This window comes from Phoenix dactylifera, chromosome 5, assembly GCF_051530095.1.
Source record: "Phoenix dactylifera cultivar Ajwa chromosome 5, Ajwa_hap1_PhDact_Kaust_v1.1, whole genome shotgun sequence".
In the NCBI taxonomy this organism is placed as follows: domain Eukaryota; kingdom Viridiplantae; phylum Streptophyta; class Magnoliopsida; order Arecales; family Arecaceae; genus Phoenix; species Phoenix dactylifera.
Genome location: NC_143194.1, coordinates 32,063,382 through 32,133,697, shown reverse-complemented (window position 1 = coordinate 32,133,697; position 70,316 = coordinate 32,063,382). Strand labels below are relative to the sequence as shown.

At 39.3% G+C, this 70,316-nt stretch overlaps 6 protein-coding genes and 1 long non-coding RNA gene across 14 annotated transcripts; 5 read left to right on the top strand and 2 right to left on the bottom strand.

The window, feature by feature from the left end:
• Window positions 1-354: 354 nt before the first annotated feature.
• Window positions 355-8,006, top strand: LOC149753547 (uncharacterized). Its single transcript, XM_089923560.1, has 4 exons — window positions 355-534; window positions 828-952; window positions 1,294-4,151; window positions 7,897-8,006. Exons 1-4 carry the CDS (start codon window positions 355-357, stop codon window positions 8,004-8,006), a joined length of 3,273 nt encoding a protein of 1,090 aa, XP_089779686.1.
• Window positions 5,588-12,448, top strand: LOC103710865 (hAT transposon superfamily). Its single transcript, XM_008796776.4, has 4 exons — window positions 5,588-5,864; window positions 9,811-9,842; window positions 10,231-11,847; window positions 11,959-12,448. Coding segments are annotated over exons 2-4 (2,019 nt in total). The 5' UTR covers window positions 5,588-5,864; window positions 9,811-9,841; the 3' UTR covers window positions 12,360-12,448.
• A 5,206-nt stretch (window positions 12,449-17,654) lies between these two features.
• LOC108511431 (uncharacterized) lies at window positions 17,655-18,509 on the top strand. Its single transcript, XR_001879672.4, has 2 exons — window positions 17,655-17,831; window positions 17,931-18,509. It is a non-coding gene; the product is annotated as an uncharacterized LOC108511431 (long non-coding RNA).
• An 11,569-nt stretch (window positions 18,510-30,078) lies between these two features.
• LOC103710863 (ABC transporter C family member 10-like) lies at window positions 30,079-41,349 on the top strand. 7 transcript variants are annotated; one of them, XM_088722412.1, is made up of 15 exons: window positions 30,091-30,361; window positions 31,070-31,162; window positions 31,379-31,456; window positions 31,554-31,680; window positions 31,818-33,586; window positions 34,198-34,518; window positions 34,594-34,680; window positions 35,197-35,793; window positions 35,891-36,055; window positions 36,154-36,448; window positions 37,683-37,897; window positions 38,006-38,311; window positions 39,525-39,588; window positions 39,696-39,935; window positions 40,492-41,349. In XM_088722412.1, the coding sequence occupies exons 4-15, from the start codon at window positions 31,671-31,673 to the stop codon at window positions 40,617-40,619; spliced, it is 4,197 nt and encodes a 1,398-aa protein (XP_088578538.1). In that variant the 5' UTR covers window positions 30,091-30,361; window positions 31,070-31,162; window positions 31,379-31,456; window positions 31,554-31,670; the 3' UTR covers window positions 40,620-41,349. The 7 variants fall into 7 exon arrangements, 6 of the variants coding, with proteins under 6 accessions (XP_088578534.1, XP_088578535.1, XP_088578538.1 ...); XM_088722411.1 differs by lacking the exon at window positions 30,091-30,361 and adding an exon at window positions 30,406-30,595; XM_088722408.1 differs by having other exon boundaries at window positions 30,079-30,361; window positions 31,554-33,586.
• Window positions 41,350-43,177: 1,828 nt separating this feature from the next.
• Window positions 43,178-44,603, bottom strand: LOC103710862 (uncharacterized). The gene has a single exon (XM_008796772.5). It carries the CDS (start codon window positions 44,278-44,280, stop codon window positions 43,375-43,377), a length of 906 nt encoding a protein of 301 aa, XP_008794994.2. The 5' UTR covers window positions 44,281-44,603; the 3' UTR covers window positions 43,178-43,374.
• A 1,348-nt stretch (window positions 44,604-45,951) lies between these two features.
• On the top strand, window positions 45,952-53,552 carry LOC103710921 (LIM domain protein). The gene is made up of 3 exons (XM_017843747.3): window positions 45,952-48,311; window positions 48,421-48,606; window positions 52,817-53,552. The coding sequence occupies exons 1-3, from the start codon at window positions 46,186-46,188 to the stop codon at window positions 53,391-53,393; spliced, it is 2,889 nt and encodes a 962-aa protein (XP_017699236.2). The 5' UTR covers window positions 45,952-46,185; the 3' UTR covers window positions 53,394-53,552.
• Window positions 53,553-54,564: 1,012 nt separating this feature from the next.
• LOC103710861 (BTB/POZ domain-containing protein POB1-like) lies at window positions 54,565-69,924 on the bottom strand. Of its 2 annotated transcripts, none has more exons than XM_008796770.5 (6): window positions 69,365-69,924; window positions 58,164-58,304; window positions 56,645-56,763; window positions 56,481-56,544; window positions 55,739-56,018; window positions 54,565-55,653 (listed from the first exon to the last, which is right to left on the bottom strand). In XM_008796770.5, the coding sequence occupies exons 1-6, from the start codon at window positions 69,606-69,608 to the stop codon at window positions 54,792-54,794; spliced, it is 1,710 nt and encodes a 569-aa protein (XP_008794992.2). In that variant the 5' UTR covers window positions 69,609-69,924; the 3' UTR covers window positions 54,565-54,791. The 2 variants fall into 2 exon arrangements, with proteins under 2 accessions (XP_008794992.2, XP_088578539.1); XM_088722413.1 differs by having other exon boundaries at window positions 58,164-58,298; window positions 69,365-69,759.
• Window positions 69,925-70,316: the final 392 nt, after the last annotated feature.

Genomic DNA, 70,316 nt, shown 5'->3' with positions numbered 1-70,316 from the left:
GCGGCAGGGGCTGGCCCGAGCGGCGTCGGTAGCGGCGGAATTGCTGGCGGCGGTGACCGGAGAATCGGCGGGAGTGGTAGCTGGACCGTCGTCTCAGGTGGGAGTCGCGGAACCCATTGAGCACGAGGAGGCCACTCTTTCCGGTGTGGTACGACCCATGGCCATGGGGGTTTCAGTGGAAAGGGAGGAGGACGTTTTGTGCCGTGCCGTTTGGTACACCAACCTGGCGATAAGAAGGGTGCTGGGAGCTCCCCTTCCCCTTCCTTTGATGCCCTGGTGGGAAGCAGGGTCTGCGGCCCAGGATTGGAGGAGAAGGCTTATTGCGGTGCTGGTAATGGGGAAGAATTCAAGATGATGTCGGTGGATTCTGAATCCCAAATGGCACAGGGGCTGAGGGGGTCACACCAACAGGCTGTTCAGCAGCTGCTGGCCACTGCTAAGGGTGTGATGCACAGTGACTTGGAGCAGGGAGGTGCTGTGCTGTGTAGTGAGGAAATGGAGTTGGAACCTAGAAGTGGCAGCGGCCCGGGGGAGGTGGGCTGTGCCGACGCACCACGTGCACCATGAGAGCCCTCCTTTGGAATTGTCGGGGTGCAGGTAAGCCCTCCTTTGCCCCGGCTTTCCGCAGGTTGGTGCAACAGCACAAACCTGAAATTTGTGTTTTGTTCGAGACCCGGCTCTCCGGGCAAAGCCTTCAGAAGGCCCGGGCGGCGATACCGAGGTCATGGGATTTTTATGCAGTGGAATCTCAAGGACTGTCGGGAGGTATTATAGTGACTTGGGCACAGGGTGACTACCAAATTGATGTTTTCAATGTTTGTAAACAGGAGGTCATCTTAGTGATATCAGAGGATAATAGGAGCCCGTGGGTCCTAGCAGCTGTGTATGCCAGTACAGATTATAGAGTGCGGAGGCGGTTGTGGGCGGAGGCGTCTCAGCTTATCACTCAGGGGTATCCCATGTTGGTGGCAGGTGATTTCAACTGTATCACGGATCCCCAGGAGAAGATGGGGGGGAGGGCCTTCACTTATAAGAGGGAAATCAGAGAGTTCCAAGATTTTATAGCGTCAAATGGACTGATAGACTTGGGATTTTCGGGACCAACATTCACATGGTGTAATATCAGCAGGGGCAGGCACGGGTTTGGGAGAGATTGGACAGAGTCTACGCCACAGCGGGGTGGGCCCAGTGTTTTTCTGACTACCATGTCCGTCACTTGCCGAGGATTGCGTCCGACCACTGCCCCCTACTGGTGAGTACCGATACAGCTGTCTCATTTCATTCCCCTTTTAGATTTGAGAAGTTCTGGACATGTTATCCTCGGTCCTGGGAGATTGTGAGGAAGGCATGGGATGTACCGGTGAGAGGGGATGCTATGTATCGTGTGTCTCGCCGGTTGGAGCTGACCAAAAGAAGGTTGAGGAGGTGGAACTGTGAGGAGGTAGGGAATATCTTCAGGAGGATTGAGGAGTCTGAGGAGGCTATTGCTGGATTACAGGCTCAGGAGGCCTTGGGAGGGAGTTTGGCAGAGGAGGAGATGGGGGAGCTTAGATCTCTACTATCCTTACATGATTCTCTCTTGCGACAGCAGGAGATCTTTTGGAGACAGAAATCGAGGGTGCAGTGGATCCAGGAGGGGGATCGGAATACTAGGTTTTTCCACCAGTCAACAGTGATCAGGAGGCATCGGAACAGGATCAGGGTGATTAGGGATGAGGATGGGCAGTTAGTGGAGGATCCAGATTCGATTCGGAGGGTGCTGGAGGGTTTCTTCGGGGCCAGATGGTCTGAGCAGATGGGTACTGGGAGCTCAGGGAGTATCATACCGCCAGTGGCACGGGTGGCAGAGGAGGATATGGTCGCACTGACTAGGCCGGTATTGGATAGTGAGATTAGGGAGGTGATGTGGTCCCTTGAGGGGGACAAGGCGCCGGGTCCGGACGGCTTTCCACCGTTATTCTTCCGGAGGTGCTGGATGATTGTTGGTCAGGGGGTGACGGCGGCCATACAGCAGTTTTTCAGCACAGCAGTGATGTCTACAGATTGGCAGAGGACCCTAGTCACTCTGATACCGAAGCGTCAGGATGCTTCGGAGCCTAGTCACTTTCGCCCGATCAGTCTCTGTACTACCTTGTACAAAGCGACGGCGAAGTTACTAGCTGTCAGATTGAGGATCATACTTCCGAGATTGATCAGTCCGGAGCAGGGGGCTTTTGTGGGAGGACGGAGTATCACAGATAATGTTCTTATTGCCCAGGAGTTCATGTATGATCTTGGCAGGGCGTCGAGTAGGAGAAGTCTGATGGGGGTCAAGCTTGACATGGAGAGGGCATACGATAGGATGAGGTGGGATTTTGTACAGCAGTCCTTGCAGGAGTTTGGATTTCCTGAGGCATGGATCAGATGGATCATGGGGTGTATCAGAGGCCCTTCCTTTGCCATTTTGGTAAATGGAACGCCATCACGGTACTTTGTGTCCTCTGGTGGGCTGCGTCTGGGTTGTCCCCTCTCCCCTCTATTGTTTATTATATGTGCAGATGCGCTTTCCAGGACCTTGCGGTATGCAGTGACCACCCAGGAGCTGGAGGTTTATAGGCCCGTGCCGGATGCCTCCCCGATTTCTCATCTACTATTTGCCGATGATTGTCTTCTGTTGGTCCGTGCGACTAGACAGGCAGCAGGGATCATTTGGACGATCTTGCGGGATTATTGCTCTATGTCTGGTCAACGGGTTAATTTATCTAAATCAGCAATTTGTTTTAGCCCGAAGACCAAACCAGATGTGAAGACCGCTATACTGGAGATTCTGGGGGTGGGAGAGCAGGAGGGCACGTTGAGGTATTTGGGAGTCCCTATCTCTGGTCAGCGTCTGCGCAGCAGTGATTGCACCTCTCTTGAGATCAGTATCCGGCATAGGCTGGAGGGGTGGCAGATACACTCTCTTTCTATGATGGGCAGGATTATACTGGTACGGTCAGTTCTTTCCTCGATCCTGATTTACTTATTATCTAACTCTCTTATACCGGTAGCTACAGTTAGGAATATTGAGCAGATCTTCAGGGATTTTATTTGGGGTAGGACTGGAGGCAGAAGGGGTATCCATCTTATGGCTTGGGAGGTTGTATGTCAGCCGACGAGATATGGTGGTTTGGGTGTGCAGTCTTTGGTGGCGAGGCGTGAGGTTCTAGCTGCACGACACGCTGCTAGAGTGGTGTTGGAGCCCGATGGCATGTGGTCTTCACTTATGAGGGCCAAGTATGGCGATCCAGTGCCGGGTGCCCGGTCGGGGCGACGCCACTCACCGATATGGAGGGAGATTTGTGCTAGAGCAGGGTTGGTGTTCCCGGCGATTAGGTGGGCCATTGGTGATGGTCGATCTATTGATGTGTTGGAGGACCGGTGGGTGACGGAGCAGCCTATGAGTAGACTTCCGATTACAGTGGACACATCGAGGTTAGCCGGTCTCAGGGTCAGTGACTTGATGGAGCCGGAGGGGGACCACTGGAGGATGGAGCTGATCAGGGAGGCTTTCGGGGAGCAGTTGGCGGAGAGGATCCTGGCCCTACCTATTTTTGCCCAGGGAGGGGCGGATAGATTAGTCTGGATGCCGACAGGGCGATCGCAGGTGCGAGCCAAGGATATCCACACATTATTGAGCCGAGAGCCAGCACGACAGATAGAGGGAGGATGGATCTGGAGGATGCGGATTCACCCGCGTGTGGCGCTCTTCATCTGGAAGGTAGCGTGGGGCTGCCTACCGACTAGGAGCTTATTGGCGCGGCGAGGGGTGAGGATCACTCAGTTTTGTGATGAGTGTACGGAGACTGAGGAGACGATGGATCATGTCCTTTTGCAGTGCCCCAGAGCTAGGGGCATTTGGAGCCGATCGCCCACATTGCTACCCCATTCAGTCGAGTCGACTCAGGGTTTGATTCATTGGTTGAGAGTGGCTATACGGCGGCCTAGCACAGTTGAGGCCGGGATCCAGGGGGCATATTTGGCTCATTCTATCTGGCTGGATAGGAATGCCGGCATTTTTGAGGGTAGGCGGTTTCCCCCGTGGATGGTGGTGGACAGAGCCATGCGTCTTGCTAGGGAGGTTTCTACCGCTGCTATTACTTTCTCTTCTGAGGTGGCCAGGGACACCTGGGGTACTCTTTCTGCTGTCACAGCGCCCAGGTTCGCCCTAGTCTCTTGGGTACCCCCACCCCTTGGTCATCTCAAAGTGAATTTTGATGGTAGTAGGTCGGCTGATGGGGTGTCAGGAGGAGTTGGCTTTGTTATCAGAGACCATCTCGGTAGTTTGATAGCAGCTGGTGGACGCCGCGCGCCGGGATTTACCGTAGTTGGTGCGGAGCTGCGGGCAGCTTGGGAGGGGATATCCTATGCGAGGCGGGTACTGCATGCTGAGCACATTTGCCTTGAGGGAGATTCCTCTGTGGTGATAGAGTGGATTCGGGGAGTGGACAGATATGGAGATGATCATCCTCTCATCCGTGAGATTCGGAGATTGGCTCAGGAGTCGAGCGTTTTCCAGGCCTCATATGTTTTTCGGGAGGCGAACAGTGCAGCAGACTGGGTCGCCTCCTTTGCCGCTCGGCACTCCGGAGAGGTCATTTGGACTTCGTTAGGAGATATTCCTTCTACGTTGCACTCTTTACTTTATTTTGATATGGCTGGATGTACTCAATTTAGAGCTATATGAATTGCCGTTTTCAACCAAAAAAAAAAAAAAAGGACAAAAAGAAGGTTTTCTTCTTCTTATGGTGATTATGTGAGGCTACATCGGGAAGGGCCACAGAGATCATCTTGTTGCTAGGTTTTAAACATAAACATGAAGATAAGTGCAAGTAGGATACAATTCCAGTACGTATCGTGGGCAGTGTGACTCCCAAATCATCTGATCATATAGGATGATTTTAAGCATCAAGATTCTACATTCAATTTTAGTGGTCGACGAGAATCTAGGATATAGAAGATAATGTTCATGAAGTCAAAAACAAGTTAGATTGTAGCTAATGATTGAGGCTAGTTAGGTTTTCAAAGATGCAAATTACATTGAATGAACTATATAAGGTTAAATAAAAAGAAATGCTGCATGGCTCGAAGAATTCTCATGCCATGGTGTGAGGGGGTAAAAAGGACGGATTGGTTGATTATAAAATTGCCATGTCAATGACTATAGGCCTGATATATTTTCCTTGAATGAAACTCTTAGAAGACTTAAAAGGGTCTAAGAAAAGCTAGAAACTTTTTTTATAATAACTAACTCTTGGAACTGGAATCGCCTAGCCCAATGAGTTTGGGCTGGAAAATGCGATGCATAGCTTTTTCAGGCCCATTGGGCCTGTCATGCCATATTGTTATGTGTTAATTCCGACAGAAGCCAGCGGCTAACTCTCAATTCCAAGCGTCAATTAATCGTGATACGGGGACAGCATAGCGAGAAGACAGATCACAGATGGCAGCATCTGAGCGCCATGTCGCTCCTGTCCTCGGATTAGTCGTACACGTGTCCGTTATCGTCGAGTTATCGCGATTCCCACACACCCCACTCAGGAGATAAGAAAGAAATCCCGGAGCCCTCGATCGAAGATTGGAATGGACGGTGGGGAGCGGCGACGGGACGGGAGAAAACCCTAGCGGCCGAGATCTCGCGATATTTCTTCACCAGAAGAGGGTCTCTTCTTGGTTCGAAAAAAGAGACGCGTTTTGAGAAGACGAAGGCGCCGGCGAGAAATCGGACGCTGCCGGCGAGAAATTTGCGCTCCTTCCTTCCCGGAGCTCGCTCTCTCCAGCGTCTCTTCGCTCTCCGTCAGCCCCTTCCAACTCTTCTCCTCGTTTGAAAAGCTCGTGTATTTTAGGTCCGTTCATTTTTCCTCTACTTTGCTTCTCGTTTTAGCTTTTCCCACTCCCTTTTTTTATACATAAATAATTATCCGTCCGTCTCATGTTTCCATTTCGTTTATTTTCCGCTGCCTTTTTTTCTCATAAATATTCCAATTTTTTTCAGAATTTATGAGTGGACACTGTTATAATTTGTGAAGGAAAATAATTGGGATAGAATCGAGGGGAGGAAAAAAAGGAGGTCATATGCATTTTACTATTTTATTTTAATTAAAAAAAGGGGGTAAAATGCTACAGTTTGTAATTTAGTTCTTCGTAAGTAGGTTATATTAATTAAGCAGTTGATTAAAGTGATGATGGTGATGACAATGGACACACTTTAGCTTGCACGCATCAATGGTTGAAGAGAATTTGAAGACAATGTCTCACTCTGTGATGCTCTAGATTTTTTTTTTTTTTAAAAAAAGAGATTTTAGTGAAATCTGAACTTGTGATGAGCAGATAGTTTGATAAATGAATTTTCAATAGTTGAATTTGAAGACTAGGCATGATTTATAAGAAAATATGTATTCATATAACGCCGTACTAATAATCGCAAGCATAAGGTAAGTGATAAAGATTTTGGAAAGCAGATACTGGTTAATGTTTTGGTCGACTATTAGCGTCACTTTTTTCAATGGTGAGAAAGTATAGAGCAACTCAACGACTAGCACAGAATTATGGATAATTGTTACATATCCTAACCATGTCTAAGAGTTCGATGTCAATGTACTTCATGGGTTTTGAGGAGGAAAGACATGCTGAATGCTTATGTTTACACTGTTTAAGCATTTAGGCTATGTTAAGATTGAGAACACAGGGGGTTTATCCGTGGATTTAGTGGCAAAACAGTGTAATTTATACCTAGGACCTCCAAGTACAAGTTTAAACCGGGTATAACTTTTTTTAAATGCCCTCTCTTATCCCCTTCATTATTAGAGAAAATGATCAATTTTGTCCTGCAATATTAATTAATTTAATATAAGATTAATTATTATTATATTATTATTATATAGCATAATGCTAGGTAATATCATAATATTGTATTATAAAATATAATGTAATATAATAGTATAATATTATTATCATATTGTTATACTATATAGTATATTATTATATTACAGAATAATAGAGATTAGAAGGGCAAATATGTCCAATTTCACGAAAAATCTTTTCCATCCACCTATCCCAATGTAACATCCAAACTACATTTCTTATGAGTTCGAATCCTCTATGGTTCAATTGTTGCGCCGCAAAGAGATGTGCATGCATGAATCTCCTCCATATCATCTATCTCAAAAATGGAAGGCTTGCGCTCATTTTGGAAATTGAGACCATCGCGTGGGGATGCGAGACACATGGATGGTTGCTAAATATGCTGGATAGAAAGAATCTGCAAGAGCCTTCTATTTCCGAGATGAGTATCATGGTGGTGATTTAGGCACGCATAGCGCTCTACAGTGCAAAAGGTGCCCCGCATGAGGATCCCGCTTCTATTTTTTATCCCTTGTCAGCATCCAAACACACGGAGAACAATTGCTTGATATAACACCATGCTTTCCTAAATAAGATTAAGATTTGTACTTGTTTATGCCGGTATAAATTTCCTTATCCCAAAAAACTCATACCCTAATACAAATGCAGCCTTACGAGGAAGCTATCATATATGTACATTCTATTTATGAAGAGTCGGTTTGTACAAGTCCTTTACGTTTTTACACATCTAGTCGATGAATCTAAACACAAATAAGAGACAATGGAGAAAATATTGAAGTAATAGAGAAATGATATGAATGAAGCGAGAGACGGGCTTGTTGCATGCAAAGAGTCATGATGTTGTTCTTCACCTTCATATGCAGAAGTTCTTGTAGAATTGTCTGCAATACATCAAACCAGCTCTAGTTCATGACTGTGCACTCAAACGTAAACCAAGATAACATTGGCAGTAGAAAAGTTATAAGGAGACTTCGTTGATATTTACAGTCTATCCTTGGTTTCATGCATGCCCAGATTTGGGCCTTGTAAACCTCAAGAGACACCTAAATGCTCATGCAAGCATACCTTATATGGAGATTGTGTCCCTTAAGATTGGTGATCATTTGACACTATCTATGATGTAGTGTCTGTTGGATCATGCATATGTCCATATTATTTTGCATCCTTGATCTAGTAACCATCCCCTAATTTCCTAATCAATGGATCCATTTACTTGTTCATAGGTTACACTTACTGGATCTGCTGATCACTGGACCAACATCTATTGTACTTTTTTTCTCCTATTTTGTTGGAGAGGACCATGGGCCCCTAGCACTTATTAGTTCACTCTTGCTTAGCTTTGTTTTTGCTTGGCAAGGCTCAATTTCAGGTCTGCTAGATCAAGTCTGGTTCAAAACAACATATATTAAAAATCATGATTTTGGGATATCAAACCATGACTTTTTAGATCCATCATGCTTTGCTAACAAGTACAATTCAATCTATAAAATGTAATATTACAGAATTTCACAATGGTGCCGATCTAGGAGGCCAGTTGGTCAATATCAAAGGCATAATCCTGGTTTATTCTATCTCTTCATTTCTCAGATGATATTTTGTAGTCAATTAATCGAGGAAGTGATGATCCTCAAATTGGAATACTAGAAGAAAAATATTGATAGTTCTTATTGTAAAAAGAAATGCTGAACCAGAACATATACAAGGTGTGCAACTTTGTTGGGATTGTGTCGAGTTTAGCAGTGATGGAAGGGATGCTGAACTAAAAATATAATTGCTATCTTGGTTTCTTTTATCAGGGTATGGGAGGGTAAATGTTGATCACTAAAATAGGTTTCAAGCAATGTGCATGAAGCAGAGAAATCGCTCTAGAGTGTTCTATAGTTCTTGTATGTTTGCGAAACTTCAGAAACTTTTATAAGACATAATACTAGCTTTACCATACAGATTGGAATGTTGGACATCTGAGATAGTAGTGATGGAGATATCGTGGTCCTTGTGTTGTATGACTAGAAAATTGGAATTATAAATACGTTTATGGAAGCTTTGGATTTGCAGAAGTGAACTATTGCAAAACATGCCAGAGAAGACCCTATAATGAGGAATTTTATGTTCATGTTGATTGGTCTGAAGAGAGGAGGGAACACCATCTTGTATGAAAGCAATGAGAATGGGTTTTGTCATTTAGCATTATAAAGGTTTTTGACCTAGAAAGCTAAAGTGCTGATGTGTTTTTTTTCTTTTTTTGATAGAAAATAAATGGTTGCTGATTAAAAAAACCACAAGTTCACGATCTGAAAGTTCCTATATGAAACCAGTTGCCCAGTTATCAAGTTGATGCACTGAGTGCCTAACACAAATACCCAAGATACGTACATGTATGTATGTATGCATCTATATGTATGTATGTATGTATATGTGTGTGTGTGTGTGTGTCTGTGTCTGTGTGTATACCTAGGATACATGTATGTATGTATGTATATGTGTGCGCGCGCGCGTGCGTGTATTTCCTTTTGCTTTTATTGCTTGCATTCCTGCCCTCTTATTTAGGCTTTTGCTTTTGTCCACATTCTTCAGATTTGGGGCTTCTTTTGACAACATTTTTGTCCGGAATCCCACTGTTTTGTTCTTATTGGAGTTAAAAGTATGCTCTGCATTTGATGTAACCCTAGTTTATTTGAGCTGTTAGCAGTTAGCAGAGAACTATTGTTGGGACTTCTGTTCCATGTTCAAAATTGTAACCTAGCATACTGATCTTGTAAATCATCTGAGTATCTGTAATCATGTTACGAAGATACATGGCCATAACTACTTATAATGGAGATCTCCTGTCTCCTGAATTCAATATTTGCACATCAAACATGGTTCTGCTTTATTTACTTTGCTGGCTGAAGTTTTTGCTCACAGTCATCTTTTCCAATATTTTTGCAGGTAACTTATTGGAGACAGTTCCTTCATTACCAGTAAGTTTTTCAATTAAGTCTGTTGCCCTTAGTCATGTAATTTTGTGTGGAACATAGGATATTTTTTGCAACTAGCCATCAATGTCCCTAGGCAATGATTTCAAATATGAAGTACTTTACTTCTGGAAAAGCTTCTCACGTTTTAAAGAAAATAATTTAGAAAGTAGGAGGGGTTTAATGTTTTGAGGGTGAGAATTGAACTCTCTGATTACCTACTCAGCCGGTTGGTACGTGCCTACAGGAAAGCATGTTGTCAATTGAATATGTCCACTTTAACCTTTTGATAATATCCAGACATGAAATGTATTTCAAAGTTTTTTTGAAAGTTTTTGCATTTTTCTTTTTTTTCCTAACTGCAAAGGTACTTATTCCATATCTGTTACTCCAGTGGTACGGGAGAAAGATGTTTGTTGGGAATATTGTGATAAGATGGAGGGAAACAAGGTTAGATGCAAATTTTGCCTCAGAGTCTTGAATGGGGGCATTAGTAGATTGAAATTTCATTTGTCTCGGCTGCCAAGCAAAGGGGTCCAACCATGTAGCAAAGTAAGAGATGAAGTTACTGAGAGGGTGAAAGCAATTATAGCAACGAAAGAGGAGGAGAAGGAAAGTGCCAATGCTAAAAAACAACGACTTGCTGAAGCTAAATCTCCTAGAATAGTTTCTAGTCCAAAAGTGCCTATGCCCCCTGTTGAGACAACGCCTCCTGTAGTGAAACTTCTTACTGGATGTACAACCGTCAGGCCTCAGCCTTCTTTGGAAGTAGAGAGATGTATTGCTGAATTCTTTTTTGAAAACAAATTGGATGTCAGTGTCGCAAACACTTCCTCGTATCTGCTTATGCTTGAGGCAATTGGTGGCCCAGGATTCAAAGGGCCATCAGCAGAAGCTCTGAGGACAACATGGTTGCAAAAGCTCAAATCTGAAATCACTTTACAAATAAAAGATATAGAAAAAGACTGGGCAACGACGGGTTGTACGATCATAGCTGAGACATGGACAGATAACAAATCAAGAGCCTTAATCAATTTCTTTGCATCATCTCCCCTGGGAACCTTTTTTCACAAATCTGTCGATGCATCTACATACTTCAAGAATACCAAATGCCTCTGTGATTTGTTTGATTCAATTATACTAGATTTTGGCCCAGAAAATGTTGTCCAAGTAATCACAGACAATGCCTTGAATTATGCAAATGTGGGAAATCACATCATGCAGAACTACAGCACTATCTTCTGGTCGCCTTGTGCTTCACATTGTCTGAATTTGATCTTAGAAGACTTTTCCAAGATTGACTGGGTGAATAGATGTATCTTACAAGCACAATCTATCACAAGATTTATATATAACCATACTTGGCTGCGTGATTTAATTAGAAAATTCACTGGTGGTCAGGAGATTGTTCGTACTGGTATTACGAAGTCTACGTCAATCTTTCTTACTTTGCAGTCAATATTGAAACACAAATCAAGATTGAAACATATGTTCAACTCTCCAGAATATTCATCTTCTCCTTATGCAAATAGACCTCATAGTATGGCTTGCATTGACATTCTCGATGACAATGAATTTTGGAGAGCAGTTGAAGAAATTGCAGCTGTTTCTGAACCTCTGTTGAAGGTACTGAGGGATGTCTCCGGAGGGAAACCAGCAATTGGTTCTATATATGAATCTATGACCAAGGCAAAGGACTCTATAAGGACCTACTACATAATGGATGAAGGAAAATGCAAGACATTTCTAGACATAGTTGATAGAAGGTGGCAGAATCAGCTTCATTCACCCCTCCATGCAGCAGCAGCCTATCTGAATCCTAGCATTCAGTACAATCCAGAAGTTAAATTTCTTGGAATCATTAAAGAGGAGTTCATTGCTGTTCTGGACAAACTACTGCCAACTCCTGAACTGAGACATGATATCACAGCTCAAATATTTGTGTTTAGAAAGGCACAAGGGATGTTTGGATCCAATCTAGCTAGAGAGGCACGCACCACCACCTTTCCTGGTATGTGTGCATCAATTTTTCAGTGTTAATTCTAATACGTGTGTGTGTGTGTGTGTATATATATATATATAACTCTTATGATATTGATTTTGCTGATGTTTACACATATAGGTATGTGGTGGGAACAGTATGGTGATTCAGCACCGGGTCTTCAACGTGTTGCTGTTAGAATACTTAGTCAGGTTTGCAGTACGTCTACCTTTGAGAGAAACTGGAGCACAGTTCAGCAGATTCACTCAGAAAGACATAATAGACTGGATAAGGAGACAACAAGTGATCTTCTTTATGTTCACTACAATCTCAAGCTTCGCTCAAGGGGAAAGCCAGCAGATGTGGATCCTATTGTACTCGATGAAATAGACATGACCTCGGATTGGGTGGAAGAGACTGAAAACCCAAATCCAACACAGTGGCTAGATCGATTTAGTTCTGCCTTGGATGGGGGGGACTTGAATACTAGGCAGTTCAGTAGTGCCATTTTCGGCTCAAATGACCATATATTTGGTTTGTGATGGTATCCTGTACAAAATAAAGTTTGGACAAATTATGTTAAATATGTCATATATAAGTCTTCCTTCATAATTTATTACTTCAGCCTTAACTTTGATGCTTTATCCTTGATAGGAACCTTGTTTGTAGGTTTTTGATTTGTTTTTCTGTAACAATCTGGGATATAATACTATATAAGCAGTCACGCCAAAAAAATATATATAAGCAGGGCTAATTCACTAAACAAATTATGCTCCTGGAAAATCTAAGGTATGTGAAATGTTGATGGAATATTTGTTGCTACAAATATAAGAAAAGAGCAAGATAACTATTTAGCTGAAATGCTGATTCTTGTAATAATTCGTGCTTAGGATCACTTGTCTCACACAGGTCAGCCCTGACTTGGTACGACACAATGATCACAGGTGTCATTGCATGTGCGATATCAATTTCTTTCCTTCATCTATTGTTCCAGTTGATAACAGTGTTTCTTTTTCCGGTTCTATTGAAGTTCCAGATGATATTCTTTAAAATATGAATGATTAGGACTGCATAAGTGTAAATGTCTCGCTTCCTTAGGAGGACATATTACAAACAAGACCATATACATGATATCTATTCATGAAGTGGCTTGTGTTCTGCATCATGCAACAAAATCCATCCCTGATAGGTAACCTTTACTGAATATGTTTTCAATGTTTTACTGTAAAAGGAGTGTTCATATCTAAACTTAGATGTTTTGTGTATCAGAATATGCAGTTGTGTTTTCTTAAATGCACAAATAGTTTGAAATCGTATAGGAATTTTCCCTTTAAAAAGGTTTACTGGATTTCTTTTATCTTATTGCTTTATGTGTACCAATTTGAATGCATGCAACTCCCACTATAATGACTAGTCATCGGCGAATGCGGATGCTGTATAGGAAGCATGTATATTGACAGTTATTTTGCTGCAGAAGCTCGCAGATTTGACAAAGCCAGTCAATAAAGAGAAGTTCTATGCTTAAAATATGTTATTAATCTAGTAGACCCATGGTTGCAACACTGAAGTGCCGTCATGTTAGTGTTATTTTTTAAGATTATGTAGCTCATGCAACTTATGCCATGAAAAACTCAAGTTGCCATCCTAACAGACTAGCTGTTCTTTTTGTTGTTTATTTTCTGTCTACTGACATGAAAATTTTATGGGCATCATACTATTTTTTATAGAAGCATCTTCGCTATGGAAAGAACAAGAGGGTAGTAAAACTCTACTAGGTTTGAAGGATCTCAAGCATGGTTTGCCGTACCTACCCGAACTGGGTAGTACAGGATGTACCATACCGATTCGGTACCAGTACCCAATACCCAGTATGGGTGGCATATCAACATTGTGCTAATGTAGCACCGGTATGGAGTCTGGTACCAAGACGGCAAATCTTGATCTCAAGTTTGCTTGTTGGCTAACTCAGAGGTTTCTCACCGCACTCAGATCTTGGTCATTGCTTTCTTGAACGAGGAGGCATACATGGTATAGTTTTTTTTGCATACATTTTCGACAAAGTCTTTTATGTTTAAGTCAAAAGTCTGTAAAGAGGCATCTTGTCTCACATTTTGTGCTACCATTTGCAAATAATATCAACATTGCTAAACTAGGGACGAGACTCTAGTACATATACTTCATATTCTCCTGGGGTTTTATTGTTGAGTAGAATTGATGCTAAGTTCAGAATCTAAGTGAGAACAATGATCTGGACAGTTAAGCATTGGAATTCTTGGCTTTATATAGCATATGGCAAGGCTATAAGGATTGATTCTCTTTGTGTCCATTTCTACGATTAAGTATCAAAATATCAATTGCTCAGACAAGAAGGATTAATGTTCAGCTATCTGGCATATGTTGTTTCAAGCCAAAATCAAATATCTGATAGTAAGTCCAGTCATTTCGTACCTTTTTTCTGTATAATCTAGTATTTTACATTTATATGGATGGAAACATATAGATACTGTTTGCTGATTTTACTCAAAAGTTTTAATTTGAAATAACAGAAAATTAAATGCTTTCATGTAAATATTTCCTCTTTATTGCTGCTGAAGCAATATTCCAAATGCCATTTTGTTTCCATTCTCTATGAACTTGTCTTCACTTTGGTATTTGTTGGGAAATAAGCTTTTCCCTTCCTAACTTGCAGGTCTTGTAAAGAGTTTGGCCTATGGCAATCGATCCAAAACGTTGTCAGTGTTACCGTTCAGAAGATTGCATTTGTCTGCACCTTCAGACTCAATAAATTTGTTGAGCTGATTTTTTTGTTTATTCTGTGAATTCTTCCATCATCTAGTGCTGTCAATAGGAATTTTCATTTTTCAATCTTCACACTTTTCGGGTTACTAAGTTTCATGTAAAGTAGTAAGTTTACAAAGTATATAAAAAAAAAAAAATCAACTTTGACATTCAAAAAATAACCTGCATTACCAAACCATGTTGAGCATGTGCTAGACTGTTTTCACGAGTCCTTTAGTTCGGTGAGGTAGAATGAAACTCCATTGTTTTGATGCTCATCTACCAGTGCTTGTTCATGAGATGTTGTACAATGAAACAGTTGGGTCTTTTTAAACAAAGCTTATACCTGCACTGAATTCACTCCATCCAAACTTTTAAATTCTGAAACTTGCTGTTAAAGCTCCGATGTTTTGGGAGATTTTTCCAGAAAGCAAAAACCTGTTGTAATTGAATATATATGTTATTGGGAAAATATATAATTTGTCATTGTAATCTGGGCTGATCTCAGTTCAAAGCGTTTCGAGCTGGGACCATCCTGGATTAATTTGCGACAGCAGAGAGAGGCAGGGGTTAACCTTCTATATTCTGACAAAATTTTTCTTTTCCCTATTTGATATACTTCTTAAAATTTTTTAGAAGTAAACTATTTTTGTGGTGGTGCATTCTAAAAATAAGAATTCTTTTGCTTAGACTGAGAAAGTAGTCATAGGAAGCTACATTACTGCTCAAACCTGAGTCATGTATGTTTTTTCACTGATAACATCAGTTTTGAGGGACATAGAAGGCAGTCATGCAACTGCAGAGTGTAAACAACTAAGCTACTGAATTCATTTTTAATAATCTTACATCCTAGCACGGTCCGGTAGCCCCAAGTCTCCAGTAGTAGCTAACCCTTCTTTTGAGGTCGTATTTATTGTTATTATAGAAATAACATGAGTTATTTGCATACTCCAACTTTTGGCTAGATCTTTACCAACTAATCTAACACCTCTTACAGTACCCACTATCAGCCAAGTCAAGGGAAATAATAGACAACGATTACAGCAAAATGACTTTACGTGACCAGGTCATGTTTTTTTTTTTTTTTTTGGATTAGGTATTGAATATTGCTTTATAGATGGATAATAAAAAGTCAAACAACGTTTGTTATAGGATAATCTCTACAATAGCCGTTATTAAAATATCCGTTACATAGGTATAATGTTAAATAAGCCCCCCCCAAACCATGAAGAGGATATAATAGAAGTTACACTCTTAGGCCACCCACATCAGGAGTTATTGTGAGGACCCATATGAGCGTGCATTTATTTCCACATCAGCAATGTACTGGATAGATATTATGTAGTTATACATAACCTAAAAATTCAAATAATATCTTTCAGCTAGTATTTTTGAATGAACTTCTAAGTTGGTATAGCTATATGCGAAGAAAATAAAGATGACTTCAGCTAGTTATTATAAATCCTCAAAAATTCTAGTCTTCCTAAAGTTGCTGAGGAAAAGGGCAAGGTCATTGAGAAGCCTAGAGTCCTTTTGTGTTGAGTCAAAGTCATATTTAATCATAATCCTCAGTTAGGATAAGTGATTTCTAAGGCAATCATGAGTACGGCACCTAAATTTGTTGAAAAATCTAATAGCAAATGCTTTAGATATCCATAATGAAACCTCCAAAAAGTGCAGTACAGGTGATTAAATGGGAATGTGGCATGGAGTGCGCTGCAATTTTATGGTTCTTTTCTGAGTTTTTAAGTTATTTGTTAAGAACGTTATCTCCTCTAGGTGGTCAGTTGGCATTTAAGGCCACATCCTTACCCGAGACGACATCAAAATTTTCCACTCAAATATAAGTTTATATAGGTCAAGTTGGACGAACTCAACAAGACTTCGGTTAGATTTGGTTAAAAAATTATTATAAAAATACTATATATTAATACGTGATATACACTTGAGAGGTACCGTGGCCGATATAATTTGTACGCTGATTTTTTTATATAATTCTTAAAAGTCTAGATATTTTGACTTGATTCAGTAGCGTTTTTTTCCTATTAACCCTTACGAAATCATCGCTGCATATATCATGTGTCCATGTGTTTGAAATAATCGGATGCTTCATATGACCGATAAATCACGAGAATTTGCTTTGTGTATGGTTTAAAGTGCGTTGGATCTTCGCTGCTATACTACAAGGCCACTTTCTTGTTAACCCAGTGCGCGTGCAGCACGAACCCTTTGTGATGGATCAGAGTTTTGTGCAGCCATAGGCGATCATTATTAAAAAATAAATAATCATCAAATAAAATAGTCTACGAGCGCACGCATATATATATATATATATATATATAATATCAATATGTTAGATATTATTTGGTAGCCATGACAGCCATCTAAGAATGCACAGCACTTAGGGCTCGTTTGGTTCGCGAGAAAATAAGGAAGAAAAGTGTGGTCAACGAGAAAGTAATGAGATACCTTTTGTTTAATTGAAGTTTTCAAAGAAGAGAAATGGATAGTTGTATTCTCATGAAAATATGACCATACATTCCTATAAAAAATTATGAAAAATTATTTTCCCATAAGAAATATGGAAAAATTACTTTTCCATGAGGCAGGAATCACTCTATCTTTATTTTTTTTTCAAAAAAACTCTTCAGCATTAAAAAAGCATTAAAGACCTAATTTTTATTAAGAATATAATATGAATTACACGCATAACTTTTTCAGAAAAGTGGATGGTCAACCAAACATAAGCACTCTGAAAATCTGTCACTTTTTCATATTTAACCAAACATGCTAAAAGTATATTTTTCAAATTTTTTTAAAAAAATTATATTTGTAGGAGGAAAAATATTTTCCCTGAACCAAATCGATAGGAATATGATTAGTGATTGGAGCCGGGTTTCGAGTGAAAATTATCAAAAGAAAAACCCATAGAATAATCCAAAATGGCCGTTCACGAGTTGCCGACAATTAAAGATAAGATTAGGAAAGGAAGAAAAAAAAACTTGCCTTCATCCACAACTACAAGCCCATCACTTTCGCCTGACCGTGATCGATTAAACTATGTTTACTACTGCTGGCCTCTCGTCATCACCCTCCATCTGGGCTTATATCTCTCGTTCACGTTGTCCACGTCTCCGGGAATGCCCTGGGGATGTGGGCTCTGGAATCTTTGCAGGTGAAGCCAACGAAATCATCGTTCAAACAGTAAATGCACAACAGTGAAGGCTTGACATTTGGTACACCATCTCTCTCTCTCTCTCTCTCTCTCAATCCCTTCTAATCTTTTATCTACGATCACCACCCCTGACCTGATCTATATCAACTCCCTTGTTTAGAGCTCTGAGGAGGAAGAGAATAATATTAGAGAGAGATGAGTGGGAGCGGGACCCAAGGGGTGGCGAAGGCAGGGAACATGGGGGGAAGCGGGGTGCCGCAGAAGGGGAAGGAGAGGGCGAGCTCGTTCCAGGTGCCGTCGCACCGCCCCCGCGGCGGCGGCGGCAGGGCCGACAGCGAGGCCATGCCGGAGTGGAAGCTCAAATTGCTCTGCACCGAGCACGGTGTGCCGCCCACCATGAGAGCAACCTTACATCTGGGTGGTTGCTTCTGAAAAACAAAGATTACGGGCGGATCTACGCACGCTATTTCTAGTTTCTACGGAGATGGTTTGATGGATATAATATTTGTATGGAAAGCTTTTGTATGGTTTGATGAATTTTTATGTTTTATGTTTCTATTTCTATTTAATGTATTTATGTTTGTATAGCTTAATCTCGATCCCTCTCTTTCATGTGGAATTAGAGTGGAGTTTATGTAAATGTTTATGATCATCTTATTTTATCATATGAGGGGTTTGTAAAATTCCTTTTGGAAGGACCAGAAAAATTATTATGAAGCAAGAGTCTATCAGATCAAAATATCATGAAATTACTGCTTCTTGTTGGGATGGGCTCTCTTTTTAAGATTCCTAATTCAGGTTGAAAGGTTCATTTTTTTTTTTTTTTGGTTTTTCAGGATAAGATCAGGCTTAAACTTTAGTTTTTGTTTTTCATATAAAACCTTATCTTCTGTTTTATTTTGCGAATGAACCTTGTGGCTGTGTGGGTGGTGTGGCCAGCGAGAATACTCCCCCACAATAATTGCTTGGAAGCAACAGATAACAGTTTGGTTGAATGAGTTTTTCTGGGGCTTAACTAACATTTATCTTAATTAGCCCTCGTAATCAATAGATAAATGCTTCACTGTTGTTTTTCCTATTCAGTTCTAATCATTAATATATTAATAGTGAATGCTCCTGCGTTTGTAAATAATGTCTGTATTTTTTTTTATGCCATTGCGCACAGAATTTGTCATAAATGATTGAGGTGACTCCATGGGGCCAAAGACAACCATCAGAAATTTTTTCAAAACTAAATCATTTCGAGATAAAATAAATAGAAATATTTCGAATTGGAAAAATAATATAAGGTGGGTTCTTTTTTGCAAAATTACCTTATGAGGTCCATGGCCAACGGCCCACATCCCTTTGATCGCTGAAACTGCCCATGTTGCTCTTCCCTCACCATTGCACTATTTGAGCAAGCTGAATTAATCGGGACATGGTGAAAAAATTTTCTTCATTTTATTAAAGAGGGTACAAGGCTTCTTAATTCTACAAGCCAAGAAGGGTGCGATCCAAGCGACGTGGGGTTTTTATGGGATCTAGAAAAATAGATATAGCTGCTTCTTGATCTGTTTCTTGGATCTAACTGTTAAAATATTTGAAGAAGAAGGGAAAAACAAGGAAACAGAAAAGAGAAAACTGATTTTATTTCTCTATTTCGCCACATTTCTCTATTTCATTACATTTGGTATATAGGAGTTATATATACTTATGTGTAGACTTTATATAAAAAAATAATGTAGGCTGATATATAATCACGTTAACAAAAAAAATAAATAAATTTATAGGTGATACAGATTGTTAGGTATCTCTAAAATCATATAGGTTAATATAGGTGATACGCTAACACTAACCGTGGAAGATTTAATGAGGAGAATTTCTTTTTGATAATTTAATGAAAAGATTAATGATAATACAACAAATAATCCTCACATGCGCTCTATTTGAGTCCCGTCTAGAACAAATGATCATAGGCTAGCTTGGTGGGGGAGGGTTTGGTAGGGGCCCATTTGGGTATTTTGTCTTTGTTTTCCGTATTTGTTCTGTGATCTTTAGCCTATCTAAATCCGTATTCTATCTTACCCATGAGATCTTTTTCTGAACGTCTCAGTAAGCCACCCGTGAGACCTTTTTCTGAACGTCTCAGTAAGCCACCCCTTGAAACTGAGGTTAGAATTTGTTCCAACGCAGCTCAAGTTCCAGGCCTGCCATTATCTTAGCCCATATCTCAAGTCTACTGGGCCAGTTTGCAACATCGGCTTCCACCGTGCTGCGGCCCAATACCTCACTCTTTGTCGCGGGAATTGGCCCCTTCTCTTTGGGGATTCAGCTCAATAGGATCAAAGGATGAATCATAACTTTGCATCAATTAATTAGTTATAGTTAAGGGATAGGAGAATAGGTTGTGAAGGCAAGCATTCAAATCATGGATAAATGTTAAAATTCATCGCAAGTATGGAAACAATGAACAATAAAAACAAACTTGTAGAACCTTTCTATCTTGAAGAAATGCAATGGTGAACTTTTACAAGAGCTCCAAAACCTAGTCAATTTTGTTTTGTTAAGTTCTGCACTTCCACCGAACAACTAGCATCAAGCCCATGATCGATGCCCAACAACTTCAAATAAAAAGATCATTAGTTGTGGAACAACGATGTTGTCACACTCATCCAACGATGTGTTAGGACAAGTACCCATAGAGTATTGGTTGTCATGTTTAAGCAATATTTAGTTAAGCTGCAGGTTTAACAAAACAAATTGGTGAAGTTGTTTAGTGATTGCAGCAAAAAATTGGGTTCAAATCCTGCCTTCATCAGAGTTTGGAGTGATGCGGGGCTTCTAGGTGAGGGCGAATAGCTGGATTCAACTATATACATGCATACATTATATATATATATATATATATATATAAGTTGCATCCTCTTTTCGATATAAATGCTTCTCTGAACCCTATAAGAAACTAGATTCACTCTATTGTTAATGTGTTGTGGTAGTTTGCAAGGCCAACAATAAACTCAATTTCCTATAAAACAAACCAAAAGATGGTATTATCCAGAGGTGAGGCTCCTGAGTTTGATAGGTTTTGGATTCAAATCTTGGATGCTCGATTCATCCTTTAGTTTGCTAGCTTAAACTTAGTTTCTATATAAGAAACTAGAAAATAGTATTATCCATGAGTAAGGCTACAATCATCGGAGAGTTTGAGAGCACCGGGTTGCCAAGTTCTTTAACAAAATGATGTTGAATTATTAGCTAATTTTCTTTTTAGCCACTTTATTAGAAAATTTATTAGCTTTTTTTTCGTTAAGTATTTATTAGCTAATATGCCGCATCATTTTGAAGAAAAGGTCTTCTGAACCTTGTGCGCCGGTGGAAACAACATTTCCACTGTACTGTTGCACTGGATTAAAAATATATATATTAGAATTTTTTGAGAAATAATTTGTTTATTTTTTTGAAGAACATGCTATTGCGATCATTTTTATTAAGATAATGAGATGATAGAAAGGATGATGATGAATAAAAAAAACAAGAATGTGGCGAGGGAAAGGCCTCAACCAATCCAACACCACATCAAATAAAGCCACAACCCATAAATGAACAGAAATATCCTAAACTCTACAGATAAACCGCTTATATTCTGCTTCACAAATTCAAGTAACTGGTCCCGATCCTTATGCATACAGCTGATATTTTCTCTATACATGAATCCTCCAAACATCCAGGAACTCCCTGCCCCATCTCTTAGCCAATATGGCGCGTGTGAGAGAGATTATTGAAGAGAGAGAGGATGCGATTGCGGCAGTGTATGAATGGAGAGATTTAAATTAGATGGTCGGACCATGTCCAGTGGACCAGTCCAATAATTTCTAGTGTGAATACCTTGATGGTAACGGTTGTGTACACTTTTGCTTCAGCAACCAGATTTGCTATCTTAAGGTGAATTTCGAAAGTAGTATTGCTGAGGGAGGAGAAAGTGGAGTGAGCTTTGTTATTAGAGACCACAACTCTAGATAACTTGTGGCAGCTAGGGGGCAGCGGATATTTGACACTACGGTCATTGGTGCTGAGTTGAGAGCAGCGTGGGAGGACATCTCCTATGCCAAGCACACCCTGGGTGTGGCTTGTATCCATCTCGAAAGGGATTCGGCTACGATGATCGAGTGGGTTTGAGGTAGGCACACCGGAAAAGGCCGGAAAAGGTCGACAGTCGCTGCTCCATGACATCTGTAGACTTGCGAGAGGGTGTGGCTCCTTCTGGACCACTCACGTTTACTGAGAGGCGAACAATACGGCTGACTGGATGGCCTAATTTGCGGCACATTACTCTGAATGATTTTTTTGGGAGAATCAAGTGGATGTTCCTTACTCTCTTCGCCAATTTTTTTTTTCTGACTTTGTTGGCTACACTCATGCTCGCATCATGTGAGGCATCGTTAATTACTGAATACGCGTACACCAAGTTGCAGGTGTTCAATTCCAGCCACAGCCATAGGTCATTAATATTATGCTGAGCATCCAACATGTTACTGATGTGTTTAAAACGCAGGGAATAAAATTACTACAACATGCATTATCGAGCTATATAGCCAGACACCGCTCAAGAAGTGGTAGATAGACTTATAATTCAGTCAAACTAATATAATTCATTCTTTTTTGAGACTTGGAGGGGGCTAATCCCCACCTGTTATCTTGTATCCATCCTACACCACCTAGACTCTGGGTAAGCCAAACGATCAAAGGATGAATAAATAACATAAAATTATCCATGCAACCAATTGAACACCACTCAAAATATGCTTAACATAAAACTATCCAACTAACTAGCCAAACATCACTTGGAAAGTAGTAAAAAAACTTTTTTAACCAACATAGTCTCAACGACTAATGTTGTTCATACCAAGAGGGTTATATCTAAACTCTAAGCAAGCCAAGCCATTCAAAAAGTAGTAAGATCGATATACTTAATGTTATTCAGCTCATTAGTCAAACACCACTCAGAAAGTAGTGAATAAACTTATCTAGTTAATACAGTCTTAAGTCGCCAAGCCGCCATTTCCAAAATCAAAAAAAATAATTAATCAGATTTGAGAAGGGAGGCCGAGGTATCCGAATTCAAGTCTCCGACTTATTGCTTACAGAACAAGAGACGTACGGTATCATCCAAACTGCTTACAGAACAAGAGACGTGATTGGGCGGTGATGCATGCATGCGTTTCATTACGTAAATTTGTCGCAGGGTATAGCAATCATGGTTAGTTTCCTACGGCCGTCTCACCCACGTATTCTTCACTGTTTTACGTATTTTCTAATCGAAATTATCCATTCAGATCTTTCGTCTGAGACCAAAGGGTATGTGGTCCTTCAGCTCCATAGCAAAACAAAACCTTAGGTGGATTGACAGAAACCACTGCCGTTTCACCCACGTATTAATTCTTAATTCACTGTTTTACGTATTTTTTTGTGCTAGCTCAAGGCTGGAAGAACAACATCTGGTCCTGCACATACGTGAAGCTTAACTTCACTTCCAAAACTTTTCAAACAGTTGCCCCTTCTTTGTGCTAGCTCAAGGCTGGCAGGACAACAGCCGGTCCCACACATCCGTGAAGCTCAAATTCCTCCATCAACAGGATACTTGCAGATCCATATGGAAAGGAAAATTCTTGCTAATGTACAAACAGTCATATCTGTGATGTGATGCCAAGTTGATTGCAGCGTTGACTGCTCATGTTTTGCTGCAGTTGTGTTTGGGTCCACAATATATCTGTTTGAACAGGGGTTAGATCCGAGCTGTGTTAATTTGTACAGAACTAGGATAGAAGTCGACACAACCTGGAAATGGGCTTTACGTCGTACCGTAAGCATGACTAACTTCTGAAATCATACTCCATGATAACTTGATTAGGCTTTAACAGGAACGGCTTTTTCCGTTCCTCAAATTAGATTTTGGGTGAGATAAGGCCTGTATGTGATTGATTTTTTTAAATGGAACGCAGCCGCCTCAAATTAGTATTTGGGTCGTCTGAATGCACACGGCTCCTTTCGTTTGTTTTATTATTCATTTATACGACAAATTACCAAGCCCAAAGCACTAAATCCAAAGGTTTGAGAGCTACAAATTGTCTTCTTTGCATTATTGAGACGAATACGATAAGAGATCTCCGCAGGTGTCCGGCAGTTCGCAAATAGGCTGGTTATACAGTCTTTTCTGGCATGGTTTCTCGTGTTTAATTAATATAGAGTAGAGGCTGTGGTTATGATACAGACCACGTGGCAAGAGAGGGAGTTACATCCAAGCTTTTTTTTTTTTTTTTTTAATGGAAACTTTATGTGCACTTCCAAATTCAATAATCTATCTTAAAATAAAAAAATCTAGATCATTGACTATAATATTTGTACATAAAAAATGCATACCTAAACCTCACCGCTCTACGAGGTCTATTTTTTTGGGTGAAAAAAATAGGAGGGGAGGGGGAGGGACCAGCCCACCCGCGTAGCAACCCCATTACTGGGCCCCCTTCTATTAGGGAATGTTTAATACAGGTCGCAGGTTTCGCGTGTCTTCTCCGACCCGTGGGCTCACCCCACTGGGTTCACCGCCTCATGTGTGGGTACGTCACCCCAGCGCCACCTTGGTACAAGTGCAAGAAAAGCATAACCACCAACAAGCCAGCCAGGCGTGGGGCATCCGGTCCCCTAATTTAATCGAAGCCCGCGCGTTTCGAACCCAGGCAACTTGGGCGGAATTATCGCCCCCTTACCACTAGGCTACTACCTTGGTGGCCTCTACGAGGTCTATTGACTGTTGCCAGTCTTCTCTGTACTCATAGTCAATCTTCAATAGAAAGCAAGCTGCCACGTTTTTGCTTGAGCTTGGTGCAAATTTGTTTTTTGTAATGTTAAAATCCATCAAATTTTGTAGTTAGTGTTAAACGGGAAAAAATCACTTTAATAAATAAATAAAAATATATTTATTAATCATATAAATATATTAATAAAAATATTTATATATTTCATAAAATATATTTATTAGTCCTATAGAATATTAGTTCTATAAAGAAATATTAAATATTATTATAGAATTATTATTTTTATTTATGCATATAATATATCTTTAATATTAATATTTTTGATTAAAAAATAAGATAAATAGAAGTAATATATTAAATAATTTTATTATATAAATATAAAATATAAAAATATATTTCTACTAGAATTTAAAATTATCATTGAATAACAATATAACAATAATACAATTAATTATATATTATAATATAATATATATCATAAATGCAATATATAATATCAATATAATATAATATATTGATATAATATATTAACGGCATATTACTATACCTATTTTTCTCGCTAGACTGAGGAATATTTTTGTCCTCAAATTTTAGCCCAATATCATTGTCTTGAGTTGATCTTTGATTTCCGACATCAAAAATGGCTATCTTATCACTAGATCGGTTGGTGATTTGAAAAGTAGGGGTAGTTTGAAATCAATACCACACCGTAGTGAACCAAACACGATGGCCTTATCATTTTTACCCACATCACTTTTGATTTTGGAATGATCGCTCTATGCCAACCATTCTCTAAGAGTTTATCTATTATTTGCTTGTTGCTTCCCCCCAGATGGTGGAGCTTGTCGGGACACCCACACCCATATCCTTTTCATACTGCACATAGATACAATAAAAGCTAGATTTAACCAAATATATCAATGAGTACGCTGCAAATAATGCAAAAATTTAGAAAGAAACATAAGAAAATCATCTGTAGAAGATTTCTTGGCTTACATGTTAGGTGCATGCTCCTGATTTCTTGCTGAACATTTTTTTCCCACCTTTAGTATTAAGTCCACGAATGATTTATTTCTTTATTAGGGGCAGCAGACAGGCAATTTATTTCTGTGTTTTTTTTTTTTTTTTGAGGGAATAAGGAGGAAGTGAGTCGCTTGCAAAAGATAAAATAGATAAGGTATATGTAAGCGAGAACCCGGATAACCCAAACCCAACACCCACAACCCCAGCCCGATCCGATTCGGCACGGGTCGACTCGGAACACGAACACGCGTATCGAAGATTTCTGTCTCTCTCCCAGACGCGTATTAAAGATTAGAAATGAGATTTAAGCTCTTTATATATAGAAGTTTAGAAGAAGCCTCTGTTCGATGTGGGGACAAACTTGCGCAGAGAGAGAAACAAAATTCTCTAAAAAAAACTTTTTTTTTTTTGAAAATCTTGTCGGAAAACTTGAAAAACGCAACTAATATATGTGTCGTTAGGGAGTTTGCCAAGTATATTTTTTAAAAAAAATCACAAAGATCATAATTTTACCACCAACCATTTGTTCAGATCATACAACCCTCTATCACTTGGGTAAGGGATTGGGATTCAATTCTACAAAATATCGACCCTCACTTTGACTCCAACCATACTAAGTTTTTGTTCTATAAGCAGCAGTTCGGTCTGTGGAGGAGCCTGGTCCAAAATAAAATAAAATGGACATAGAATGGAGGATGATGTTAACGCCTCCTCATAAAAAAAAGAGAGAAAAAAACGAAAATAAACGTTACCACGTCTCAGTGGCGAAGTGGAACCCGTCACGGCGGTGACGCCAAGACCGGCCGCCTCTTCCGGCGACCTGAGCGATGAGACATGTCGTCAAAGATGGCTGCTTGGTGAGGTGACTAGTGCTGGTTCCAACGCTCTCTTTTTGTTCGCATGCGCGCGTGGGCTTTTAATAGCCATAACACCAGGCCAATCAAGTAATTTTTCTTTCTTTCTTTCTTTCTTTCTTTTGTTTTGACAAGACCTTGCAAGGGTTCAACATACGAGCCGTCCTGTTTTCCTTAGGGCTCGTTTGGTTCGCGGAAAAAGAAGGGAGAAAGTGTGGTCAACGAAAAAGTAATGAAATGCCTCTTGTTTGGTTGGAGTTTTCAAAAAAAAGAGAAGAAAAAGTTGAATTTCCATGGAAATATGATTCCCACATTTCATGGAAAAGTCTTTTCCATGAGAAACATGGGAAAGTTACTTTCCCATGAGGCAGAAATTATTCCATTTTTACTTTTTCCCAAAAAGTCCCTTCAGCATTAAAGAAGCATTAAAGAGACATTAAAAACCTAATTTTTATTAAGGGCATAATAGGAATTATACATAACTTTCCTAGGAAAGTGGATGGCCAACCAAACATAAGCACTTTGAAAATTTGTTATTTTCCCATGGTCAACCAAACATGCCAAAAGTACTTTCCTAGGCATCCTTTTCTTAGGAATTTGTTTCCCAGGAATCATATTCCTAGGAGGGAAAATGCTTCCCGCGAACCAAACGAGTTAAGGGTTCCACTTCCCATGGAGCCATGAGGATGTACAGGTCCATTGAATAAGAGCAATGCTGAATAATCTAATCTAATAAATGCATTGTCGAATTTGAGAGCCATATTCTCTTATATTTTTCTTGAGAAACAGTTCAATCGATTAGGATATATAATTTAAGATGGTAGTGATTTTATTATTGTGGAGTTAATAATTATAAAAAATAGTGTAGAGTTAGTGTAGAGAGGAAGGATGGCAAGATATGTTTTCTTGTTCTTTTCTTTTTAGTATAAGAGGCCTCATATTACGACGTAATGAAGTATGGCACTTCAGAATTCAAGATGAATATTAGAATATACAAGTAAGAGCATCGCTTTCATCGATTATCAAAGACAAGCTCGATAGGTCCAGTGCTTGTTGCCTTTAAAGTCATGTGAGCCACGCACCAACCAACGTTATTAATAAGGCCACAGGATCAAGCCATCTTAGCTGACATTACGACAAAGAATCATGTAGATATTTTAGCGTATGTTATTTATGAACAATTGATTGTTGTCGATCTGTGCATTACCTCAAGATGGAAGTACTACCTCAACAAAGTTGATGTTTGGGTTTTAATTTTGAATGATATTTATGTCCATTGCTAGCCCTGTGCCGGCGGTAGATCCACTCTCTTAATTTTTTATTAAATCCATAATTGATTTCGGTTTCCATCTAGGCATGTAACTTCTAACCCACCAATTTAGGAGAGGTACCAAGCAATTTATGAGAGAATCTATAATCTATAGGCAGCATGCTAGCGCTGGATATTCACTACTGCAAAACATCCATAGATTGATGATAGATTGTAGTACTTTTCAGGCCACTCAAATGTACCAGAAGACGAATAGAGTTGCTGACTGAATTGTCTCTTTTGTTGTCCGATACTCTACTGGTGTTCTTTGGAAGAGCTATAAGACTATGCCATCCTTTTCGGAACACTTTTTTCTGATTTTTTTGAATATTATCAAGAATGGTGTGATCTATCTGCCTTATCAAATAATAATAATAATAATAAATCTAAAATGATAAAATAATAGAGGATAAAAAAGAATAGATTACTTTGCCAATGCCTCCATTCTACTAATGCGACCCCAAAATCTAAACTAACAACAGCCTTTGCATGCTATGAAATTACAAGAGCCCAAAATTACACTTTCAATCTTAGTATGTTGTTATATTATTTTTTAGTAGACACGCTGCTCTTTTATGATGAGGAAAAAAAAAAGGAAGGAGTTGCTGCATTGGTTAGTTCCATGTGTAAAATGCTGTATTTTGTTTTGGTGAAGGCCTGACACGTATATGATGCAAGCCTGGCTTCATCAAGTCAGCATCATGGTTGATGCATCTGACTTAATTGAAACAATGCAAAACCGGTTGCTTCATGCAAATATAATCAGCTCGTACATATCATCTGCGTCCATGCCCGTACGTATCATCAGTTTCGACTCGCGGCGGACCAAATTTTTATTCGTTCTACGACTACAACGACCAATTTATTACTAGCTTTTGCTTTGATTTGTCTTTATGCCACTTTCCTCTTTTTGTTTCCTAGTGCAAAACCCCTAGCTAGTTGCTCTCTCTAAGCACTGCCCAAGTGCCTTATCCTGTTACAAGGTTACTTTTTTCCATTTTTCACATTTTATTTGTTACACTTAGAGGGGCATAATACTCCACCACACTTAGGTTGGAGTCAAAGCGTCTAGACAAACTGAGCGAAATGAAGCATTTAATATAATTTAAAGTGGAAACGAGGATCAATAAACTTGTGATACTTTGTCGCTCACCAGAGAGGCACAATGCACAATGTTGCAGCACTCAAGACAATATTTGGTAAGTTGCCTTGTTTTATCATTGTGAAATTAGGACATTATCACAAGAGTTTGAGCTTTTGTCCGTTCCTACTTGGAGAGAGAGGAGTAGCCAACTAGCTAAGGTGAGATTGGCTGGTCCTTTCGTTAAGGGGCTCGCAAATTGACATTATTGCACCATTGTGAAAGGTAAATGATTATTGCACTGTGAAAATGTTCCTTGTACATTATAGCCCATCTTTAGTTTAGGTCATTGATTTGATGGAGCATCATGGTGATGCGTTAGTAGAGAGTAGAAAATGGATGGTGAGGGAGAGATATAGCTGGATGAATTATAAAAGAAATCATGGAAAATAATTATCATAAGTAGTTGGGAAAAAAAAGAAATTTTATAGTTAGAGCGTGTTCCATCTACACATGAACCAAAATTAGCATGCTTTGTAAAGAATATGATAATATTGCAGCAAAAGCGTGTCCTCCAAAAATTATAAAATTCTAAATGAATGAGGGTTACCAAGTGTGCTTATGCATATTAGCTGAAATCTCCTGCACCAGTTTTTCCAGAAAATAGTTGGAAAACTGATATACTGTTCGATAAAGTCTTAAAGCTGATATAAAGTATCAATGGTTATCGTGCAATATTTTTCTATATATATAGAAAATATACTGCATTAGGTTTTCAGTAATGCCATATATAAGTATCCGGTGGTTGTTTCAAAATTTAATATACAATAATTTAATTTAGAATTTTTTTATTGAGATATTTTTAATGTTATATTTGTTAAAAATAGCGATTGTTCCATTCATTAAGGAAATAAAATAAAATTTTAATTGAAGTTTTTTTACCAATTATATTTTTTGAGTTGCCATCTTGTTATAACTTTCACTATATAATAAAATTAATAATTACTTAATAATTTTCTTATTCATTATAGTAACAACTTTTTTAATTTAAAAATTCGTTTATTTTAATTTGAATAAAGGTGAATAATGTTTTGTAAGGTAATACTGAGAGAGAAGAAGCAGAAAAAGAAAACGACTTTGGGTGATTTTTAAATTTGAAGTAAAAATATAAAATTATGGCGTCGTGATCGTATTTGTAATTTTTTATTTTTACGCCTCTTTATCTTTAAAAAAAAACCTCTTTCGACGAACTCGAACCCATCAGAAATCTCGGGAAAAAACATGAAGGATTCAGAAATTTTGCGAAAAGATAGCCTGGTTTTTTTTTTCAATTATTTCTACAAATCGACAATTTTGTGCTCCGAGCCTTCTCCAACACCAGATGCTCTTTTCTCAATCCCCAATCCGCAACCAAGCCGGGTGGGAACGGGTTACCGTCACCGCCTACCGTTCCTAGTGACCAGCGGCGAATAGCTAGGACGACGTGAGCGATGACGGAATACGAGCAACGCGGTCTATAGATCGGTCTAGGTATAAATGCCAACCTCGGAATCCAGCTTCCGCCATTTTTTTTTGACTGCAAGGTAGGCGAATAGCCAGCCACCCAAGAGGCAAGAGCTCGGCTTCCTCCATTACTTCCCTTGCTCCTTATTCTTCCATTTCTCTTTCCATTCTCGGCTATTCCGTCCGTCCTAACCATTCTATCTGATTCTTGTCTATCATTTTCTTTCAAGATTATTGACAAGAATCAACTATGTTTGTTTGGTGAGTATGATCTCGCTGTGCGGTTCTTCTTCTCGTGTCTTTCGTTCTTTCTTTTTTTTTTTTGATTTATTAAAAAAAAGTGGACTTGGCGATCAAGAATCAAGAACTTCGTTCTTGTTTTTGTTTTCTGATGCGAAGAATCTCTTCTTGATACTTCGTTTATTCGATTTCTGGAGAGAAGGTGTGCATTTTAAGTTTCTCGAAGCATGAAGCACAGAACGTGTGCATTTTGAGTTTCTTGAAGCATGAAGCACAGCGGTGCAAGATTGTTGTTCCGTGTGATTGACTTTGATATTTTATTAAGGAATTGCTCATAACCCCAAAAAGAATATTTATTAAGGAATTCGTTGGAGTGACGGCGTCCTGATTTCATTGCATGCCTCGTGCTTAATTATGTGCTGGTTTTTAGGGTTTTTTTAGTTGGTTTTAATCCTCTCAGAGATCTCATTTGTACTATGTCCTACTAAATTTCAGATTATTGACTGGCAAGTTTACTTCAACGAAGCAACCGACCTTTCTATTATCAAGAAAGCTGTTTCACCAACCTTCTTGGAAAACAATCTGAAGGTATCTCGCTGTTTATTTATTCATTTCCTATTTTTGGAGAACCATGATTTTACTATCTATTACATCATTATTTTTTTTTAAGGATCATTAGTTCACTGCTCGTTACCTACAGTTTACGATGCTTTCAAATTCTTTTTTTTAGATGCTGTGTTAAGAATCTCAAATGATAAGAGAAGTTTTTTTGTTTTTTTTAAATTTATTTTTTTGGTGTAAAAGGATGGAGATATAATTGGTTTTAGGAATTGACAAGAGTGGGACAGTTATTGCATGAAATGGATGCTCTCACAGTCACAGGTAAATCCCTGACCTTTGTTTTACCCCTTACGCTTTTGTCATCGAATTAAAATTGTTGCTTTTTTTCATGGGATTTTTTCTTTTTTGGATATTTTAGGTACGTGGATGGCTTTCCACAAGTCTGTTTGTTCCAATCAAGGCGGAGAGGCCTGCGGATTCAGCGAATTGCTCTACTCTTCTACTTGCATGAATCACATACTGGTCATCTCTGTCAATGTGCTCATGTTTGTCTCCTTCTTGCTCAATTTTGTTTGCAAAGTTTCAAGGAGAGCTGTTCGGGTTCGACCACTCTTTAAGTTTTCCTCACCTCTTCAAGTATCATCTGCTTTGCTCAATGGTTGCTTGGGGTTGGTTTATCTAGGCCTCGGGTTGTGGATGCTGGAGGAGAACTTGAGGAAGGGAATGTCCATTCACCCTCTGCATTGGTGGTTAATGGTGTTATCACAGGGCATTGTTATGGTGGTTGTCGGTTTGGTGGCGAGCAGCAGAACTGTGCTGCTTGGGGAGGCCTTCCTTAAGATTTGGTCAGGAATTATGACATTGTTTGCTGGATTTATTTGTATTTCTTCTGTTCTGGATATCCTGGTAGCGAAGAAATTGTCTATCAAGGTCATTTTAGATGTTCTATCATTGCCGGGAGCTATTCTTTTGCTGATTTTTGCCTTTAAGGGATCCAGAGATGCTGAGGACTGTGAGACTGTAGATGGATCTCTGTATATGCCTTTGAGTGGAGAGTCCAATGATAATGTAATTGAGTCAGATGAGAACTTGACTCCTTTTGCAAATGCTGGATTTCTCAGTAGAATGACCTTCTGGTGGCTGAACCCTTTGATGAAGAAGGGTTACAAGAAGCCACTAGATGAGAATGACATACCTCAGCTTGGCAAGGTAGATCGAGCGGGGAGCTGTTACTCTCTGTTTTTGGAGCAATTGAACAGACAAAAACAGGGCAGACAAACTGCTCCTCCATCCATATTTTGGGCTATAGTTTCTTGTCACCAAAAGGAAATCTTGGTCTCTGGGTTTTTTGCATTGCTAAAAGTTCTCACCTTATCTTCTGGTCCGGTGCTTCTAAATGCCTTCATCAAATTATCGTCAGGGGAAGCAGCTTTCAAATACAAAGGATTTGTGCTGGCCTTTGGATTATTTCTTGCAAAATGCCTAGAATCCTTATCACAGAGGCAGTGGTACTTCCGCACCAGAAGATTAGGATCACAAGTGAGGTCTTTGTTATCAGCAGCAATTTATCAGAAGCAACTGAAGTTGTCAAATTCGGCAAAACTGATCCACTCTTCTGGGGAGATCATGAACTATGTAACAGTAGATGCCTACAGGATAGGGGAATTCCCGTTTTGGTTTCATCAAACTTGGACAACAAGCCTCCAACTTTGCATTTCTCTAGTAATTCTTTATAACGCTGTTGGTCTTGCAACAATCTCGGCTATGGTTGTGATTGTAGTCACTGTGATCTGCAATGCTCCACTAGCCAAGCTACAGCATAAATTTCAGACAATGCTTATGGAAGCTCAGGATGCGAGGCTGAAGGCTTTGTCAGAAGCTCTGGTGAATATGAAAGTGCTTAAGCTATATGCTTGGGAAACACATTTCAAGAGAGCTATAGAAGGGTTGAGGGAAGTGGAATGCAAATGGTTGAAGGCATTTCAGCTTCGGAGAGCATACAATAGCTTTCTCTTTTGGTCATCCCCCGTACTTGTTTCGGCTGCTAGTTTTTTAACATGCTATCTTCTTGGCATTCGTCTTCGTGCCAGCAATGTTTTTACCTTTGTAGCGACATTGCGTCTTGTTCAAGATCCTGTAAGGCAAATACCTGATGTAATTGGAGTTGTCATTCAAGCGAAGGTTGCCTTTGCACGAATTGTCAAATTTCTGGATGCACCTGAGCTGCAGAATGATGAAGTTAGAAGGATGTACACTGCAGATATCAAGCAGCCGATAATTATCAAATCCTGCAGCTTTTCTTGGGACAAGAACATGTTGAAGCCCACATTGAGGAATATAAACTTAGAGGTTAAAGCTGGGGACAAGGTGTCAATTTGTGGTGAGGTTGGCTCAGGAAAATCAACTCTTTTGGCAGCAATTCTAGGAGAGGTTCCAAAGACAGAGGGCTTGGTATGTTTTTATCACTAATCACTATTAGCATTCTTTCATCTTGGTCATCTACAGAATCTGTTTTTACTCAGATAACTGTCAGTTTCTTCCTTGTAGTGCTAACTCAGTATAATTTTATCTTAGATTGAAGCTTTGATCCTAGAAATGTAATTTTTCATATTGGTGCACAGACAACATGGTTTTTATTTTATATTAATGTTACTTATGTTTCTTTGATCTTATGTGATAAAATTTTAAATTTGATGATAAAATAAAAAACATCTATTTTATTCCTCAGTTGATGCTGGGCCATTTGAAATTTAATGCAATTGAAAATCTCATGTGGCATTCTTGAAGAATAGAACTACTGGTTTAGTGCTTAAAATTCTGGTAGAATATACATCATGATCAGACCCGCCTCACGCTAATTAAATATTCTCTTACCATCTGGAAACTATGATGCTTTCCTCCCATTTCTTATCCTTCTAGCTGCAATACATGTCTCTTAGCTTCCACTGTTTGTGAATAGTTTTTTTCTTTTTTCTTTTTTTTTTTTGGGGGGGGGGGGGGGTGGGGGGGGGAGGGGACATATATTATTGAAAGACTGAAACATGTTCTCCTGAAAATTGCAGATTCAAGTTTATGGGAAAACTGCTTATGTTTCCCAGGTGGCATGGATTCAAACAGGAACTGTACAAGAGAATATTTTATTTGGATCTGTCATGGATAAGCAAAGATACCAGAAAACACTAGAAAAGTGTTCTTTAGTAAAGGACCTCGAGATGTTGCCCTTTGGGGATCTTACTGAAATAGGGGAAAGAGGGGTAAATCTCAGCGGTGGCCAGAAGCAGCGCATTCAACTGGCCCGTGCACTGTATCAAGATGCAGATATATATCTCCTGGATGATCCTTTCAGTGCTGTTGATGCCCATACTGCTACCAGCCTATTCAATGTAATGACTTGGTGCTTACTCATTGTTTTTCTTGCCCGTTGGATCTCTTTATGAGTTTACTTTTACTTTATGCAGGAATATGTCATGGGAGCTCTATCAGAAAAGACAGTTCTATTAGTGACTCACCAAGTGGATTTCCTTCCAGTGTTCGATTCTGTTTTGGTCAGTTCACACATCATCTCCAACATTTTTTTAGTGCTTGTTTTAGATACCCTGTTCTCCATCTTAATCCATGATTTCCTACTATACACATGCATGTGAATTTTTTCGAATCCTCCACAACTCGTAAGGTCCATTCATTGCTTGAACTATTTAAGAAAGCATGCATTTACCAAATGCCTAACTTCGCTCGTAAAAGAAAAAGAAAAAAAGAAGAAAAAAGCATGCATTTTGTTCATCATCACTTTAGGGTTTTTTAAAATTATAAAAGTTTTGAAACATGCCTTCTTGCTTAATTTAATGTTGTTTTGTTCACATAATCTATATATAACCGAGCACATAAAAGATTCAAGGTAATGTCTTACAACTGAAAGTGTGATTTCACCTTTTGTTATCCTGTTCCAAGATAAATGGCTTAGTATTTTCTTAAAAAAGATAATTGTCTTAGTAATTGAAGGAAATGTTATGTGAGCATAATGTTATCTCAAGAATGCCATCTGAAATGACTGTGTCTGGCAGTTAATGTCTGATGGGGAAGTTTTGCATGCTGGTCCTTATCATGAACTATTGGCTTCTACCAAAGAATTTCAAGACCTCGTCAATGTAAATAAAGAAACTATTGGTCCTGAAAGGCTTGGCAATATTGTTTCTCACAGAAGAAGTGAAACATCTACAAGAGAGATCAGCAGTATGAATAGCTCTAAACAGCTGAAGAAAGAAATACAATCAGGAGTAGATCAATTGATTAAGAGAGAGGAGAAAGAAACAGGTGATACAGGTCTAAAACCTTATATACAGTATCTGAACCAAAACAAGGGCTACTTGTATGCCTCGCTAGCAGCTCTTTCTCATTTAATATTTGTAGCTGGACAGATTTCACAGAACTCATGGCTGGCAGCCAATGTTGATAATCCTCAAGTTAGCATGTTGCGATTGATTATGGTGTACTTGGCAATTGGGTTCAGCACAATCATCTTCTTGTTAGCAAGATCTATATTGGTAGTTGCTCTGGGTCTTCAGTCATCAAGATCATTATTTTCTCAGCTACTTAATTCACTATTTCGTGCACCAATGTCATTTTTTGACTCCACTCCTCTAGGAAGGATACTGAGTCGGGTAAGGATTTCTGAATGCAATTTGGCTACTTATTAGTTAATGGAGAGTTTTCTACTATAAAAGTAACTTGTCAGCCCTATTGATCTTTCTTATGCAGGTTTCTTCAGATTTAAGTATCGTGGACCTTGATGTTCCATTTAGCTTCATCTTTAGCGTCAGTGCTACCTTGAATGCTTGCGGCAGTATTGGGGTACTGGCTGTTGTTACATGGCAAGTCTTATTTGTCGCCATACCATTGGTCTATTTGACCATCAGGTTGCAGGTAATATTTGAAACTGCAATATTTCATCTATTTATTTAAATATGTTTACCTCTTATATGATGAATCACATTGGGTCTATATTTGGAACCACCTCATAGAGCTACTACTTCGCTTCTGCGAAAGAGTTGATGCGGATAAATGGCACCACAAAATCTCTTGTAGCAAATCATCTGGCTGAGTCTGTAGCAGGAGCAATAACAATCAGGGCTTTTGGGGAGGAAGATCGCTTCTTTGCTAAAAATTTGAAGCTTGTTGACAAAAATGCAAGTCCCTTCTTCCACAATTTTGCAGCAAGCGAGTGGTTGATTCAACGGTTAGAAACTATGAGTGCTGCAATTCTTTCTTCATCAGCTCTTGTCGTGGCTCTGCTTCCTTCAGGAACTTTTAGCTCTGGTGAGTTGCCATAGGTGGGTTATATTGCACCACCACCATGCTAACTAGTTCTGCATTTTTCATCAAAAGAAACTAGTTTTGCATTAGTAGTCATGGCATTTCCTCGACATCTGCAAGTACTACTTTCTTATACTTATAAATTCTTTCAGTAATTATGAATCTAGTACACTTTGGGGAAATATCTGAACAATCAAGATAATATTACTTCAGTACCAAGGCAACTTCTTTTTCCTAAGAACTTGCCAAAGACGTAGAGCTTCATCTTTGGCAGGATTATCCTCCATATATGTAGCTTTCCCCCTTGCATGCTTAACATACATGCTCATCAAGGACAACTTGAATCATACAACCATCCAGTTATACTTCAGCATCATATTCCACCTTTGTGTAAGCATTCCGTATCATTAAAAAAAAAAAAGATCCTTGAGAACCCTTGAACCTGCCATTATTTGTATAGCTGAGCTCCATTGATTGAAGAAAATCTTGATGATCATTGAGGAATTTGTGTATCTGCTAACCCGAATGCTAGAAAGTTGCACCCTAGCCTACTTAGCTTCCATTAAAGTATGATAATAGCACCACAGGCAGGGACCACTGCATGTCTTTCATGTTTTTGTTGTTTCCTCCATTTACAGTGTTCTCCAATCTTAATAACCAGAAGAACATTTATTATGAAAAAAGAATTCAATAAATTGTTTAGCATCCTAGGGAGGAGTAATCTGGCCTAAACTCTAGGTATAAAAGAAGAGAAAGTCTACCACTGTGCCTAAAATTTAAGATGAAACAGAAAATATCTCATGTCATATGCAGGAAAAAATGGAGCAATTTTCACATATTCTCAGGGGCAAACAAAATTTTAACAAATACATAATTGTTAACTTTCTAGAAATGACAATTACATCGTTAATAACTTCTTTTTCTTTGGAGTTTCATATTGAATCTCAAAATTTGAGATTTAAGCTTTGTTACTATAGGATTCTGTCATACAAAAACACAATAACATAATTATTTGAATGGCAATCAAACTTTTAACCTAAATACAACAAAATTGATGCGTTCGATATCTGAAAAATAAAATGAATATTGTTCATGATAATGATAGATTGTTTCACCATTATTACATATATTTGTGAGCATATGCATTAACCAACTAAGGTCTGGTAGGTATGCATTTTAATTATAGGTGATTTTAAAGAGAGAATATGAACCAGTTTAGTACCCACTTTTAATGCAGGTTTTATTGGAATGGCACTGTCTTATGGTCTTTCATTGAACATGTCCCTCGTTTTCTCGATTCAAAATCAGTGCACTCTTGCAAATCAGATCATCTCTGTAGAAAGGCTAAATCAATACATGCATGTGTCCAGTGAGGCCCCAGAAGTTGTTGAGAGCAACCGGTCAGCTTCTGATTGGCCAGCTGTTGGTAGAGTGGAACTACAAGATTTGAAGGTAAATCTTAAAGGGATACTCTCTCTAAATTTTTATCTGATATTTCACACATTGTAGTGTTTTCTAATTCTGTAGGAATCATAATGCTGATGAATTTGCATTAAGCAGATCAGATACAGGCCAGATGCTCCCCTTGTACTTTGTGGAATAAGTTGCACATTTGAAGGAGGACACAAGATTGGGATTGTTGGCCGGACTGGAAGTGGAAAGACAACTCTAGTTGGCGCACTGTTCCGTCTTGTTGAACCAGCAGGAGGAAAAATTGTCATAGATGGCCTAGATATTGTCACAATCGGGCTCCATGATCTGAGGTCTCGCCTTGGCATCATTCCGCAAGAGCCAACCCTTTTCCATGGTTCTGTCAGATACAATTTGGATCCTTTGGGACAATATACGGATAAACAGATATGGGAGGTAATAGTTCTTTCTCAGTATGTGGTGCTTCTAATACTATAATATTTATTTTCTGATGTTTATGAGGTCTCATTTTGGTGTCCAGGTGTGAGGGCAACAAAAACTTGTTTGCAATTTACTTTTATTTATTTATTTATTTGGCCAGTGGTGTTTGGGGTGCTTAGGAAAGAACTATTCAAACGGCAGGAATTCACAAGATGAGTGCAATTATAAATAGGATAAATATACCAATGTGACAGAGTCAAATACAACCAAGAGGTTCTATTTCAGAGTGTCATTTTAAGTATATCACAGCAGGCTGATCTTATTTTCTCTGTTTTGGTTAGCTTTGTAGCCCATTTTTGCCATCTGGTCTTATCAACGAATATGGCCTTTACCATCTTATATAGAAGTTTACTTAAAGGACTAGTTTTGTGCAAGAAATGCGGAACGTCCCGAACCGGATGATTCCGCCCGTTCCGAACCGTACCGGCGACCTATCGGTATGGTTCGGGCTTTGAAACCGGTTCGCTACCGGAGTCGGACAAGATGAAGAGAAAGAGAGAGTGAGCGGAGGAGGGAGGGAGAAGAAGCGCCGCAGGGTGCCGGCGAAGGACGCGGCTGCGGAAAAAATTTGAAAATTTTTAAGTGAAGTCGGCAAATTGTTTGCTGACTTCACTTAAAAATTCCGAAATTAAAAAATTTGAAAATTTTTAAGTGAAGTCAATAAGTGATTTGCTGACTTCACTTAAAAATTTTCAAATTTTTTTCCGCGGCCGCAACCTCTATCCCCCCCCTCCCCGGCCTCCGGTGCCCCCCACGGTGCTCCTTCTCCCTCCCTCCCCCGCTTGCTCTCTCTTTCTCTTCGTCTTCTCCGGCTCCGGCTGGCGTTCTCTTGGTACAGGCTCGGTTTCGAACCGGACCGGGTGCCGACCGGTATGGCACCCAGTACTGGTTCAGAAATCCTTGATTCTGTGAAGATACTGGCACACAATCGGATAGCAGTGTCAACAAAATGATGAAATCATATTAGATTTTGCAGTATGTTCCCTTCTATAGGAACTGATGGTGAAGTAATATCCATATAGCCCGTGCCAAAGGATCGGATTATGCTTGTTTCTATGTTCAGAAAAATGGCCTCTTTTTGGTTAATTAGTCAAGGTTTTTGTATTTTTAGCATTGCTGCAAGATTCAATCATTGCTGAGTGGGTGCATTTTCTTGATTTTGTCAAAGGTTCTCGACAAATGTCAGCTTGGGGAAGCAGTTCGAGAGAAAGAACAGGGTTTGGATTCGCTAGGTAAAGATTTCTAGCATGTAATATTATTTGTTGTCTTTTATATTGACAAGCTTCAATTATGTGTTACTAAAATTGTCCTTATTTTCCTCTGAAAACCTTACAATTAGTTGTTGAAGATGGGTCAAATTGGAGCATGGGGCAACGGCAGTTATTTTGCTTGGGACGTGCACTTTTGAAGAGAAGTTGTATACTAGTACTTGATGAAGCCACGGCATCTATTGACAATGCCACAGATGCAATCATCCAGAAGACAATTAGAACAGAATTTGCAGATTGCACGGTCATTACAGTTGCTCATCGGATCCCGACCGTAATCGACTGCACAAAGGTGCTTGCTATTAGCGATGGTGAGTTGAACACATCTATCTTTTATTGCTCAGGGAAGAACATGCATCTATCCCATATGAACTTAAATAGCATTTTGAAAAGTGAAAATAAGTGTCGCTAGGTGCAAGGATTCTGAATTAATTATAACAAAATCTAGAAGCCTTATTCCATCTTGGATTGAGGACCTTCTCACCAATCAAATTTGTCTCAAACTGTTCTTATGCATTATTTTGAGTAATGAGAAGACTACGTGAGGTTTTTAATCTGAAAAAAAAATGTTGTTTCTTCCAAAAGCTTTAGCATTCACAAAAGAGGGGGATGTATAAGTCGCTTCTGCATATTTCAGCAAGCTTTAGTATCCTATGAACCTCTCAATTTTTTACCTCTTAGTAGTGAGCTCAGTATCACCATACTTGGGATGAGCGATAGGTCCGTCCCTGTGCAATTTAGATAGTTGATATCTTTGTCCCATAAGCGCCTCTTTGGTTTTTTGAAACAGGATATGAACAGTGGCCGGGCATGGAAATGATTAGGTAAACCTTTACATCTTACCATGAGCTATTCCTTTATTTGCAGGAAAGTTGGTGGAGTATGATGAACCCATGAAACTGATGAAAACTCAGGGATCTCTATTCGCGAAGCTCGTCAAGGAGTACTGGTCACATGCTGTAGGTGCCGATGTCCAGTCCTCTAATTCACTTTGAGATGTATGTATTTTTTTCCAGACTTTCAGTTTCGAATACTTTCCTCGGTGTCATATACAAAGAGGCAACAAAGCCGTACGAGGTTCCGTTCTACATAAAAAATAAGGCTGCATCTGGTCTGCTGGTTTGAAGGCATAGAAGGCTTGTTCAATTGATTGCAAGGCGGATTTGAGATTGTAGAAGGAAAATAATTTGCATTTGCATGTTAAGAACTTATCTAGTGTAGTTGTCGTATTGCTCTGATGTTCTTCATGAATTGCTGCCGAGCTGTACATTTAGACAGGGGTCACTTGCAAGGTGAGGGGCTGCCATTTTGCTCCCAAAGAATTGCAAGGTGAGAGGATGATGTTAATTTTTTCACATTTCCGATGAGGACTCCTTGTCGAAGTTGGGGAAAAAAAGAAATTGTGGGTCGTTGCTGAAGCTTCCAAAGTAGACACCTAGCAAAAAGGAGATGCTCAGCAGAGTCTTCTGCTTCAATGACAGTGTGTTGCATGGGTGCTTGTCGTTCCAAACTACTACTGTTCGACAGTGTCATGAATATTTCTGCGCATGTCTCTTCGGAGACATCCAATAGAATCTCTCTCTTGGAAGGAATATTTCTCTGCTAGAAATCAAAAATTTGCCTTGTAAATTGTGCCCTGAGACCCAGAAATTCACGGGCTCATGCTTTTGTATCCTGTATTGGTATTGATGTTCAGACAAGGTTATTTTTCCTTCGTTTTTGTCATAAGCGTTTTTGTCATAAGCAAATCTCAGCTGTAGGAGAATCTAATTACCCGTGAGACATGCATAACAGGACAATCTTCCTTTGATTATTGCATTAATTCAATATTTAAATAAAAATTAAAAACTAATATACAATTTAAAGAATTAATATTCAAATGCTAAAAAACAAGGTACGGTTTGCAAATTAAGAAGGTTTTCAAGACTAATATGCTGAGAATTGGGAACCCTCCAATGCGGTGGGTGCAACAAATAAAATTTGAAAGCAGGTATACAAATTTTCAAAATCAAGAATCTATATGCAAATTAAGAATTTTGGGAATTGATACGAAGAACCCAAGTCACAGAGCGCAGCAAGTCTCTTATATATTTGTCATTCTTACTGCCAATCTGTCTTGGCACTACTACCCCATTGATTTTTTCTTTTTCTTTCTTTTGTGGAGAAATCGGCACCACTGATGCCCTTCCTAGCGAGAAAAGTGTGCAATAAATCTCTACTTTAAATCACCATGATAAAAATTGCTAGTCTTCTGTAAATATGATTCTTGTTGCTCCAAAACTCAAATTACAGTATTCCTGGTTGTTTTTGCTAACACTCTCCCGACCACAGAATCAGGTAAAGCGCAATCTTGATGTGCCTCCGTTGTGGCACAACTCAAATTATAGTGCTCAAAAAAGGAAAAAATCCCTCTGTATTGTTAGAGTCTTTGAACTAGATTTGTAATATAAGCTATGGTGTTAACTTTTGAGGAAAGAACAGCCATAATTTTTTGTTTTTTTGTTTTTTTTTGGCAAATTATCAGACGTTGAAAACCAATAATAACTCAGTGACTGTGTGAGGCAAAATCAAGTTATGTGGAATGCTTAATAAATTTTTTTCAGATGTATAAACAGTTATTTCAATCAAGTTATGTTTTGATGATTTCACTATAAAATATAGAACAATTTATTTTTCCTATTAAGATATTTTATTAATAGAGTAATAACAATATTCAAAAGAGAAACATAGCTGCAAGTGACAAATTTCCCTTCAAGATATAAGCATGGAGATCATTTTCTGAGTGCTACATTTGATGTAATCTTTAGTAAGATTAAATAAAGCGCACTGCTTCTTTCTGTTAATTTCCTTTTGATTTACCTGCTTGCAACTTTTCTACTTTGATTGTCTGATTAGCTCAACCAAGAAGCATGCATGCTAAAAGGTCTATTAATTCTTCGTAGTTTTCCGCAACATGACAAACTAAACCCAATCCTAACCAATTTAGCTATAATGCCTTGGTGCAATCCTGACCTTCACCTTAAGATTTGCAACATGGGTTCAGCATAAAATAACCTTGCCACAAGCCACACGTAGCTATGACTCAAAGCAAGAATGTCAGGGCAACACTCCACAATAACGTGTGTGTGTGATGCTTGGAGCACCTAAATACCTACCTAACGCCTGAACAGTTTATGCGTGACATGTTTTATGTTATGCATTCACTTGTGAAAGACTCAAAAAACATTATTTAACAAAAAATTCTTTTGCAAGATGTTAGCATTTGCTTGTGCCTGTGATTTGGATTGTCTAAAGAAGATAAGCAGCATCACAATTTCCTCTGACCAATATCTGAATAGGATTGTAGACCTCTCAATCATATATGTGTGTGGATACTGGAATATAATTAACAAAAATTGTATTAAATAATATTGATGACGCCGGATGATTAAGGCGACTTCTAACTTAAACTTCGGTAATTTTTGGGCTTAACAAGACGGGCATCATCGAGAAACATACGTTCTCCATATTGCCTATTAAGATGGTAATAACTAAATCACAAACAGAGACAAGAATCACCTCAATTAAAATCATTCCAAATCAACACTAATGTATGAGAAAGAAGGTTTTTAACTACAGAAAAATGGAGCGATATTTTACAAGATGGCCTTTCATTTGTCCGCATTTGACCCACCTACTCCCGGCCGAGGCCGAGAGTATCTAACCCCATCCATCTCTGGACATTGCAAGACCCATCAGGGGGAAGTCCTCTCATGGCGCACTTCCATCCTCAATAACCGGTTGAGTTCTCATCATTGTTGCAGAAGGCATCTTACTCCTCCCAACCCAGGTAGTACCTAAAGCCTCACCCTCCTCAGCTTGGCTTTCCATGCCCTCCATTTTCTTATTCCTTACCAACCTAAAGATTCCTAACCCAACCAAACCCACCAGAACCAGCCCAACTACTCCACATGCAGATGCCATCACCCGAACTTCCCATCTACTCTCTGTTTTTTTCCGTTCCACCGACGGAGGCGAAGCTGGAGCTACCGACGGAACGACGATTGCGAAGTGGCCTGTGCTCGCTGCCGAACAGGTATTCTTCGAAACCACGTCGTGGAGATGCACCGATCCGCCACGTCCGAATGCGGCACATTTGATTGCTGGATTCATTCCCTCCGGCAAATTGAATTCTGGGAAGACAACCAAAATCCGATCTGCAGGCAATGCGAGCTCGAGCTCCTTCGTGATGCCAGAGCTTACATTGGATGCATCATAAGCTAAGCAGCCGACGACGGGAGCGACGAGAGAGTAACCGGGCAGGTCGTAATAGGAGGAAGACCTGTTGCCGAGATCGTGGTAGACGATGACCAGCCTCCTCACGGAAGGAGGAACAGGCGTCACGCCTGGTGGGATGTGGATCGAGCTGAGGTTTGCTCCCCTGCTCCGCATGCTGCCACTTCGTAGCCTCAAGACCGAAGCTGTGATGCCGGAGAGATTACGAGGCAGAGACACCTCGTAGAGCACCCCTGTTCGACGTCGAACTAGCTCCTTGAAAGCATAGTCTCGGATCGCAGAATTCAACGACTCGATCGACCTGTTCGAGCTTTGCGCCAAAGTGAGAAGAAAGGAAGGGAAGACCAGCAGGAAGATGCACCAAGCTTGCCCTGGCTCCATCAAACAATCCAACTCATGCGCCAACGCGTTGCAGCCAGGTATGGATGAGGAGCTCGCAGAGGCTGATGCCCTCTGGCTGCTCCTCTCGATCTGAGCCCCTGCGATTCAACGACGCCGTCGAGCTCTTGGAAGGAAGGCAACGGAGGGTGGAAGAGGAAAGGGGATCGACGAGGATATGACACAGAGAAGTTTTGACGATGGAGGGGTGCAGAGGGGAGGAGAGTGGAAGAGGGGGGCATCCTTCAATAGCATAAGATCCCTGGGGAAAGGGTGGAGGACGGGGAGGGGCCCATCCAATTCTATCTTTGAAGCCTTTGTTCAGGCCCTTCGGATCTGGTTTCCATTGTGCCACCTTTTTATGGCTTTTCGTCAACTGATCTGTCAACCGATGTACAGAGAGCGCAGGTGGGCGCAACGCCAAGGGTGGAGGGGGAAAGCGACGCCCAGAAGCGATCAGGGAGGGGGCTGGCTTTTCCAAGTTTAGAATTGGAAAGCGAATAGATGAATGGAGGAGAAATATTATAGGCTTTGGGGTTGTGGGATGGCAAAAAAAAAAATTGTGGTGGTGGAGGCCGGCGTGGTGGCACGTGGACGGCGACAGATTGGATCCTGGCGTCAATCTCGTACAGATGGGTCAACGACATCTGTGGCAAAATTTCGGCTACTTGTCCGACCGAAGGAGAGTCGTCCGCGGCTGCTACCGTTCTTCGTAGCGGCAACTTACGGCTGGGGGGGGGGGGGGGGGGGGGGGGGGGGCTTCTACCGTGCTTTGAAGAGGGTTTAGTTTAGACCCATCAAAATTGGAGCGCCACAGCTGTCTCCGAGGAGTATCCTATGCCAAAAGTTCCCCAATGCTGATGTGGAATCGTCCTTGGTGCGTGCCAATCGCCTGATTCACCTTCACCCTCGCACAAGGAAGTGTTTAACACGAGCCAGATCGGACAGCGTGGAACTGTCCTGCCTCCCACGTGCGGGAACATCATAATTTTCCAAAGTGCTATTTATTTTTTATTAACCAGACCAATCCTGACCGTTTTAATTTTATTTTTTTTACACAACGATTGCTCGCACTATTCTAAAATGAGTGCAACCAATAAAGTTGACGAAAAAGAGAAGGGTGAGAGGGCAGCGGTGAATAACGAAAAAGTGATCCAATTTGCAGTTCTATTCTTCTCCCAATATACACGAGCTGACCTTTTTATCTGGATGTATGGTGTTTTAAATTATTAGATATGATAATATTTTAAGAAATGAAAAATGTGATTGGATGTAGCATTGTTTTTTTTTCTTTTATCGTGATCATTACATTAACAAGATTTTTTGAGAAATATCTTAATTCACGCAGCAACAATTCTTTCTTAAAATATCAATCAACCTTTTTCAGATCATTGACTGGTACCTATTAAATTAGCGAAGGTGAGATTAGAGTTTTCTTGCTATTATAATTATCGAAGAATTATTCCCTTGCCCTCAATCATGAATCTTGGATTTGCACTAAAGATGCCAATCCTTTGTTGCTCCTTATTGGCAGTGAGCCGACACTGAACCGTTGAAGCAGGAGCTCCACCCAGCTGTATTGATTCCTTTTAGGTGTGATCCATGAATATAACGAAATTATTTTTCTCGTCTAATATGTCACTTCATCAATTCTTTTCCCATGTGAAAAATGTCAGAGAAGTGCTGATAAAGTTTGGAACTTTTCTCGTCGCAATAGCACTCGGTCGCAGGTAGCCGCGACGCATCTACCGCGCCCGAAAACAAATTTCTGTGCGGTCTCTCGTGCTCGCCACGGTCTATACTTTCTAAAAACTTGCATCTCCCGCCAAAATTCAAAATCCGGCCGACGGGCTGCCGCCAGCCGCGCTATAATATGCCTTCCAAACGGTTTCTCTGTCTCGATTCGCGATGGATTCGTTGGATCTCTCCCGAATCCAACGCGTCGTCCTCCTCATCGACCTCCACCCCCTCCTCCGCCACCAAAACCCTAATTCGTATCTCTCCCCCGTTCTCTCCGCCGCCCGAAAGATCCTCTCTTTCACCCCTCTCTCATCCTCTCTCTTCGCCTACAAGTTCTTCTTTTCTTCCCTCTCCCCCGTTCTCTCCACCTCCAAGGTCCACCACCTCCTCGGCAAGTCCCCCACCTTCCTCTCCTTCAACCACCCTCCTCACACCCTCGAATCCCTCTCCCAAACCCTAAATTCCCTCGGAGCCGTCTCTGGTCTCGGCCACCCCACCGGCCTCAGCTCCCCCAGTGCGTCCCTGCTCGCCAGGTCACTGCTCCAGCTCGAGCATGACTATGGATGGGAGGCCTACTCTCAGAACCCTAAAGGTACGCCGGAATTGGTAACCGTTCGCTCAAATCTAGTCGTTTTGTTCTCTCCGGTCTCCCAAAGTTTGAATTTTTTATCAGAATTTATCGACTTAGAAGTGGGCGTTGATGAAAACTCATCAATGTCATCGGATGCGTTCTTGCATAGATTCTTTAAATTTTTTGGTTTGGTGAAGGAGAGGTTAGTATCTAAAGATATCCATATTAGTTGGATCGATGTTGATTTCGAGCCACGATGCACAGAAGAAAATTTGGGGTCGGGGTTCCTTGAAAAGGGAATTAGGGATTTGGGGTGGGGATTTAGTTCGACGGATGCAATAGTCCTGGGTTCTGCTCTTGTTCCTTTTGGGCTGATATTCCCATACATTGGGTGCGCCATGGAGTTTGCTCCTGCCAGTAATGCCAAGAAAGGTCGCGTGGAATTGGTTTTGGGGATTTCGGATGTAAGTGGGAAGCCTTTGGAGTGCAAAGTTTGTGACCTTGAAGTTCTTGATCTGAAGCTGCTCGGTGAAAGATCGGATATCAGGGATCTTTTCTCAAATAATTCAGGCAAAAGTTTTAAAAAAATTCGCATGGCGCAGGTATGGAAGAAAGGTGAGGGTGAAAAACTGATGCTCAACCCATCTGCCCTAGTATTAGTCCATAGGATTTCAGGGGACTGTAAGAAAGAAAGAAAAGGTCACTCTAGAAGAGAATTCTTTGCAGACAGGGTTCTTGAATTGCTTTGTACAGAAAAAGGTGAGCTTGCAGAGGGCAAGCCAACTTGGCAGCTCCTTCTAGCTTTTCTATATATCCAAAACTATGGGGCATCAGTATTTATATCTGATAGTGATGGTACCTCTCTCAAAGGCATCCTAATGCCCTTGACGATTAATTATGCATTGCTCAGTGTTGTAGAAAAAAATTCTTTGGGTTTGTGCCAGTCAGCTATCAGTACTAGTAATGGCTCATCTGAAATACTAGACAGATCTGCACCTTCTGCATCTAAAGATAAGGATGATAGAAGAAGAAGACGTAAAATGCAAGCAGATCTCTTTCAGAATGCCACGCTGACTTCCTTTCGTGAAGTAGTGTTTAGTCATGATGATGGCAATGCTTCAGGAGCAGATTTGGAAGAATTATACTTTGGTGGGGAATGTAGCATGTCCAAGAAGTTGCGGTTTCTGAGATGTTGGATGAGGCAGATAAAGAAAACAAGTAATTGTTCGAATATCATATTAAATGAACTAAAAGAATATCCAGATGTAAAAGAAGAAACAGAGGAAAGAGTTGTGGATTTGCAAGAGGAACCTAGACCACACATTTTCTCTTCCTTTACAGATGATTCATATCTTAGTGGGTCCGCAAATGAGGAGGCTTCACCATTTTCTTGCATGGAAGATATGGAAGCTTTTCTTGGGAGTATTCCTCAGAAAATTGAGGAAGGTTTATGTTCAGGAGATGCAGATTTGGGGTTCTTGGCTGAACGTATAGTTGCTTTGTCCATTCATGCTCTGTATATGAAGTTTGGAAGGAATGCAATAAACGAATCTTCATCAAAGGAAGCAGAGGATGCTTCTGACTTAAAGATTGTTGCTGAAATTTCTCATCTTCTTTTGAGGAAGCCCAAAGATTTAATATTTAAGTGCAAAGAAGTCAATCCTGTGTCTCTTTCATCAGATATAAACACTGCCGTTTATAGCACAGAGAATAAACTTGGAGAGTATCCTTATTGATATAATTTTCCTACATTAGTTGGCATGATATATGGTAGGATTGCAAATTTTTAAATTTTCAGACTTAGCATCCATGTATTCCTTAATGCACATTAGGCATGAATTGCAGATCCTCTTTAGAATGGAGATGCTTCGTTCGAAAATTGGAGCCAGTATCGAAGAGAAACAGAAGATGATCAAGGAGATTTGCTCACTTTTGCAGTTCATTGATATTAATCTTCAAAGTGATACATTTCACAGTAAGAGTATTGTTGAGTTTGCAGAGAGGACCATAAAAGCCAGGTACATTATGATTTTGCAAACATTTATTTGAGATCAATAATATCTATCTTATTTTATTAGGAGTATATAAAAAAATAACTTCCTCTTGGCCCATCAAATTGGTCATTGTTGGGTATTGCTTGTTTATATGACGTTTAGATGTATACATGGCAGCTAAGTCATGCTGTTTTTTTGAGTCACCATTGCATTGCTTTTGTTTAATGCTAGATTTGTGACTAATAGTAACTCTAGATCATTGGTAGTATGGATAAACAAAAATTAGATGAGCTTATTGGAGTGCAGAATTTGAGGCTAGTTGCATGTGTTGCTAAGCTTACTGGCATGCATGGAAAACTGTATATTGTTTTTCCTTGACCAAATCATTATTTTATATGGAACATCTAGAATATAGTAAGAATATGGGGTCCTAATTAAAGTAATGATTTTTGTAATGGAATTTTTATCAATTTCATAGGAGGATTGGGATTTGTAGATCAAATGTTAAAGATCAGGAGATGTTGGCCTTCACATTGATAATTTGAAGAAAGAAAGCACTTCCTATTAAAAGAAAGAATCATATCATGTGCTTCATTAAAGTAGTAGTGCTCTAGTTGATGTGTCATATGAAATCTGGTGCTTGTGCTTAGCTAAAAAATAAGAATGTTTAGCAGCAAATATCTTCAAGTAGAGGTTACTAAGTTACGAAGTAGTACGTGGAGTGAGTATAGTAAACCTCTTAATGACATATCCAAATGAGTCAGAGTTGCTAGTCTCTTACGCATATGGTAGGCTCCTTATGAGGGAACTTTTTGAGTTTTTAATAGCCTTTAATATCATGATCTTGACCGGATTGCTAGGATGCTCAAGTTCTTTTGTTGCACATGGTGTGGCCAAGCTGCTTTTAATGGGAATCTAATCCAAGGTTTACTTGATGAGAAAATTCTTGGTTTTTAACGTGCACCACTCATTTTTTTCTCCAAAAAAAATACACTAAGTTGGGGTAATGTGCACAACTATCCATTTATGCTTGTAGATTCTTTAATGTGTGCCTTTATCTTTAGCTTTTCCTTTTCATTTTTTTGTTTGGGTTGGGAGAGGAATTGAGGACCTATTTGGATATTCCTATAGGATTGGGCCAAAAATTCTATAGGAATTCAGCCTGTTGGCCCATCTAGCTTAAAATTTATAAGATCGTGTCCAAATCCAGTCCAGATCCTAATCTTTGGGTTGCAGAAAGAAAGAAAAGAACTATGGAGGTCTTTTTTTTCCGCTTTCCATAGGATTTGGGCTAGATGGAATTTTGTTGGTATGGGGCCATGTTTAAATAGATGGAATAATCCATGGGATTTTTAGCCCAATTTTGTAGGAATAGTCAAACAGGTCCTAAATATCAAGAGCCTTTCAACTGCCCATTTTGGAATACAATTTTCAGTCAAATATTCAGTCACATGTGAAGGCTAACCTAGGTTCTGAAGCATTTCTCCTGCCTAGGCAGTAATGTGGTTGAATTTAAACTACGTCACCATGGTTTGATTTTGGCATAGAGGCAATGCATGTCTAATGTAATTATGTACATTCTGCTTTGAAGTGGTGGGCTTCCCACCTATAAGTAGCAGCATGGTGTCTCACACTCTCACTCCTAGGGCAGTGGATTATAATTTCACTTCAAACTAACATTTCCACCCTTGAGATGGAAATTTGAGACTTGAGGATCAAGGCGAGAAAAATTATGTTTCACCTATATGGTGATGATTTTTTTAATTATTGTAATAGAAATAGTCATTTCCTTTGTTATCATGATGGACATTGAAATTATACATAGCAAGCATGTTATACATAGTTGTCCTAAGTCTCAATTCTTGATGTCCTTCTAGAACCTTATCAGATGGTTTGGAATTTTGGAATGAATGTCCCATGTTAATGTCAGATGAGTTCTCACTAACAAAAATTGTGGTTTAGCATGGATCAACTGTACTCAAGTAAAAGCTTATACAATTCATACACTATGGGAGTGTGCACTTTGTTTCTAGGAAACTGATGACTAAATTATATGCCTAATAAAGTTAGGCCATGATAAATATTCCATGGACCTAAGGTGTCCTGTACCTAGATTGTGTCTATCTACTGGTATACTAATCTTTCTATATTTAATCACAATTTTTTCCCTCTTTCTTCATTATTTTTGTAAGTTTGTTCTCATTCTAAATGTATTAACTTGCACTTGCCTCTTGCTTCTTAGCCTGTTCTTCGCACAACTTTTTTTTGTCAAATCTTAGATGCTACCTCAATATTTTCACAATGAGAAAGGAATGAAAGTAGTGATAACAACTTAAGAGTAACTTTTACAGATAAATAGCTTGCTAAGTTATATGTTGAAAGTTTCATGTTATGTGTTCTTATTTTCTGAAATGGAACCTGCATCTCCAATTCTTCTCTTTCCTGAATAAATTTAGAAATTTGAACTCCGAAGTGGTTTCTGGAATTCATTTTTGCTGCAATATGGAGACAGCAACAAATATAATCTAGCTAAGTGAGATATGATTCTAAAGAAAAGTAAGAGTCTGGGAGGTTGGAAACTTTCCAGTCAGGTAAATGAGTGGAGATCTGGCAATGAGCTGAATAGCTTACGAAGAAGATTTCTAATTTTTCAGGTATGGATCCAAAACTAAGAAAGCAAGCGTTCAGGTAGTTAAAGGTGTTCTAACACTTGTAGTGAAACAATAACCCAAAATGGAGACCAAATAATAGCAAGCATGGGAACAGAGTCGTTTCTGAGGATTTTTGGATAGAAGTTACCATCCTTTGCCACTGCTATGTGTTAAATAAAACATATAAAAGATACGCTTGACTAGGATCAACCATAAAATAATATCCATATCCATAGTTTGCTAATGCAGAAAGAGAGCAAGCTGGCAAATCTCAAGCTTAGGCTTCTGATCAAACCAAAGGTTATTTTGACTCAAAACTGAGGCCCATATTTAGCTGAGATTTGAGCTGTAAGCAAGCTACTCTTGCATTGCTTGCTTATTTGACAGCCATGGCAAAAAAAACAAAAACCAAGGAACTGTGAATTATTTAAGGACCTAAAATGTTTGAGCACTGGCCAAGTTGGAAATTGCATTTGGCAAGAATAATTTATGAGGAATCGGAGGTCATGTGAGACATGAAAACATATTTACCTCAATGGATTTCAAAGAGGGGTGGATGCCAATAAGGTCCAAGAAGTCTTGGAGGCTATAAGCATACTTTTTGCTGACTATGACATGTCATAATCAGCCTGCATATTGGCTAATACTTCATCTGACAGTTCTATAAAAAGTTCCAAACTGGGAAATGGAGGTATGGTAATCAGATACCAGTGAGGCACCTGCTTGAAACGCATGGAGACTAGGCAATTCACCAATAAACTACTCTGAAGGGTTTCTTTTAGTCTTATTTCTCCGGGTGGCTTCTGAAAGTGTTTGAAGTCTTTTTCCTCGTTTTGGGGAATGATGTCTTCTGGCATCTTGTGGTTGTGGAATGTGGACAACAAAGTGGCGATACGTGCAGCTGATTCCAGCAGTAATTAATGTTGCTAACGAATCAATATTTATTATTTCAATATCTTATGTCTTTTCCTGTCACATATGATTAAAGTTGCTGTGCCATCTTCATATCTTAACATTTAAGATACTGATATGAATTCTTTATCTGTGGACAAAAGTTCAATCGCCTGTAATCGAATTCTGTATGCAGATCATTGCATGTTCTTGTTTCCTTCTATTTAGTAATGGTTTAATCCATTATTTTGCCATCCATTTTTAACCTTATATACTTCACAATTTTAAAGTAGTATCGCATAAAACGATATATGCAAACATTTTGAAAGAACCTTCTAGTCAGCTGCTATGTAATCATGTCATGGCCCTAGCGTAGCTAACATATTGAAAGCATTGACCTGATAAGTTAATGGCTCAGGCTCTTTAAACATCCATGAAGTTGGATTCATTTATCACGTGTTTTGAAAAGATCAACAATCTACATGAAGCCTTTCCACATCGTTTGCCTTTCCAATAAATGGCAATGGTTGACAGATGCATGTTATTAGCACTATCCTTGATTGTCATTGAGCATAGCACACAAGGATGTAGCTTATGAATTTGAAATACAACGAAGTTTGATTAGATGGTTGAAGATGCATGCTCCTATGGTGGGAGATTAACTGAAGTGGTCAACTGGCCAACCTTTTCAGGTATGCTCATTGTTTAGGAGATGTCATCCATAAAATTTACAAGCAGATGGAGTTTGACTTATTTGATGAGGATGAAGTGGAAGCCTCTGATACCTTACCCAACAGCAATAGTGATGAAATAAGGAGGTATGAAGATAACAATGACAGAATACCTGGGATAGCAACTGGATTAGTAGTTGGAGCTCCCAGCTACAAGCATCAGCAGGAAAAGGGTGTCAAGAGCCAGCTAAAAATAATGGAAAATGTGCAGGAGAGACAGCTAATGAAAGCTCTGGAGAGAAGGAATAGGGATCGAAAGATCTCATCATTCACTAGCTGGATGCCAGATTTGCAGAGAGTGTGGGCGCTCAAGCAGCCAAGGGCAAAGATACCAACCCATGATTACCTGCGCAAGCCATCAAAACGAAGGAAACAGCGGGTGGCTGCGAATGATATGGTTTGCGAGACTCCAATGACCGGGAAAAAATATTCAGATGTGCAAGAGGATGATACAGGCTCTGGGATTAACTCATGCAGATCACTTTCCAAAGCTTTGTTTCATCATGAAGGCGATTCTGATTCCAGTATTTTCTCATGACGGCCTGTTGTTTCTCGCATTGTACTATGAAGGTTGCAAGCACACAGCTTGCATCATAAGCCGGTGCCTTTGTCCCTGATCCATGAAATGTTTTGTATTATTAAGTTTATAGCGACATTATAAATTTTAATGCATACATACAAATTCTACTATCCTCGTTACCAGATTATGCCAGTCGCAGTAAGTGTTCATCTGTTCTTTTTAACACAGGCAAGCTGCGGTACCTGTGTTGTCAAAGCTAATTTTAATTCCACAGGCCTCTTATAGTCCCATTTTTTACCAGATTATATCTACCAGGTTTTAAAGATACATGAGATGTGTAAGATAAATTAAAGCAAAGATGCGAACCAGCTATCGTAGCTATGGCCTATACAGTATAAAGTTTCTGGATTGTAAATTTTCAATGCCCGTGGATGAGTGCTTCTTTCCTTCTCTCACAGATGCCATGCAATTATGTTATCACCAGAAAAAGATGTTTCCTTTTGACATATCTAAGATGTGTAAATTAAATTATAAACTGACTGGAAGTATACCAACTAGTTTTTGTAACCATACTATGTTATTGCTGGAAACCTTTTAATACGAAAACGCCTGCTAAATGTAAAGTTTGATCGTGATAAATAGACAGATGAATGGTTCATTCCTTGATGTGTCCTTCCTTTATTCTTGCAAAATATTCTGCAACATATTCCATCACCGAAAAAAAACCCCTTCTTTTTCATCATAAAACAAGATTCCCTTTTTACTGTGAAAAATAAATCATGGCAAGTAACCAATTTTGTTCCAGCAGAAATCCCACTAACATAGCAACGCACTAAAGCATCCAACTTTCCGCTGTAGTCCATTTTGATTAACAGCTGTAGCGAAAATGTCGGAATATATGAATTTAGAAAAGCGATAAGCATGATAAGTAAGGTTGCAGCGGTCATCAAATGGAATCAAGGCATGCAAGATATGATTTTTAGCAGTTTAATAAGGGGTTCTCATCCTAATTTGACACATCATGCCATTTTCATCAGAATGAAAGGCCGCATACATTCCTAGCACCCCACCACTAAGAAAAACCATTTACATCCCGCAGTCCGTAGATGTTAAATGATTTATTTGTTACCTGCAAGTAGTAACAGATGATGAAGTAATCCAATAACCTGAACATTAAAATACTTGGATATGAAGATGGCAATGGAAGAACTTTTGGGAGTTCGATGATTTCCTCCCAGATGGGAGCTTGTTTATCACTATTAACAGCAAGACAAACCTTGCACTTCAAATTTGTCAAGAAAACAAAAGCGGCTGACATACGCCTACCAACCTTACTTTGTAAGGTTTAATACAAGTGCCTATGCAAGCAAGACACACCCAATAGCATCTGTGAGATGTACAAAGCCAATGGCACATTCATGAGACTGATCTTTGTACAGATGCAGATCCATAGTTCATCTCAGGTGGCGATGGCTGCTTGATGGTCAACTCAGCCCTCAAGTGAAGAATGCCATTGATGAACAAAAGGCTATCGTCGGCCATGAATGATGTCCATGGGATGGCGAACAAATTCCTGTACCCAACCGCCTTCCCACCTGTGAACGTGTAGTATCCCTTGTACTTGCTTGCAAACTCTCCCGATGGCCTGGTCCTTGCAGCAAACTCATAATCTACTGTGAAGCTGATGGAACCCTTCTCTTGCATCCCCAAGAAAAGCCCAAAGCAGTGGAATGAGCTCTGCTGATCCAAGTTGCAGTGAGCGGAGAGGAAGAAGCCCTGCCCACCAAGGTGGAACGCCTGAGAGTAAACCCGACCTGAAGGGAACAGTTTGGCACACTCCTCCCGCTTCAGGTCCAGATAGACGATGCACTGTGGGTAGGGCCTATCCAACTCCACAACTTTCAGAGGACGGTACTTGTATGCCCGCTCAACAAACTGCCGACAGGTCGACTCATCCGTGGGAAGGGCACGCTGCCGGCGAACGGCATCCACCTTGAAGAAGAGTGCCTCAGTGACAACCTTGGAAGCAAGCTCATGGTCCAGGTCATTGCATGTAAGAACCTTCCTAAGCTTCCTGCAAGTCATATGAGGGAAACGGACAAGACAGATAAGGCGGGACCCTAAGATCTCACGTCGTTCCTCCAACTTTGGGTACTGAGCACGTGCCCATTTGATCACGAAGTCATAGACTGCATCCTCTGATGCCACCTGGAGGTCATTGCTGGACAGGACAGCTTCAATGCCAGCGAGAGGAAGATCCATCACTTCATCCTGAAACCTGCCAGAAGAATAGCTGCTAAAGTTCAAATGGACAATGTGATACAAAGTTTACACATAAAATTTAACAGCAGAAGTTAACTCACTTAGTTATATCCCTATATTTATTGGCAAGGAACTCCTTGGCTGCATCAGTCAATGGCTGGACAGCAGAGGCCATTGATACACTAGAAGGGAGCTCCAGATATACAAGTGCAGATTCCGTAGTCATTGGCAAGCTTCTAAGCACCTGACTGCAGTACCTCATGCAAGAGGCAACCTCAAACTTGTCAGCAGCCATCAGCACATCCAGCAGGTGGGTAGGTGAGGTGGTTGACAACTTTCCAGTATACATAAAACTTAGGAGCTCCATAAGAGCAGCTTCCTCTGTTCCAAAAAGAAAATAATTCAGCCACGCGATACACACCAAAAAGCATGTAGATATAGGATAATAAGTCAAGCCTCAGTAGTTGTATAGTGGTTTCTAGTGTCCTCTTGAGCTTGACATCAATATCGGAAAATGTAAACTAATGATAAAAAAATAAAGAAACATTTTTATGCCAGTCAACATCGTGCTATCTCAACTTTCCTGGACTAGTGACAATTCAAAGAGCTGCTAACATAAAATATGATGTAGTCAGCTGTGGGGTGATGTGAACATTCTTCACAAAAACCTAATTTAATAAAGATTCAAGTTTATGATAATAAATCAAACAGTTATATTTTTTCCTGTTAGATGATGCAACATTGAGGTGCAGATTGATAATTTTGTGAGCAACTGCAAAAGATCAGGCTCGTAACAAGTGCCATTTTGGAAGGAAAAAAACCTTAGCAACTCTTTGAAATTACCTGATGCATTGATTCTTAAGGTAGCATGCCGTTGGTCAGATTCTCTCATGCCATTTGAAAAAAGCTAAGAGCAAAAAATGTGTAAGAACACGGTTTAGTCATTACAGTCAAGAAAAGAGGAGAGAATAGAAAAGTACAGGAGGTGAGGTGCGGCTGTTTCTGACCTTGTAAAAGAATGGGCTTTTTGCAGCCAGTATTGCAGAACTGATGTAAATAGATTTAACACTCATAACATGAGAACATTCCATGCTCCAAGTTGAATCATTACTTTGTGAATCATCACCTACAAAGATGTACAGTTTCCAATTACAAATGCAAATAAAAACTACAGAACTATAGCCAACTAATAAAGATCTGTATCAAATATGGCAAGAAAAATGATGTTACCGATCCGAAATGTTTTTAATTGGTGTTGAAAACAATATGAAGTCAAATCATCTATTGACTTTTCTGTTGAACTACCTAGGTTCTAATCTACCACTGTCAAATTCTACTACTCTAAACTCTTTGGCTTGGACAACCAACTTCACACTTTCACTTTCACACATTATAATTGTAGATAAATACTCCCATAAATTATAAATACAGCACCCTTGGCTCAGTTCTTGCTCTATAATGAACAGAAAGAAGGGAGTTATGTAAGTGCCAGCTTGGTCCATCATGTAAGGATCTTTGAATATATTTCATGATCTTAATCATTAACAACCAAATTGAATCCCACTAATTCTTTTGATCTCACTCATCTCCTCATGACGCGTGGAGACATTTCATGTGCACATAAACCAAGGGCCCCTAGCATTACTGTTTCATGAAGTATGCACCAAATGTTTCTTATCGTATCCTATTACAACTTTCGATTATAAAGATTATTTTAAATAATAAAATAAATTTATAGTCAAGGAGCAGATTTTTATTGTATATCTGATGGATGGATATGATCCCACTATTTACAAAATATTTGGGATCAGTTTCTTTTTTTCTTGCCAGTACATTTCATTATTACCAACAAGAATTATATAAGCTATAGAACACAGCAGGCTAATTCATAGGGGAGGAATAATTAATTGATGACACCGATCCTATTCTCCTCAAAAGAAAAGGAGAAAAGAAAAAAGACAGTGAACCCATCAGCTAAACAAAAATTTCTTCTAGTAACAAAAAAAAAAGAAAATCAATTTGAAATTCTATGCCAACCCATTATTTTTTGGGAGAACCATTTCTTTCTGTTAAATAAACTCTACCAACAAGAGAAGAACAAGAAAACCCCCAACTCTTGTTTCTAGAATGGCAAGTACCAAGAGAGAGCTCCATATCTACCTAGAAGTCGATCAACCTTTAAAAACATTGAATTGCATGAAGGAAGAAAACTCCAAAGAATTTTTATGTTACCCAACTAAGACATTAATAATCATACCCCCAAAAAATAATAGAACTTCACATAAGACAGCAAGCAATCGACCGTTGGTACCATAATAGACATAAGATAGCAAGCAATCAATGGCCGGTATCAGAAAAGACATTGGAAGAGCAACTGAAAATGCAAAACACCAATCTAAGTTATCAGAATAAGGTAATACCAAAAGCTTCTGTCCATATCTTTTGACAGATAATTAGCTCAACATACGCTGGAAAATCAACTTAATCTTAGAAATTAAATCTTAAAAAAAATGAAATTGTATCTACCATCTTGACCAACATTTGGTGGTGATTCTTCAATCATTGCTACCACTTCCTCATCATCGTTTTCATAAGCCACACAATCCTCTGTGTCGGGCTGGTCACAGCTCAAAATATGCTCTGGCAGACACTTTGCAGACTCTGTGGCTAAAGATTAAGAAAAAAAGAAACATATTTATTAGATATAACCAATTAACAATTCAACATATGAAAGGATAATCTTACTCAAATCATATTAATTGACAAATACTTCTCTAAAATCCTTCAAATAACAAATGAAGAAATTTTTTCTTGTGAAAAAAAGCTGCAAAGCAGAGCAGCATTAGATCTAACGATAATTTGGTAAGACTGGATTTGTCCTACAGCAGCCACAATACAGTGCATTGAAACAAGCAGAACTCCAGGACATTTCCTAAAAAGGCACATATCACTTCAATCAATATCAATACACTTCATTGCAGAACATATGCATGTTGTAAATACTATAAATTATTTTTCAGAGAAGAATGAATATATCCTCTATACTATAATTGTCGTGTTTAACGGGAAAGCTAGAACCACCCCTAAAATATTATCGTCACACAACTCCAATAAACTTGAAGTTGTATCACATTTAATCTTTAAAGAAGTGATATCATCAATTTTTTTCCCACAAAAGCAAAAAAAATCAGAGGACAGATGATGATAATGTTAAAGTATTCCCATTTACAGTAATCAACATTTTTCAAATACTACTTCGATGGACCTACAGTTATAGGCTTTTATTTTTTATACTGGAAGATTGAATATTACATAACAGTAATAACAATATAATATAAGCAGAACTGGTACTGACAAGCATGCTGGCCGGTGACCAAAACAGTATGGTACTAGCCTGTACCATACCAAACTACAGCATACCGGAACCACGAGAGGCAGAGGGAGAGGACCGGAGAGGAAAGAGAGGGAGGTAGAGGGAGAGGGAGGGGGGAGACGTAGGAGGAGAGGGTGGGAGTGGGGGAGAGAGAGGGGACTCACCTAGCTGAGTTTCATGATAAGGGAGAGAGGCTAGAAAGAGGCCAAATTTGTAATCAGTGTCATTGCCCATCACGGTCTTCTTGTTGTTGAAGTCGTTGTCCAAGGAGGATTGAATCTCGAATTGAGAGGATCGAGGCCATCATCTAGTCCTAAGTGCCCTAGAAGCACTAGAGTTCTGCCAGAATGAGTGACTAGGGCCTGACTCGGGAGGATCGAGGCAAGAATACAGAGGATCCGATGGAAGGACAGGGGGGGAGATCATATTTGGGGAAGAGTATAGTGGGAGATTGGAAAGGGAGGGAAGGGGGAGACAGAGGGGGCTGGAGAAGAAGGACAGAGGGGGGAGGCGGGGTTGAAGCGTCTGCAGGGGGACTTGAACCATGCTGGTAACTAACCGGTCTGATTTGGTACATCTCGAACCGGCCTGTTCGGCATGGTTAGCTAAACCCTAATACTTATGTTATAATTTGGATATAGACAAGCATGCACTTATATCAACCAATGCCTAACAATGTTAACATTTATAACATGTAAATATGAACACGAGCAATAAACCGTGTTCCATCAGTCAGAGTTGGTAGCTTTCCCAAGACAAATTGTCTTTATTAAATGGTGTCTTCTTACACTAACTCAAATCATTTTGGTCACTGCACCTCTTCACTAGGACAGTCACCGTCCTACATTAACAATCCTACATCTCAAAAACAATTTCTCCTTGATCCTCCATCAACATCACGCATACTCTTCAGAAAATGTACCTCATATCTTATCGACCTAGTTGAGATCCACCTGAACATTCTGATGTCTACTAGACTTTCGTTATGCTTATAAGATCTTTGCACTGCCCAACATTATTATCCATATGGCAAAGGTTATCATATATTTATCGACGACATTCCATAATAAGAATACAATGGTCACATTATAATAAAAACTTTCTCTAGGACAACATAAAATATGACACACTTCTTTCTCAACTTTAAAATCACCATTTGGGGTTGTTAGAATCTATTGTTTCAAATAGCATGCGAAAATAACCTTACATGAACCAGACAATACCAATGGCATTAGTAACCAAGTGCCTCGTAGAATGAGAGCCATCAAATGTTCATGAGCAACTCGCATTCAGCTTGAGTAAACTTATTGTTAGAATGTGCACATACGATATAAATATATTTTTATTATTAATACAAAATATTTTGTATTTTTAATAAATTTTATATGATATATGTTACAAATATAATTTATCTCATACCTTACTTACAAGGTCATTAAGGATATTTTATTTCTCAGCCATTAGATCTAAAAATAAAGCTGACTTTTAAAAAGCATCCATAAATCATTCCCATTCTTTCCACTTCCCACCTCTACCCACCTTGAACCCAACCACCAAAATCATCTCTCCCTCTCTCTCTTCCCCCTTCCTCCCTCACCCCTCTTTCTTCCTCCCTCCCTCCCTCCCTCCCTCCCTACCCCTCTGCATCCCTCCAAACTAACACGCATACCAAAAGAAAACAAAGAAAAAAAGTTCTAGTGTGACCATCTCTGCAGCCACTGCTGCCCAAGCCAACTTTCCCGCTCTAATCATAACCCCCTCCATGACATTGCTATTGAAAGCAAGCAAGTCAGCCGAGATTAAGCTATCTCGAAATGTAAATCACCTGAGCTTGAGCTCAGCATAACCATCTTGTAAAGAGCTTGTGTGAAGCACTAGCGGATCCTAGCTTGGTTGAGATTAGCTTGTTTACACCTTCTAGTCAGAACATAAATGATGTTGCTGCTTTTAAATTGCTCTCAGAAAGCAACAGACCTTTGAAAATTCAGATTCCTCTGCACACTGTGATGACACAGTTTTGTTTTTTGATGGAAATGATTATGAAAAATAAATGGCTTATTTGGAAGATTGATGGATGAACATATAACCAAATTTTGCAACGCAAAGGTTAAAAGAGTGTACAATAGTGATTTTTTAAAAGCCTTAAAACCAGTGAGTACTGAATGGATCTGAATCGGATGGTTCGACCCATACCAAACCATACCGATGCCGTTCAAGACGGTTTATCCGCTTGGGTCGGTTCTTATGTAAAATACCTCCCTCCACCCGTTCAATACTTTGATGGTTTGAGAGTCTTCGAGGCCCTCTCTCATTCGGCCGCTCCCTAGATGCTGCTAGATGCCACTCGTTCCCTTCTCTTCAACATTGGCCATCAACGGTAAGTCTCCTCCCTCTCTCTCTCTCCGCTAGGGTTAGGTTATAATCCCTCACCTCCCTGAGAGCTTTAAGAGCCTTCGAGGGCCCTTGGTGAGAGCACTCTCTCCGCCTACTCAAGGTAAGCTCCCCACTCCCTCCCCTCTCTTCTTCCCTCTCCTTCTTCCTCACCCTCCCTCTTTCTCTTCCTCTCCTTCTCCCTCTCCCTATTTCGGTATGCCCTGGAACAGCATGGTACGGATCCATACTGTACCGAACTGGTTGCCAACTAGTACAAGCCTTGGTACTGGTACAAGCCAGATGATGCTATTTAAGTCCATGTCATACACAAAGTAGATTCAAATATCTATACACTGAGTATTGATCAATTTTTCATTAAGAATAACCCTTGAATGGATGATAGATATCACAGACTACTCCATTTACCTATAAAATAGAATAAACAACATTTTGATAGGAAAATCTTTGACATAGCATGAATGTAATAATATGATGGCACATCTTCTAACTCATAATAATGTGTTTCTTTGAGTTCATGAAATTTCTATCTCAAGTTCTTAACAATTATTCTAATATACATATGTTGCATCTTCATTTGTCTTATAAGACTATCCCATGATCAAAGAAAAACTATATTATTCATATGATTTTACAAAATTATATCAAATGGAAATTTGCTGAAAACAAATCTTAGACTAATATTGGATAATGTGCAAAATCAAGAAATCATGTAAATCTGACATCTAAGCAGAACCATAACACTTATTGGTAACTATTGTCAAACATATGAATGAACTATAATTTTGTTGTGAACAATAAACAGCTGCCTCAAAAATAATGTTATAAAGGTCAGCCCAATTTATGATTTGTGGCCATATATCATGTTTTAAAAGGCTGTAGTATCTGAGCAACTAGGGGACCACACAACATTCAGGCAAAAGGTAGAGAACTATGTAAACTTTGGATTTAAAAACAAATGAATTGAAGTTCATATGCACATAAAATTAACTAGGAAGTTGGTGAAAAGAAATTAAAGGAAACAAAATGGAAGTTAAATGAACTTTCCACTTCACTGTGGACATATGTCACACAACACGATATGATGTAGAATACATTTTTTCCCTACAAATTATACAATAACATAAATTGATCATCCAATAAAACATGCAAAATTATCCAAATGACTTAATATAACAGGCAATCTTGAAACCAATCGAAAGTTCAAAAAAAAAAAAACAACTAATTAGTAGGGTCAAGTTTAACCTACAAAACACCCCTCTAAGTTGTAACAGAGAGTTGTGGCCATATATCATGTTTTAAAAAGCTGTAGTATCTGAGAAACTAGGGGACCACACAGCATTTAGGCAAAAGGCAGACAACTATGTGAACTTTGGATTTAAAAACAAATGAATTGAAGTTCATATGCACATAAAATTAACTAGGAAGTTGGGGAAAAGAAATTAAAGGAATGGTAGTTAAATGAACTTTCCACTTCACTGTGGACATATGTCATACAACACAATATAATGTAGAACTACAATCTTTCCCTACAAATTATACAATAACATAAATTGATCATCCAAAAAAACATGCAAAATTATCCAAATGACTTAATATAACAGGCAATCTTAAAACCAATAGAAAGTTCAAAAAAAAAAAAAAACTAATTAGTAGGGTCAAGTTTAACCTACAAAACACCTCTCTAAGTTGTAACAGAGAGGCGTTTTGCAGGTTAAACTTGACCCAGCAAGCCTAGGCAGGCTGACTCAGGCAGTTTGCTAGGAAGCCAGCCCACGTATGAGGGCCACCCAAGCAGAGCTGATGAGAGCCCACGTATGGTTCCAAAGGCAGTTCAGATGCATCCAGGGGAATTTTACCTAATGAGGGAATTTCAGCATTGTCCAACATATAGGAGAATTTTAGGGAACCATAGATAATTACTAACTGGACATTAAGGTAGACAATGACTGCATATTATAACCAATAACCACAACCAGTAAGAAAAAGTAATGCATGTTTTGGACCTGATGTACAAATGCTTGTTGCAAAGTGCAGAATTTTGAAGGCACTGTATTGGTAAGTCCCACTCTCGATGACTGTTAGGGCTCGTTTGGTTCGCGAGAAGCATTTTTCCTCCTAAGAATATGATTCCTGGAAAACAAATTCCTAAGAAGAGGATGCCTAGGAAAGTACTTTTGGCATGTTTGGTTGACTATAGGAAAGTGACAAATTTCCAAAGTGCTTATGTTTGGTTGGCCATTCACTTTCCTGGAAAAGTTATGTATAATTCCTATTATGCCCTTAATAAAAATTAGGTCTTTAATGCTTCTTTAATGTTGAAGGGCTTTTTTAGGAAAAAGTAAAAATAGAGTGATTCCCGCCTCATTGGAAAGTAACTTTCTCATGAAATGTGGGAATCATATTCCAATGGGAATACAACTTTTCCGTCTCTCTCCTTTGAAAACTCCAACCAAACAAGAGGCATCTCATTACTTTTCTGTTGACCACACTTTCCCCCCTTCTTTTTCCGCGAACCAAACGAGCCCTTAAGGATTTATCTCAATCAAGGAATGCTACGAGGCCTTTGTGTTCATCCCAAATGGCAACACCCTTTTGAAGTATATCATACAATCCCAATGAACTTGCAAGTAGTTTAAAATAACACCTAACATAAACAAACACAAGCTCTCGCCTTAACAACATTGATGGCAAAATCAAAAGTTTACAATAACCTATCATCACATATCTTTGTTAATTAAATAAGTCGTGATATGACAAGAAAGATAATCAAGAAGACTTCTTGGATCCCTAGATACTCTCAGAAATTTGATATGGACAGAAACCCAAAAGCATCAACGCTCCTGATTAGGAAAGAATATATGGTGAGATTAGTTACAGAAACATATTTATGGTCAAGCACACTCCAAGATCTCACTCCAGCTCACTACTATTCAGCACGCGATGCATGTGAGCAAAAACTTTGGACGTTTAGATTCATATAGTATTAATGATAACTTGGTGTCCAATTTTTTCCTTTCATCTCGCAATACTATATTTAGATTTCAAAAATCTCATTTCCTTATAAAGCTAGATCTCTATTTGATGATTCCTGTTTTTTTTTTCAGCTCTATGACCCTTAAGAGTTCTATTTTCTGAGTTATAGAGGTACTTTTCCTCTTTGGGACTCTACACATTTCCTTTAATTTTTGTTTAATTTTCCTAAGACTATCCTATATGAGCACTAAGCCTAAGTCGAGACCCACGTGTTCACGTAGAAGGATTTTAAAGAAAAAAAATATCGGAACATTGAAAATGATAAAACAGGTATTAGTTAGTAGAATTTTAAGGTTTAAGCAAGATTAGCAATTTCAGTCCAGGTAACATACCATATTAACACTCAGTATGCAATTGCATACAATTCGATACCAGTTCAGCATATTTTGGCTTTTTTAATTTTTTATATTTAATTTGAGGATTATTTTAAGGTTTATGGATGTCTAGAAGTAATGTAATTATTTCTAAAGTACCTTAAGTACCGATTATTGTTCAAAGTATCCAATTAAGATTTTATGACCATTCAAAGTACTATATTCTCTTAAACTACATGATCAACTAGCTAATATATATATCAAGAAAATCATTAAGTTTTAAAATTCCCAAGCTTTTCATTAGATATTGTCTCAAAAGACTCATACATCACTGGTCCACGATGACTCCTTCAAAATAAATGAAAATATAAAATTAGAATTAGTAAGACTTGGTTTATTTGTCAACAAGGACTTCAATCATTTTCAATAACAATTCCATTAATCCTCTAAGAACTATAATGGAATTAGCAAAATAATATCATTATGTGAAAGCACAAAATTCAAATAAGCTAGAGTTTTTAATATAACAATCTGTCAAAAAAAAAACAAATGGTGAGACATTTGCAGTAATTTGGAACATTCTAGTCCAGCAGTTTTGTATTTAATGATACATCTTTTGATGCTCAAAGTGGTAATCTATTCTTGTAGATCAATCTGGGCACACAGTGCATTTAGATCATTATGATTTATGATTGTCTTAAGTCTTCAAATAATGGCTAGTAAAATAATGTATGCAGGGAAAGAAGAATAAAAGGAAAAAAGGTAGGAATGAAGAATGGAAATAAGGAAGACGAAAAAGGAAAGAAAGGAATGAAGGGAGGAAGAAAAGAAGGAAAAAGGGAAAGAGGAACCAAACGATTTCACTTGGTTCAGGCTGGTACACCCCAAACTGAATCCCCGAACTGACCCGATATGGCGTCAATTCAGGCTGGTACACCCCGAACGGGGTGGTTCGGTTCAGTTAGGCATATCTTAGGCCTACTTGAAGTTGCCACGAGCCAGATCCTTTCCCTAAGCCCATGCCCACTATCAATCTAGCTTTCTTCAACCATAGTTAGAACTAGAAATATGAAATCTATATGTGTTCTAACTTCTAAGACTCATTAAGGAAACTCTTACACCCCGAGACTCGAGGAATATGCAGCTAACTTTTTAATATTTGCACAGTTGTACAGTCTACAAGATCAGACACAATTTAACAATATCAGATCTATTTCTTTCGGTCTCATATAAATTGTAAGTGAACACAAATTGGAATATTTGATGCATTTTTCCTATCTGGTCAAATTATGAGCAAAATCACTCCAAAGAGGAACCTTTTATGTTTCATGGTTTATTAGAAAGTTGTCTGACAATATTCTCTATCCACAGAAAGCAGCCAAAAACTGATGAAACCAGAGTTTTATAAGTGTTCTATGACTCTTTGAAAAGGAAAAGCACTAAGTAGTGTAATTAAAACTTGAGCTGCATTCTGCTAAAAGTATTTTATATACATATACATACACACAAATATGTATGTGCATACATATATCTATACATATACATTCAAGTGGATCTACACTCAAATCTGGTCAAGTCTAAATCGGACGATGAAAGTAAACCTGTAACCCAAGCATTATGTGGTCAAAAATGGGAAATTTAAATAAAATGAATCATTTTTTTTCTGAAAAGTAAATTTTTGCCTTCATCTTAGCCCAAGTCTACATCTTCTCATTTCCCATGCTGAACTTAATATTGTTGTAAAGCAACGCTGAAAAATAGGTTGACCTCATAATGACAAAACTTAGATTTTTAGATTTTGCAACTACAACCCCCGTACCATTCACCACTTTTCCTAGTTATTTGCCAATCATGATGCTCCAGAAAATCTTTTTAGTTCAAAAATACTCATTATTTGTAACATGAAGCGACTCTCTTAGAGGTTCCAATATGTCAGGCATAAAGAAACTCGTGAACCCAAGTCTCCAAAAATCTTAAAGGAAAATCGTGGGGGTTTTATTCAAGAATTCAATTCAACATGCATTAGGAGACCAAAAAGCAATCATAAACATCATGTAATCCTATTTAACATCAAATCAGGCAAAGATGAAGAAAAGGAGGCAAAAAAAGGTAATCCTGTGTCACGTCCCAGATCCGGAGCATGACATTGCCGTGCTACCGAGGGATACAACTCACAATAACACGAAGCCAAACATTACATCTTAAATTTCGAATCCATCTCAAATATATAGAATAAATAGGAATTCAATTTCATTATCTATTAAATACAACCAACACTGGTTCAGAGCATCTAAATCAAAACATAAATACCAAACCCATAATCCTCAATAATCAAAAAATCATTAACTATAAATTCATAGTCAAGTTAAAATACTAAAATTTTTCTACAAAATCGCCAAGCTTGCTAGTACGAACTCCAAGCCTAGACTATCCTTTGTTCCTATCGATCCTATTCATCTGGAGAGACAAAAAATAAAAATAGAGATATATGAGCGACATAGCTCAGTAAGTAAATTTTACTTTATCTTACCGGATCAAGCATAAGTTTTTTCATGTAAATGCATTATTTAAGAAAAATAATGGATATTCTAAAATAAGCATTTCATAATATAGTGTATCAAGTCATAAAGTAAATCATGGATGAACAAATCATCCATTTTTCATAAACATAGTTTCGTTTATATTGCAAAAAATTCGTAAACTATTTTTCATGCCATTTAATCGTATCATGGATCAAAACATTGCTCACATATATTTGTATTGTGGTCACTATAACTCGTGACAGGGCTATCTTCGTAGTTGACAAGATATCATAGTTCGTATTCGTTACCAACTTTAACCCGTTGGCAAAGAGCCGTTTTCGTTGAATGCTAGCTCCAGGGTGTCGATTGGCCCCTATTGTTGGAGCGGTCATAGCAATCTGAGAGCTTTTAGAAAATTTATATCTTTTTTTTAAAAAATATATACATAAATACATGAAAAATACTAAATGACATGATCATATTCATATTTTATAATAAAATTATATTCATCAAAACATCCATGAAATTATTTTTTCTAATAAAGCATGATTTTCATAATACATATGCCGATCCATAATTTTAAGAAAAGCATGATATTTTCACAAGCAAGTTTTATGCACGAAAAACATGATTATTTGAAATATAATAAGAAGTGTAAGATCTAATTACTTATTTTGTCTTAGACTGTTAGACTTCACTAGGTGACTCCACAAGACCTATTTCAAATATTAACGACGAAACTAATTTTCAATTAATAACTTTAAATAAATAATTCAAAAAAATTTGACCGAGTTTCGTATGGGTCCGGTCTAGATTATTCGCTCAATGAATTGGACTCAATCAGGGCTAAGATCAATCAACATGATTCATCGATGGAGGTTTCAGGAACATTCAATAGGATCGGGGTGATCGGTCCAGGAGGTGGCCCGGGCACCAAGGCAGTTCAAAGCCTCTTTTCAGAGTCAACTCGGATTCGTAGATCAAATTGACAGAACCCGATTCGGGATTCCATAGACTTTCTAGCGATAGAAAGTAGAGAGAGTATAGAGAGGAGAAAGAAAGAGAGAGAAAATAGAGAATAGGGAAGAATCCTTCTTTCTGTCTCTCTTCTTCCTTCCCTCTCACCGGCCACAAGTGGTAGCCGCGATGGCCCAGCTCAATGGCGGTCTCAGGGGGCCGCAACCCTAGCCAAATCCGGCGGTCGGCGATGACTAAATATGGCCAAAATAGGGATGCTCTGTTTCAGATGAAGCTCCAGCAATTGCTGACTCAAATCAAAGAAAACAAAGGCCCAAAACTCTAAAGAAGGAGAAGATGAAGAACTCATACCTCAGTCCGGTGAGGCTTCCCGACGACAACAGGGCACGGTGGTCTTGGGTCTGGCCTCTTCGGGTTAGCCCACAAGCCCAAGGGCTGGGCTGGGCCTGGCCACTCCGGCCCGGCCCACGAGCCCTAAAAATCAGGGTTATTACACTCTGAGTATAGTTTCCCCTTCATCCTATCTCAAGTCTACATTTTTCTTGTTTCCCAAACCTAATCCTGCCATCAAGTGACATTAAAAAGGAATTGATTTCATTGTGAGAACCTAAAATCCCAGATTTTGTAACTCCAAGCCCGTAACCTTTCACCACTTCTTTTTGTCATTAACATATTCCTTTTAACAGATCATGATGTTTCAGGAAATCCGCTGTAGTCCGTAACTACTCATTATTCACTAACAAGAAACTACTCATTACTCATAATATGTTAATCCTCAGAATTTCCGGCCTGATAGGAAAAAGATACCTCGAATAGGCTGACAAATGCCCATATCCTCTTGCAAAAATCAGAAAGGAAAAAAAAACTAGAGAGAGAAAGGCTAGGGTTTTGTTCAAGAATTCAAGCCAGCATGTTTTAAAAAGAAAATGGAACCGTAAATCCAATTCCAATTTAGCCACAAATCCAAGATAACAGGGAAGAAAAAGATGAAAAATTCAATTGCAAACAAGACAAGCAATAAAAAGAAAAAGAAAAGAAAAGAAGCTTTTTGGCAATAAAACAGGAAAGGGCTCAATAAACGAGGAATCGGGGGGTCGGAAGCTAGGCGGTTACCTTTGTCCTTCTTGATCTCGTCCCTCTTGCGCTTGGCGTGCCGCGCCCACTCCCGGAAGGCGGCGGCGGCGCCCACTCCGTCGGAGTTGCTCCCCGGCGGCTCCGCCATGATCTCGATCCGCAGCATGCGGTCGGAGAAGTTGCTGGAGTTGAAGGCGAACTCGAAGTTCTGGTCGCTTCCGCTCGCCCCGAAGAAGTCGGAATCCATCACTGCTCGGTGGTCGAAGAGATCCCCGCCGCCCATTCCCCTCTTCCCCCAGAAGGACAGAGAGAGCGCGCCTCAACGCTGACGCCCGATTGCTTAACCTTTAACCCTTAGAAAATTCTTTTCCGAAAAAAGAGAGCGGAGGGAAAGGAAGCACCGGGCCCCTGGGCGCGGCGGAGACAAATGCCGGAGGTAGTTCGGAAGGAGGCGGGCGCTTCGGACACAAACATGAGACAGTTTCTTGGTTTGCAGAACTTTATTTCGGATAAAGGCTCGAGTGGTCAAGGTCCATGGATGGAACCCGGAGGACATGCACTAGATCGTTCTAGAAGATTTGTTTTGTCCGCACCCTTACGGTTCCACGGGTAATGACTTCGTTTATTTGGAAGGAGAGAGAACGTCTGATGGATGGCTGTGATCATGTCGATCACCAGTTTGAAGAAGACAACCGGCAAGGACCGTTCTTTTTGTTTACTTCTTGATTAAGTAGTTCCGCGTCTCTCTCTCACTCGCATGGTACCAGTCCACAAGAGGGCGGGCGAGCCAAGTGGAATCCGGGGGAAGGAGAAAGAAGAAGGTGGGCTGGGGTTTGGGAGAGGCCGGTCGAGCCCTCTGCTCCCAGCCCTTTTGCTGGGTCCAGGCCGGACCAACTGGGCCGGGCCCACACAATCAGCAAGTGACAACCAACCAAAGTTGAATTACAATTGATTTTAGGATGACCATCCAAGTTTAAGGTCCAAACTTTCT

What these genes read in the sequence shown, in the direction of transcription:
- LOC103710861 (XM_008796770.5), bottom strand. Translation starts at nt 69,608, where the DNA reads ATGGGCGGCGGGGATCTCTTCGACCACCGAGCAGTGATGGATTCCGAC. An exon ending in ACCAAATGTTGGTCAAGATG is followed by an intron (nt 56,764 to 58,163) that starts GTAGATACAATT and finishes ACATCTTTGTAG; the next exon opens with GTGATGATTCACAAAGTAAT. An exon ending in AAAGCCCATTCTTTTACAAG is followed by an intron (nt 56,545 to 56,644) that starts GTCAGAAACAGC and finishes TTTTGCTCTTAG; the next exon opens with CTTTTTTCAAATGGCATGAG.
- LOC149753547 (XM_089923560.1), top strand. Translation starts at nt 355, where the DNA reads ATGTCGGTGGATTCTGAATCCCAAATGGCACAGGGGCTGAGGGGGTCA. An exon ending in GTGGCAGCGGCCCGGGGGAG is followed by an intron (nt 535 to 827) that starts GTGGGCTGTGCC and finishes GTTTGTAAACAG; the next exon opens with GAGGTCATCTTAGTGATATC. An exon ending in GGTGGCCAGGGACACCTGGG is followed by an intron (nt 4,152 to 7,896) that starts GTACTCTTTCTG and finishes ATGCATGCCCAG; the next exon opens with ATTTGGGCCTTGTAAACCTC.
- LOC103710865 (XM_008796776.4), top strand. An exon ending in ACGCACCACCACCTTTCCTG is followed by an intron (nt 11,848 to 11,958) that starts GTATGTGTGCAT and finishes TTACACATATAG; the next exon opens with GTATGTGGTGGGAACAGTAT.
- LOC103710862 (XM_008796772.5), bottom strand. Translation starts at nt 44,280, where the DNA reads ATGGAGCCAGGGCAAGCTTGGTGCATCTTCCTGCTGGTCTTCCCTTCC.
- LOC103710921 (XM_017843747.3), top strand. Translation starts at nt 46,186, where the DNA reads ATGGATTCGTTGGATCTCTCCCGAATCCAACGCGTCGTCCTCCTCATC. An exon ending in ACAGAGAATAAACTTGGAGA is followed by an intron (nt 48,312 to 48,420) that starts GTATCCTTATTG and finishes AATGCACATTAG; the next exon opens with GCATGAATTGCAGATCCTCT. An exon ending in GAGAGGACCATAAAAGCCAG is followed by an intron (nt 48,607 to 52,816) that starts GTACATTATGAT and finishes CAACCTTTTCAG; the next exon opens with GTATGCTCATTGTTTAGGAG.
- LOC103710863 (XM_088722408.1), top strand. Translation starts at nt 31,435, where the DNA reads ATGGATGCTCTCACAGTCACAG. An exon ending in CAGTGTTCGATTCTGTTTTG is followed by an intron (nt 34,681 to 35,196) that starts GTCAGTTCACAC and finishes TGTGTCTGGCAG; the next exon opens with TTAATGTCTGATGGGGAAGT. An exon ending in TGGAACTACAAGATTTGAAG is followed by an intron (nt 37,898 to 38,005) that starts GTAAATCTTAAA and finishes TGCATTAAGCAG; the next exon opens with ATCAGATACAGGCCAGATGC.